The following is a 66,167-nucleotide window of genomic DNA, read 5'->3' on the forward strand; positions in this document are numbered from 1 at the left end:
ACTGGAGATGGTATCATGGTATTGCGGAGGGGCTTTGCACATGTAATTACCGAGAGTCGCTATGAATAACAGTTTCATTTGCTTGAAAGACATCGATGATGAGAGACTGTGATGGAAATGTAAAGTCGATTTAATGGTTTTATACTCTTCTTTCATATTGGCAAGATGCTAGCTGTTGATTAAATGTCTATATAAGGAGTGAGTGTTTTGAACACTTATGGTTAATATACGATATTATCCTGATAAATACGTTGACGGAATTACTCTGTTATTTTATCATTCAGGGAATTTGTCTGTATACTGTATCATTGACAGAATCTCTGTTATTATATGTTTGTAATGTCTGTTATTTTATAGACAACTATTTTAACATCTGTGTTCTGTGAAAAAGGACAAAGTGGTTTGATAAAACAACTATATATATATATGAGGTGATTTTTGACATTTGTGCTTCCAGACGCATAGATTCACTTTGGCAAATCATCGAAGTATTGTTTTGAGGAACGTAACGTTTCCTAAAATTTTGACGTAAAGTGGATATTTAACTCAAACTCTTCAACGCACTGATCTTGATAAACTCTCGCCTTTTGGAGTTTTCGGATAATTAACTGCTGGTGTTGGATGCAGAAATTGACAACTCTATTGGTTGAATTGTAAATATATGGAACTCTTCACAAGATTACAATTTCTTTTGAGAAAATGTGTTCTAAGGTTTCATGTTGACAGCGGAAAATTAATTTGTCAGGGAAATTAGACGTTTGCCTGTCATAGTTGAAGTTGTAGGAAAACTAATCATCAACTTAATATGTAAGGTCTCTTTTGTAAATCCCAGAGCATTTTTGTTGAGAAGTTGTTCTTTCCTATGAGATAAAGAAAAACTGTGTGATGAGTAGGCTTAGCTTGACATAAGAGATCGGTGTTGAATTGTGATTGGTATTTTTTCCAAACGCAAAGAGTACTAGGATTGGTAATCAAGTGTGTCTTTGTATTGATTTGCTTATTTTAACAGTGTATATATATAATGCTAATTGTCCAATAATACACTGAGAAATTTAATCAAGTACAGTTAGCAGACGTACAGTTGAACTTGTTTGCCTGTCTATGTGAAGTGAAGTATATATAATTGAAACAGGAGCACCGATATTTTATTAAGTATTGAATGAAAGACTGTTGTTAGCTGAGAAAGAAAATTAAATCAGAGGAACTGGTTTGAAGAATCTTGTTTAACAACGAGCTACTTGTTTGATACAAGATTAATTGACATTGTTTAGTGCAGTTGAACTTTATACATGTAATTTGTAGAAACCTCAATCTAAGAAAATTAGGACGTAGCAATTTCAGGAATAATATACTTTGCAGTTGAACTTGTTTGATTGTCGTTCGGAAGTGAGAAGATAATTACATTGTGCTATAACCCATCACAATTATTATTTGTATAGCTCTCCTTTATCAATTACATCACACAACTTGAAACTATAATACTCTCTACAGAAAAAGGTAAGATTCTATTATTTTCTGCCATTTCAATTTCAAATTCAATTTGGAAAGTTTTTTTGATCAATTTACTCCTGTCAGTTTCATAATTGATAAATGAGGACCTCTGAGGGATTCAACTATTAGAACAGAGAAAAGTTATACAAAATATTGTAATTGTCTGCTGGAGGGTCTCTGTTTCCTTCAATGTCACCGGACGGTCAAGATTGTCTTCTGCTCTAAGATGGTATATGATGAGTAGTATTGTTTCAATAAATATTCTATAGTCTTTGATGGACTTCTGCTAATCAGGGGTCAATAAACACTGAATTGTAGTTAATTCACATTTCCTCGCATTGGTGGTACATTGCTTTTGTTTATGTGAACATGTACATGTATGAGATGTACAGTTTTGAATAAGAGCTCATCACATGTTGATGACATGTGTTTCGGATATTAAATCCTCATCAGGAGGGCTAGTTAAGCTCACTCACTCACTGAACAGGAGCTTTTAATACTAGTTATGCTGTCCTAAAATCTGACGTAATGGAAATTGCATTAAAGAGAAACGAGAAAATAACAGGAAAAATTTTTGATGGGACCAAATTTTGGATAGCACATCAATAAAAGGACATATGTTTTGAATAACATGAAAAATAATGTTGGATATCACATTAAATGTAGAAAATATGATTTTGAAATCACATAAAGAAGAGATTTTTGCAATCACATTCATGACATAAATGTATGTATTAAAATCTGTGATATTGTTTTGATTTTTCCTTTAACCCTTTGAACACTGAGTGTAAATGAAATAAAATATGATATACCCTAAACTCTAAGTAATATAACTAAGTATATATAACATTATGTGATGTCACATGATAATGACCACTGTTTGGGTATATATTGAGTAAGTATGTGGCAGGTTCACCATCTGCGAGGGTTGAAAGAGTTTAAGTTTATATTTTTATGCACTTTTTCTTTCAAATTCCTTTTTGAATATGAAAATCATTGTTACTTTATGTAGATTTTCTGGATTCTATCCTTTAAACATCAATTATGCATTTACATGAAACATTCCCTTTAAGCCATGTTGACACTTAATTAGCGTTTTAAGTGAAAAATTAATTAGGTGAGACCTAATATTGTATAGACTTGATTGATTACCACTCAAAGCTTTACCAATTATTACTCCACTCATTTCCAAACAATAAATATAAAGAAATCATTTCACTCAATAGCGCTGGTCCTCGACGGCAACTAGTTGTTTTTCTAATTTATGACCCTATTCTTATGATTCTGTCCATAATTATAAAAACCAATTAAACATTTAACAGCAAAAACACTTTATTTTACCACTTCTCAATTGCACAGTTCCTTTCCTAAAAGATTTCAAATGTAAAAATTATGTTTCGCAAAAAGGCTTCTTACGTTCAGTGATTGATAGTGAAGTTGTATTGACATGAGATAGTGCCTTAGCATGTATTCCAACGCAACTTAATTAGGGACATGAATTCGACATTTTGGGTGATGGATTTTATATTTTACTCTTGTTCATATCGCTTGTTATCAATTAGCTAAATTGAAAAAGCTAATAGTATGGATTTTACCGTTTTCTTTTATGAGTAAAAGCTTTGGCAAATTAGAATAATATTTGTCCTTGCTCTTACTAAAAAGTAGAAATCACGCCATAAGTTGTCAGATTAGAAGACCAAATGTTGACAGAAAGTTTCGTGTTTTATGCCGTCAACATGAAAATACGTTACCAGCATGAAAATCTAATTAACAGAAATTAACTCAAACTGTTTAACAAATATTCCACATTGTGACTTGAAAACTCTCGAAAAAATTTCATTAAAATTTCTGATCTTTTTACCCTAGGGTCAAACAAAAGAGAGAAAAAAATTAATGTGATTTGAAAGAGAGTTAATAACAGACAATATCCTGATGTGCTTAGTTGACAAGAGACTGATGGAGATATAAAAGTATAATTTCCTCCACTGTCTGGTAGTTGATCCTCGAATACACAATCAGAAAATATCATGGTAGCAACTTTTAATAAGCCGTCAACTTGCCTGGCTTTTGACTCAATTAATTCCTTCATTTATTCTGTCAAACTCAATCCCAGTTTGAATAATCAACCAGCTTCAAACCAACTTTTATTTTCATCATGTTTGGGGCATTTTAATTTCCTCCTAATTAGAGAGCAATAACATGATCAATATTGACATTGTATTAAATACTGCGTCTGCTTTCATTTGACAACTAAATGACATTTTCATTATATCTGCCAATTTGGCTTTTATTTTTCTAATATTATCCCTGAATAAATATGATTTTTTAGCAGTTTGAGAGGTTAGTGACCATTTTGATTTCGTCTATGTTGTATTAGGCTTGTATCTGTAGACATGCATAATGCATATCTAAAGAAAGACCGCATCCACATAGATACAAGGGATCTTCTGTGACTTGGTATCTTCATGGTATATTCATAGATACCAGGGATTCTCAGAGACATGGTATCTTCATGGTATCCTCATAGATACAAGGAATTTTCAGTGACATGGTATCTTAATAAATAAGAGGGATCCTCAGTGACATGGTATCTTCATAAATACAAGGGATCCTCAGAGACATGGTATTCTCATAGATACAAGGGATCCTGGGAAACATGGCACCTCTAGGTAGAAGGATCCTGGGAAACAGGGTATATTCATACATAGAAGGGATCCTCAGAGATATGGTATCCTCTTAGATCGAAGGATCCTCAGAGAGATGGTATTATCTCCTGAGAGAGATGGTATTATCTCCTGAGAGAGATGGTATTATCTCCCCAGAGACATAGTTTCTGCAAAGATACAGTGTACCCTCATAGGTATGAGGGATCCTCAGAGACATGGGGTCCTCTCAGAAAGATCCTTGGAGGCATGGTATCCTATCAGACAGAAAGATCCTCAGAAAGATAGTGTTTACATAGATACAAGGGATTCATGATAATAGATACAAGGGATCATCAGAGACATGGTTTCCTCATAAATACAAGGGATCCTCAGAGACATGGTTTCTTCAAAGAAACAGTGTATCCTCATAGATTTGGATCCTCAGAGACATGGTTTCTTCAAAGAAAGTGTATCCTCATAGATTTGGATCCTCAGAGACATGGTTTCTTCAAAGAAAGTGTATCCTCATAGATTTGGATCCTCAGAGAAAGATATCCTCTAAGAGAAACAATGACGAAAAGTTGTTTACCTTGGATATCTTGATCATAGATATTATATTTTAAGACAATTGAATTCTATTGTGATTATATTCCTTCATTTTGTGCATTTACATGAAATATTACAATCTGTATGATCAAAAATACAATACAACAATTGTTCATGATACATTAGAAAATGAAATGGTACAAAGAATCATTTATAAATCATGCAATGCCTTCAGCTGACTTCATAACTTTGCAGCTATTTCTACCAAAATGTATTGATGCATGAAGCACTTTTAATGTAACCAACTGGTTTATTTGGTGTCAATGGTTGCATTGTAACAATACGAAAACCATTTTTATGCTTCAACCAGATTTATAATCATTTTAGAATTCAAATGACACATGAAACAACAAATATGCGAAAAAGAGAAAAAAATCTCCCACAAAAATAATGAGAGGCATGTAATTCTATATAGTTACAAATTGTTCTTTCATCAACTTGGTTGAGTTTTTCTACTTTTTCAATTATTTATACAAACAATGAAGTTATTGTTTATTTTTGGTTATAAATGACAGAATGTAAACATATTCCAATTATACCCTGTTACAGTTTTTGTTAGAACACACAATGAACACATATATTCAATTTCAAATTGTTTTAACATGAGGTGGTATAGGGACGTCTTTATCTATCATCTCTTCAAGTGCTACATTCATTTCTGAAATTGTTCAGCTCCAGATCTTCAACATTGAAGTTAAGAATGGAGTTGCCTAAAGTAAAAAAGGGTATTTATTAGATATAACTATATTTTGCGATCATAAATTTAAAGCTTTTGAAAATCTTCTCTAAGTTTGTATTTTAAAGATGGGTTTCCTTATTTTTTAGTGTCAAATTAAGCAAACTATTTGATTAATTGGTGTTTCTAATGAATTAACATGTATTCTTAATCATATCATTATGTTCCCATTGCATATAATTAAGAGTTTTAACCAATCATAAGTGTCCATGTATGTACAGTCTGGATAAACAATAAAAAAAGACTTTTTGACCTTTCTTGACTGGTCACTCATTGAAATTCTGCTGGTAATTCTCTTCTAATTTAGCTAATTATGAATTAATTATGGACATGTGAGACAAGCTGGTATTTTTCCAATTCATTAGAACTCCTCTACTTTCTATTCATATAAGTATTAGTATTTTCATAAATGAAAATAAGGGAAGCCATCTTTAAGGGCACTATTTTAGAAAATATGAAAACTTTGTAAAAAGCTCAAATTTTTCACCATGATACCGTGGACAAAATCACAAATCACATAGGACAAAATTCAACAAACATTTTATATTTTTTTTTTAATAACTTTGCTATGTGAAGTTTATAACTGACTGAATCGCATACTTTACTCATTTCAAATTTATCTTAAGTTATATTAATACCAGCAGTAAACTCTGGAAGATATCAATTTTAACATCAAAATTTGGTCAACTTAGTTTGTATTATAGGACAACCCAACTTTAAACATTCCAAAAAAAAAACTGGAAGTATTTGAGAAGTGAGAAGTTATCTGTAGGAAGAAATCTGAAATTATAAATGATATGATATGTAGCTTGAAGGCTAGTATTGTTCTATAATTAATGTCTGCTATATAAAAAAAAACAGTCGTTTATCTTTTTTTCTCTCTTCATTGTGCTTTGTTCTTGACTCTGTTCTAATTGCAACCATTAAGGATTGTAAATGTTATTTTGAAATGGCAAATTATTTGAGTTATTTGTTTGTGAAAATTGTGGCAAAGCTTTTACTATGATTTGAAAGATTTTAGTTAGATGATATTTTGTCAGTTAGGTTTAATACTTAGATATTTTTGAGTTTTTGAGTTTTTGTTCATGTTCAGTATCTTCACTCTCATGGCTTACTGTTCACAAAGTGATTGTAGATGCATACATGTAGGCTATATTTTGAAATATTCAAAAGAAATGGAGTAAAAATGACTTTATCCTGCACATTCCCTTTATTGTGCAATAGGGTATCAATCTAATTGAAATTAGGTTACAATTCTGCATGCTTTTCATTTCTTTATGAAATAAGGAATTGTGGGATATTAAAACCCAAAGTAGAGCAATATGACAGCCTCTTTGGGTTCTGCTATCCCACAATTCCTTATTTATCAAAAAAAGGTTTTTGCATGTCATATGCTGTGATTGGTTTAAAATAACATTATGGGGACAGGTCTGCAGCAGAAAAGTATTAAGATTACAATGTAGACTAAAACTTTCAGAACACAAAAGAAAAAAAAATTGTAATCTAATTTCAATTAGATTGAATAGGTATTTACATACAGAACTGTACCATCGCGATTCTGTAACTTAGATCTCTGAGGAATTCAACATAGTAACTGGGTATCAAAAGTGCTAATGGCTATCAAAGTTTATATTGGTAATGATTTAATATTGACTGATATTAAGTAATAAGTTATTTATGGTGACTTAAGCGAGAGAATGTATTCAGGGTTTTTGAAAGAAAGGCCATTAAACACTGACCAAGTCTCACTCTTTTAAGATTCCTTTTACGTATCAATTTATTAGAAACCTTAAGTCTAATTGAAAAGAGTAATATAGAAATGTAAGGTTTAAGTGGATTGTTGATAGAGTGAAAACACTCACTATTATTAAGTAATTTCTCCCAAGAGGTGCCGTTTCTCCTATCTTGCTTTTGACAGAAACTATAATGGAAAACTGTGGTCACACCAATCACTTTTCTTTCCCAACATAGGCCGCTATCAATTAACTCTTTGAAGACGGTCAAATAGAACGACAATTTGCCTGGAAGAGAATTTTCTTTAGACAAGATATTGGTCCTTTCATTTGAAGTTATTCACGTCAAAATGCCCACATTCATTTTGAAAAGTAGTTTTGGACATAAAACAGTTATGGCTGGTAGTCAGACAGTATTGATTTGGAAGACAATTTATTATTGGTGGGAATTGAAACACACAAATTTTCCAAACCAACATATTTCGTTCTGACTATTTGGACAAATAGATTTAATTCGCAGAGAAGTATGTTGGACTGTTGGGGGTCGTAAAATGATTATATCTCAAGATTTCTATTAGGTTACAATTACATTTCTGCTTTTAAAGGAATTGTTTCTTGTTTATTTTTGACGTCTGTCTGACTTCTGCTTGTTTCTATTTGTTAAAGAAGAGCTTTCATTTATTATTGTGAATGCAATATGACAACATCATTCGCAGAAACAGCAGACATGTTTTTTGCGCTGTGCAAAGCCGTGGAGAATGATTGAAACAGCATGAAATTACTAGTATTTTTCCCTTTTAATAATGAATATTAGACTTTTTCTACCTCCAATCTCATCTTCTCTCTGAGTTTTTAGTCAAATAGGAATATTGCACCAAGGGGTTTTTCACGAGGTTTCATCCATAATAACTTGTGACAGAGATTGCACCTTATGATTAACTTGTGGTCGCTTAATGAAAAATTGTGATTAAATTCACTCAAGTCAAACAGTTTGATATGTTGGTTGGCTTCAGGGGTATCATCTATGTTGTTGATTTGCCAGCAATCTTCAAGTTATGTGGTCTTCTATGGGATTTTAATCACTGTTTTCAATTTCATTGTGAAGCCATGCCACTTCACTTCTGATTGATTTTAAAAGGTGAATTTCAATTTTACTCATTTTTTTGTTTAATCATCTTTCCAATTTTCACAAGTAAACATTATAGTAATGATAATTTGAAAGCAGAAGTTAGTGTTTGAATATTTGATGCATTCTGTTGTTATCCAGATAAAGGATTTGTAAAAGTTGGATATTACTTTCTTAAAGGCCTTGTAACATTAACAAGGATATATGACCCTTTTGAAACATTTCAAGGGATTATTTCTTGTAATCTTGCCTTTTTTTCACATATCAAAGAATTTTATGATTGATATGCTATACGTGTAGCATAGAAGTAACATCTGTAAGTATCTTATGAAAGTTTTCTGAATGTTGAAATATCCAGGGCATCATCCTTTAATATTCTATTCTTTTGATTAATCAATCATTTAAGTTTTTTAAATTTCTTCACCAATCAGATTGCAATAATCTAAACCAATAAAATTTCTATAATCTAAACCAATAGAATTACTATTATCTTAACCAATCAAATTACTATAATCTAAATTATGAATTTTTAAAAGATGAAAATAAGTCAGTACAATCCAACTTTAAAACATAAATTATTTCCTAATTATTAAAACCTAATTTAAAAAATGTAGTACACTGAATGTATATAAATTATGGCACTTAAATCTCTGCTAATGCTGTCTGACATTTTGATAAGAATTGGTATAAACCATGCCCCATGTAGCTAATTATCTGTACATGTTGCTGGTTAAATATATTTTATAAAATTCATTAATACATGTGGTTAATAATTATGATAAATTATAGATGATAATTACTTTGTAGGTTATGTCTGGGAACATAACATTTTAATCCTTAGGAAAAATGTTCATCAACACGGACTAATAAGCATGATAACATTTTTAAACTTGGTTTTTGGTTAGAAACCTTTGAACACGAGCAGATCTTCTACATAAAATGATAGTCAGTGTTAACTATTATATTATTTGGTAGTTAGTGTTTACTATTATATTATTCAGTGGTTAGTATTTAATATTATTCTAATATTAAGTGAAGTGGTAGTCAATGTTTAATATATTGATATTAAGACAGTTAGTGTTTAATATTAATACTAAATGGTAGTCAGTGTTTAATATTAATACTAAATGGTAGTCAGTGTTTAATATGTTAATATTCAAGGGTAGTCAGTGTTTAATATATTGATATTAAATGGTTAAATATTAATACTAAATGGTTGTCAGTGTTTAATATGTTAATATGCAATGGTAGTCATTGTTTAATATTTGATATTAAATGGTTTAATATTAATACTAAATGATTGTCAGTGTTTAATATGTTAATATTCAATGTTAGTGATTAATATATTGATATTAAGTGGTAACCAGTGTTTAATATTACATTGTAATTTGATATCAATGATTATAATGTATTTAGTGATAGTCAGTGTTTAATATATTGATATTATGTGGTAACCAGTGTTTAATATTACATTGTAATTTGATATCAATGATTATAATGTATTTAGTGGTCGTCAGTGTTAAATAATACATGGTAATTTGATATCAATGATTATAATGTATTTAGTGGTCATCAGTGTTTAATGTTATATTAATGATAAATGGATGTAATCTATTATAATAATAATGGTTTCCTGTAACAACATGTCAGTATAATTAGTAGGATTATTAATTCTAATATTTTATGGCTATTAACCCTCTACTACACACTCTAGTTAGATGTTTCATTACAATGCCCTGATAACCAATTCACACTGAATTCATAGCCAATGTAGTCAACTTTAGATATATTTAATTTTAAGGGATGCGCTCATCTTATTTATAATACCAGTGGATTGAGTCAAACTCTAGATACCCATATCAAATTTTGAAAATTTAAGTTTTGTTAAAGATGAAAATAATTGTTAATTCGATGTAGATGCATTGGTAATCAATAGATGCAAATACTGACGTTTGTTAACTCTTCCAATAGTAGCAGCTGATTTACCAGGCACATAATTACACAATATATACCTGAGCTGCTGGTTTAGCTGCTGTTATCAAGTGACGTCACACAACATAAATGTTTTACACACAGTGTTCAAAGGGTTAACTTAACCACAAAATTAATTAATTTGAAGTTTGACTTAATTGCTCTTGATTATGTTTGAGGATATCTGCAGATGTGCTTAGATAACCAACTATGTCCAAAGTGTCTAAACTGAACTACAGTTCAATGTTAGAAATGAGTAAATTTTATGCCCTTATTCAAATATGCTGTATGCATATCAATGATCAATTATCTTAATAAATCTTTCACATAGTGGCTTGAAATGTGGTTGTAAATATCTGGAACAGATGTAGAAATATGAAATGATATTGTTTTATATAAATCTGGTATTATAATAATTAGAATTTGATGGCAGGCTTTGATAACTCTCTCAACATATGCATGACATGTGCTCATTGAATGGCTTGAAACAGTATCAATTTCCTTAATTATTGTATTTTAAATTTTTATAGTCAAGAATTTTCTAGCTACTGAATTGAGAGCATCAACACTGGGGCGTTTTTGAATAATTACAGATTTTTCACTCAGATCATTTACATAGGAAGGGTAGATTTGTTTTAATTCAGTTCTTTGTGCTTTCAACAGTTCAGAAATGGACTTCGATCAAAAAAATGTCTTCTATATTTTGTGATGGTCATTTTGTATTCTGTGCTTCTACTAGTTGATCTTTGTATTGTCATTGAATAGTAATTTTACTCAATGATATTTTTATGGGTTCTCTTAACTGAATTAGTGCATCTTAATCTCAGTGAGATCATTCTTCCAAATCTATTCCTCTCCAAAATAAATCAGTCATTTTGAAACAAATTTCATTTGAAAAATGTATTCAACAAATAACCATAATGGATATGAAATAATATCACATATTGAGATAGTTCATTTGACCCTTGGACCCAATGTTCGTTCATGATTTTCTGTATGTCCAGGGTGAAAGACATCAGTTTCAGTCGTAGATCATCTTGCCTCCCATTTCTGTCCTGGTTTGACGATATCTCCTCCCTTGGGGAGAAGCATTGATTTAGAGGATGTGCTGGCTAATGAACATGTCTGCTGCTTGAAAGCCTCCAAAACCAAGCTCTCAATTTAACGATAGGCCTTCTTTTCATTTTTTGGCTGTGAAAACCGTCTTTTTTCACTGAAAAATGAAACATCAATTAGACTTAAGTGGCAAAATCCGAAATAAAGGCAAACAAAGCCTATATAAGCTTACCATGCCTTATGTATAATAACCTCTATATGAAATTCAGGCTACCTAAGATGATTAGAAATGTCAGTTTCAGTCAAAATTTCATAATTCAAGGCATGCAGAAAATTCAATTTAATTTGAAGAAAATTTCTCTGCAAATCCAACTCTTTAAGACCTCATGCTTGTTTTCAATTTATTACAAGCCAAGTTTTATTTAATATTTTATGAAAGTTATTAAGTAGAGTTAAGTGCTGCTACACATTTCTCAATCTTATCAATTTAAAAAGATAAATGCACTTAAAACTCATAAGTTACACTAAGGACTTGCAGGCAAAACGTTAAGATTGCGTCGAAGCCAATTACCTAATGGGCAACACAGAAAATGAATTACACCAGCTCCACAAAAGACTTTCTGCCAAAATGAACCAAAAGTTGGATTGAAATTCTCTTAAAGCTCTGAATCAAATTTTCTTCCAAATTGATATGTCAATGAAATTGTTTTGATAAAAATGAAAGAGTGTTTTTCTTCAGACTCAAACAAAATGGCTGACCTTCCACCATGTAACAATTTATCTCTTGTAGTTTACAGAATTTTCGAACTTCTGAACAATCTGTTGAGACATTATTTTGATAAGATTTAAAGGTACTTGCTCATATTTATTTCATTCTGAAAATTCAAACTGATACAGCATCTTTAAAGGGATTGTAGAGAGATCTTCCTAAAATTTTGTGTGTTACCATCAATTTGCATCATTCCAATTTTCAATCAGACGTCTGTGGTTCCTGCAATTCCACTTAAACTGTACATTTTATGACATCACTATTGCGTTTATGACTTCATAAAGAGCTTACTTTTAGTGGAATTGCAGGAACCACAGACATCTGATTGAAAATTGGAATGGTGTAAATTGATGATATCATTGTCCCCGAAACAAATAAATTTTTTTAGAAAATCTTTTTACAATCCCTTTAAGTGCTTTCATAATGCAATTAGACATAATGCTTGAAAGATTAATCTAAAGTGAAATACATGTACATTAATACCATTCAATGACTTCTTACTCAAGACTACTTTAATGAAAAGTAAAAACATCTTTCTTGCATTAAGACCAAAGGGTTATTTATTTACTCTTGTCGGTAGTCAATATAACGTGAGACCATTGTTGTCAGGAAATTAAGAAATAGGGCTACATTCAGTCTGGACTGTAAGGAGAAAGAGAAATAATGATTTAAGTGCTTCCTTTCTCTTTGGAAATTGCAAAATCCTGTAGTCTATAGAAGCTAATTAAAAAAGGAAAAACGATATTAAATAGTCAATGTTATTGTGAAGTGATCGACTCAATTAAAAGCAGTTTTATGTCGCGGTATTCGTCTGTTTTGCTGCCTACTTGCTTTAATTAGCACGTGAAATATTAGAATAGTTTCCTTCATCTATAAAGAGTTTTCGTGTAGTCTAATGAAGAGTTTACATTGGCAGAAGGCATTTACCAAGAGTTAACGAGTATCGTGAACAGGACTTTACTATTAGCCTCTATTATTCCGCTTTCCTCTATTACAAAGAAAAGTAGTTAGTATCCATTGACACTCGTGTCATCATTAGAAGCTTTTAAAACCTAAAATTTCACCTCCATATTTGGATCTATAACGAGCAAAGTGGCTTATTGATTTGGTCTCGGTAAAAAGTCAGAATCTCTAATTGGAATCCATTAGTTTTTAGAGGTGTATCGAAATTGATATGGTTACATGTTGAACATGTAGCAGAAGTCAGTTGTCGACTGAAACACAGATAGTGTATGGATTTTCATGTCGTCTGCTAATAGGAATCAAGTAGTTTATGTTTTTATTTTAACTTCTCACATTGAAGAGTAGCCGTTGTCAAGGTGGTAGACTGACAGAACTTTGAGATCTTTTAAACAATTTTCTTGGAATTCTGGAATAGGTGTTACCAAGATTTTCAAATATATGTGATTTTGATCAATTGTTCTATCATCTAGGTAAGTTGTTTGTATTTTCTTTGAAATCCTAATTTGATCCTGTTTGGATATAGATTTGCACTTGGTGTATATGTTAGCTTTTTAAAATTATCATATCCTATCCTATTTTATTCTTTCTTATCCTATCCTTGTTGTCTTTCAATCCTGTCCCTTGTCCTATCCTGTCCCATTACTTTGGTCTGGTCTTCTATGCTATTTTCATCATCTATCCTGTCCTATTTGATCTGTATTGCCTATCCTAGCCCTGTCATCATTCAATTCTATTCAATTCTATTCAATTCTTCATTGCCATATCCTATCCCTGTCATCTATCCTATCCTATCTTATTCTATCCCTGTCATCTATCCTATCCTACCTCATCCAATCCTATCCAATCCTATCCTTGTCATCGTGCCTTATCCTACTTAACAAAGTGTCATGGATTGACCTCTATCTAGATATAATAGCAGATTTAATGAAGAGAAATCCTGGCTGAAATCTGTAAGCTGAAGTAAAGTGGAATTAGATTTTACTGTAATATCTAAATGGAATTCAATCAATGTTATAAAGCACTGTAATGAAATTTCTCAAATGTTTATAAAGCAACATTACACTACCACCCACTTTGTGCTAAGATATTTTTCCACATTTTGATACCATTAGAACTGTTCTAAAAGGTTTTTTAAGAGGGTATCAGACTTACAAGATGAAGTTCATAATGCTTTTTACAGCTCAAAACTTTTACATGCTAGTAAATTAGATCCCGAAATTTTATAAACTTATGAATATTTGATGGAAATTATAGGATTTATAAGTATTTTTTTCTCTATCTAAGCCTATTTGAAGTGTAAACCATTACTGCTAAAAACCTCTTTCTTTCTTACGAACGGTCCAAATTAAGATTTCAACAACTTTTTAGTCAGAGTCTTGTCCGACTTCATTTATAATGCAAACCCACTAATGTAAGCTTTAGGGTAAATTTTTAAAAGTTTTTCTAGAAATGTGCTATCACAACTTGTAAAGTGCTTTAATGCTTTTAAAACCATTATGTCTTCAGAGAAAACGTTATTAGCATTTGATACAACTGGTTTTATACACAAGCTGATATAGAGTATAGTAATGAGGCATCCATTAACAATCAGGCTAGGGTTAGTACAAACACTGAAGAGAGCACAACCTTAATTTGTTTGCTTGATTAGTTAATTGAGATAGAAAATGTCTGACCCTAGGTGTACAAGTCAATCATTTCTCATTCTCTACAGCTTGATTGGCAAACATTGTGTATCTCTCTGGATTCCATAATTAAAAGCTAATTTGGTTTCATCGGAGTATGGATTAAAAGGAAATCAGTATTCAGTACGTGTTAGGTGATGTTACGTGTGGCGTTGAAAGTCAAATTGTAAAACTGCAAGCCTACGATTTTTCTTGATTAATTCATGGTAATTACGGTGAGATGAGTTTTATTTTTTAATGAATCTTTTACTCGGTTTTCTAATTCTAGCCGTACTTTTTAATGCATTGTTTTTTAGGAGCGGGTTGGGTATTAGAAATAGGCCTACTTATGAAGTAAAGTCATCCAAATAATCAAGTCTAAAATATATACTGTTGTTTGCTTTTGAGTTAGATATTCACAGATTTTTGCTGGAAAACCAAGTCTTCATTAGGCTGTCAATGGAGGACTACATTTCATTGGTCTTAAATGATTGTTTCAAAGTTATTCAGTTTTTAATTTTGATTCAGCAGTCAAAAGTCAAATCAGTAAATTCTCGTAGTCCTGGTAAAAGTACCTACATTGCAGTGCTTTAAATGTCAGCCAAGTTTGAGCAGGGATGTAGGAGTTGAAACTTATTCCATTTGAGTGATGACTCAACGATATTCAGCCAGATTTTGAAAAATGCTTCAGTGTCTCTTTAAATCTGTCAATGTATGTTTGAAGATTATATGTAAAAATAGACATCTGCATTAGATTGAATTATTTTCAAGCTAGATTTAAGCTGAATTAGGTGAGGATGACATTCTGACATTCTGATTTCACCCGGCAGTGAGATATTTATGACATATTATATGTCTTGACATCAAAATTCATTTAAAGCTATCAATCCGACATCAGTCAGATTATAAAGTTTAATTTTTAGAATTTGCGAGATCAATTGCCTTATCTTACATTTCTGAATTTCTAATGCTTCATTTAGATTAATTCGTAATCACAATCTCTAAAGCTTCATCATAATTTATGGGTTGGACCCCCTCGAACAACATATGCTAGACTTAACTAATAACTCAACATTTTTTTTTAATCAAAAAATACGATTGATAATCCGTTGCAGCCGTAGAAATTCACCTGTTTCTAGACCAATTATCTGGTAAGGAAGAAAATCCTTTCTAATCTGAGTTTTTCAGCTTTGGAGGAAAGATCTTATTAAAGCCTTTAAAAGGCAAAAATTTGTTGTAGGCTACAGATTGGAAGAAATCGTAGACGTATAGGGTATCAATTTATTACTATGAAATTTTTAATGAATTGACTTTTTTGGCGCTTAAATCCAATCCAACGATTGATCTGGGCATTATTAAGTTATTGTTGGTTGCAGTATTATTATAACACCATAGGTAATGTATTCTGAAATTTTGCATTTACATATTGAGGCAAAGCTATGATGTATAGTTTTTGAATCATGCTTAAGAGCTGAATTTCAGCCATGCAGGTCTCTTTTTAGAATAAAAAATGGAGTTTGTGTACAATGAAAGGAAAAATGTATTTTTTGACACTCTTTTTCAAACTGTTTGAATATGATATTGCATTATTTAATCTCTTTTCTGTATTCTGTTTAGATTTTCTACATATTTAATTTCAATAATTTTATTCATATCATTGCACCTAAAGAATTCTGTTAACCTCATAGACATAATTTTGACAGGAGATTTTTTTTGTGTGTAGTACATGGTGGCAGACTTCAGTTAATAAAATTTAATGAATCACATTATTTTAACAAACCATCTATGATTTCTGCTTAATTGAACACATACACTCTAGATTATTGTGGTTTATCACATATGGTGGAAGTCTGGCAATGGTGTTCAAACGCTTGAATTAATGCACAAGTTTTGTGTAAAGAGTTGAAACAGTAAATTACGTGTAATTTAGAAATAATTGCCAGTGTGAAATTGACGATGCTTAATTGAAGATACATTCAACTCTTCTTTTCAAGTTTTTTTTTTCTAATTTGAAAACAACATTTGAAGGATTCCAGATTTAGCTGGGAGAGCCATTAGTCTCTTGTGTTGTTTACTAAGTATCAGATACCTGGTTTAAGAGGAAGTTAGTGTCTGTAAAGGTTTTTCTTTCATTAAGTGGATAATGAATTTCAGTGCCGAGGAAGATTCTCAATGTAAGATCTTATTTTAATTCTATTTTCTTAGTAATGGAAAACCAAAAGTAGATTTAATGTTATGTATGTTTGGAAATTCACTAGCACCAGCGCTAAGTGGTAGTTGGTGTTCTACAACATCCTTTTGCTACCTTCTATGTTAAGCAAAATGGATCTGTTTTCTGCATCAGCCTTGCTTAGATTAAGCACTACACTGCTTTAAGCACCATCTGTGTTAAGCAAAATGGATCAGTTATCTGTAGGTTCAACTTTGCTTAGATTAAGCACTACACTGCTTTAAGCACCATCTGTGTTAAGCAAAATGGATCAGTTGTCTGTCGGTTCAGCTTTGCTTAGATTAAGCACTACACTGCTTTGAATAGTCTTTTGGACAAAACAATCTGGAAAATTCCAAAGACAGAACTGAGATTTGTGATCAGAATAAAGTCTGTATGCCATTTTCTACAAATCTGTAATTATTCCTGACAATTAAGACATCAAATATTTTAACTAAAAAAAAATCTCAAACTATTAGCCGATTATCTGAATTTAGCATCATATAAACATTTTCCCTGGTGTACACCACCAGTTTGTTTCAATATTCTAACTTAGTAATCTGTTTGATATAAAACAGTTCTTTCTAAATATTACTATAGCTGTACTTAACTACTTTAAAGGGATTGTAAAGAGGTTTTCTCAAAATTTTTATGTGTATCAGGGACCTCGATAACATCAATTTGCACCATTTCAATTTTCAATCAGACATCTGTGGATCCTGCAATTCCAGTAAAACTAAGTGTTTGATGACATCACCAATCACGAAGGGATAAAGCATATTTTGCGATTAGTTATTGTGGAATTGCAGGAACCACAGAAGTCAGATGGAAAATTGGAATGGTGCAAATTGATGCTATCAGTGTCCCCAATACACATACAAAATTAAGCAAACCTCTTTACAATCCCTTTAAACTCTGATTTTCATACATATTTTAGTTCTATGTTGAATAGAATATTATAGATTCATCACTGCTGGTAAATAAACTGCATTTAATGCTTTTGAACTTTTTGCTCATATTAGGTTACATCGGCAGGACTTGGAATTAACTACTTGTAACTAAGTACTTGTGAAAATAAGCAAGCTTTAAATTGCAAAGTAATGAGATATGGTGCTTTAATAAAAAGCAGATTTGAATGAAAGTTTTTTAACAATATGGTTCAGATTTGGGTAAATTCTAATTTTCAACATTTGATAGAGATTCAAGAAAACTTCCAAATTCATGCAGCAAACTTTAGGCTAGTGAAATAGACAAGTGTAAACTAGAGAAGTACAAGTATTGGTATTTATCTAAGGTTTAGATACTACCTATCTAATTACGACTTATTTTATCAATCTACCGTCATTTTAACTAGTAGAATTTATTAGTTGGTAATTTAGGTTAATGAGTTTAAGAATGTGTGGTCCAGGTGTCAGTTGATACTATAAAATTTAAGATTTTTTTTTAACCAGCAAGTTCAGAGTACCGGTAATGAGCTATAATTATGCCTTTTAGCTATTGACATTTGATTTTGTGATGCTAAAGTTCCCTTATTACTATTGACATTTGATTGTATTATTGACATTTGATTTTGTGATGCTGAATTGATTTTAGAGACTTGACATTTGAGTTGAGTGTTTAGTGACGTTGTAATGTTCTGTTAGCAATTGACATTTTATTTTGTGATGCTGACATATTCTTGTAACTATTGACATTTGATTTTGTGATGCTAAAATGATCTTTTAGCAAGTGACATTTGATTTTGTGATGCTGACATATTCTTGTAACTATTGACATTTGATTTCCTGATGCGAAAATGATCTTTTAGCAAGTAACATTTGATTTTGAGATGCTGAAATGTTCTTATATACTCTGCATTTAAGCAACAGCCCAGTGGTGGAGCAAACGGGGAGCAGAGGCTGCAACCACCTCCACCTCCCCCCCCACTCCCCCCAGAATCAGACAGTGATTCTGATACTGATTGAAACTCTGTCAGAAAAATGCAATGAGATCAGACACATTAAAATTACATTCAGCTATGACTGGCTTAAAGTAAATGGAGTTGAAATTTTAATGTAAGTGCTTATTACTGATGAAATTTGATACTATAACCAATTGTGAAAAAAATCCCATCATTTCTAAAAGATTTCTTCCTCATTATATCTGATGTCATTCAAGCAAATATAATGTCTTCAACTCTGTACGTTTTTTTTTCTACCTTCTTCAAGAAGAGTTAAATCATAGCAGCAATGTCTTATTGAGTAATGGCAATAAAGATTATAACATGCATGAGGCCTTATTATTCCCTAGTCCATTTCCGCTCCAACTTTAATGAAACTTCCAGCTCATGACAAAAAAAGCTAGCAATCGTAACCAACTCGGTTGATTTCTACTGATTTAGCTTCATACACTATTCATTAAATATTGATGTCAGGGTAATGAAAAGTTGGTATGAAAATTAATAACTGACACAACGCAAGAATAAATAAAAGTCTAATTACAAATTGCGTATTGAAATAGACTTGCCACAGATCGAAAATAATCTTGCAAATTACTCCAAACAGATTCTAATTTCCTGAAGCAAATTACTTTTCGCCATGTTTTCATTGGGAGAAAAAAGGTTTATCGCCTTCAAATTATAACTGAATATGATATTAAGCACATGGCAGGAGGGAAGTTTTAAAGTGGTTGTATATATTAATGACTCTTTTTATAATATAAATATATATACTCAAATTTCTTGCATTAAAGTAACAGTATTCCATATTTCAATCAATAAGATTGGATGAAGTTAAATTGAACTGTTCTCAACTGAGAGCTGTTGAATTGCATATAGATCAAACATAATGTTTTTGCTTTTAAATCATTTGCAGCTTCTCTAGTATAAGACAGTTAAAAAACATAAATTAGGTGCTCTTAACCTTTTCAAAATTCAATTTCGACTATTGGTTAGTACTTTGGTACTAGCGTTGTTATATTTTTCATAAGTAATCATGCATATTGTATAAATAACCCAAAAATGAATTGAATTTATTTATTTTGTACAACATGAGTACAGATGAGGCTCAGTAATGGAAGTCCCAATACTCTAGGCTAGCTATGGGCAGTACAATCAAATATCCCATACAAAGTGGCTTTAATACTAGGTAATTAGTGTTTAATGTATATTGTATATATATTAATGATAAAATATCTAAACAGAGAAAACTTAATTAACCTGGGGCATCATTAATTATTTCTTCTAATGTTTATATTACATTAGTAACACTGTATATTACAGTAACACTTTTATACTATAACTTACTCACTTCTTCTAATGTTATTACATTAGTAACACTGTATATTACAGTAACACTTTTAAACTATAACTTACTCACTTCTTCTAATGTTATTACATTAGTAACACTGTATATTACAGTAACACTTTTATACTATATCTTACTCTTTTCTTCTCTTGTTTATATTACATTAATAATACTGTATATTACAGTAACACTTTCATACTATAACTTACTCATTCATATTACATTAGTAACACTGTATATTACAGTAATACTTTTATACTATAACTAACTCATTTCTTCTAATGTTTATATTACATTAGTAACACTGTTTATTACAGTAACACTTTTATACTATAACTTACTCATTTATATTACATTAGTAACACTGTATATTACAGTAACACTTTAATACTATAACTTACTCATTTCTTATAATGGTGTTAATTGATGCTATCATTGTCCCCAGTAAATAGAAAAAAATTAGGAACCTCTTAACAAATCCTTTAGAATCAGAAGAAGACATAATGTCTCTACAATTTGGTGTTTATTTTGCTTAAATACATGCATTACTTTTCCACCACCAACCAAAAACACAGTGACTCTATGAGTGCAAGTCAAAATGCTCTTTTTTTTAAAAGAGCTATATTGCAGTTAACTATTGAATGAATGTTTAACTGTTACAACTCAATTAAAGCAAAAACTTTGAAGAGATAATTGTCAATGGGATCAATCAGAAAACTTCATAGCCAAATATGGTGTTTTGGTTCACTACACTACAATAAAGTGGCGTCTGCACCAGATTGCTCTCATCATCCCTTCCTATTGTCTGATTTGCATGTTGAAAGGAATAAAAATGTCTCTTAATGGTTTTTATTCATCTATTTTAACGGATGAACGCATCTCTAAATGTAAACATTTGCCTTTGTATGAATATTTTATAAGTGGAGCCATATCTTTAATAGAATCTGCAGAATTATTGAAATCGACATGAATTTACAGTTTTGTTCATATTAATGCTTTATTGAAGCTCTACATGAAAATGTTCGTGCTCTTCTGCTAGATTTTATAGTATTAGATATGGTGAAATACTCATAATGTATTTAAAATTGTTCATTATCATGTGGATTCTTTGAATGCCTGAGACCATTTGAACATTTTAGGGTTCCCTTAAAGCAATTGTAAAAGGATTTCTAAATTTTTTATGTGTATCAACAACACTGATAGATCATCAATTTGCACCATTTCAATTTTTTTAGCAGTAATATAGCAAAATATGCATGTATCAAAAAAGGCCTTTGCGTCGTCATCAAACACTTAGTTTTAGTGGCATTGCAGGAACCAAAGATATCTGAATAAAAATTGGAATGGTGAAAATTGATGCAATCAATATCTGATGTCCAACAAATTTTTGGGTTGGGAAATTTTACCGAAAGGAGATTAGGCCTGATATTTTCTAAACGATCTTAGAGCTAGAATGCCCTAGGTCTTAACTTCTAACACTGTTTCTAGGATATCCAGGTTCTTAAATCATTTAAATTTTTGGGGGAAATATGTTCAGAGCAATGCAAAATTTTTTTTCAAGAGATTCATATAGGATGTACAAATTCCATCAGTGCCGTTGAAATTTTGGTTGTTGGCTCGATTTGTTTTAAAGTTTTAGATTTGACGACCGACTAATACACAAATTTTATCTCCTAAAGTCGATTCATTTAATATATTAATTATCACTTTACCTGATTAATTTTCATAATTTTATCTAAAATTTTGATAAAGCTCTCTAAAAGGAAAAGTTTATTATGTTTAAACAATTGTAAAAATTGAGTATGGCTTGAATGAGTGTGAATTATATCTATTTGTATTGTATGGTAGCAGGTTGGTCTTATCAAAGTTCACTCACTATTGTCATCAAATTTAAAAGCAAAAATCACATTATCTCACTAGGAGACCATTTTATCACACTTAACATATGTGCCTAGCAAAGTATTATCTGCTCAATGATTAAACTTTCAAATTTTCTACTATTCCATTGAATTTTTAATGAATTATCAATTATTAATGTATACTGATTTAATTATTAGAAATTATCATGTTTTCTATGTCGGTGAAACACTAGGAATTAAAATAGAAAGATAAGGTTATCAAAATTTAATATATTATTATGCATTATACCATGCCATAGCATGATAATTTTTGGAAACAAATGAAATGGAAATTTTATATTCAAGCAAGCGTGAAGACTTATCCATATTTTTTTTTATCTTTTTCTCAATGGGGTGCTTGGACACCTTGTCAATTGCTATGTAGGTTCGTTTGTGAGTCACCGCAAGTGCACCTTGGTTTGTTGACTCTGTATTCCCTTTCGGCATCTTTATTTGAGTTTGTCCATAGGACACAGATAGCATCAATTTGCACCATTCCAATTTTCAATCAGATGTCTGTTGTTCCTGCAATTCCACTAAAACTAAGTTTTTGATGAAGTCACTAATCACAAAAGGTCCTTATTTATTAGTTTTGTCATCATACACGTAGTTTTAGTGGAATTGCAGGAACCTCAGATGTCAGTTTGAAAATTGGAATGGTGCAAATTGTGTCTTAGACGCACATAAAAAATTAGAAAAACCTCTTTACAATCCTTAGGCTAATTATGAATTAATTATAGACATGTGAGACAAACTGGTATTTTTCCAAGTCATAAGAACACCTCCACTTTCTATTCATATAAGTATTAACATTTTCATTTTCATAAATGAAAATAAGGGAACCCATCTTTAAGAGTAGAACAAAGCTTTCCATCTGTGTTTTTGTTATTTAATTTTTCAAATGTTTGTATTTTCAGGTCCAATGCAGATATCTCAAGAACAAACTGGGATGGCGGCGGCCCAACAGGAATGTGCTGGGTGTCAGAAATTAATCAAAGATAAACATTTATTAAAAGCTTTAGATCAGTATTGGCATGAAGATTGTTTAAAGTGTAGTTGTTGTGACTGTCGGCTAGGGGAAGTTGGTTCAACTCTTTTCACCAAAGCTAATCTGTTATTATGTCGTAGAGATTATTTAAGGTAAGCTTTACACCTTCAAAAGGCCCCTTTGGGTTCCTTAAGATTAAGAGCAAGCAGCATGAATTTTTAAAATTTTATACTACTTTCATCAAGGAACTTCAGATTGACCAGGCCTAACAAAGGAGATAAATTTTTCATCTCTTGCAATATGTTTTGCTTTTGATTAGAAGTGCACTTCAAGAATATAAAATAACCTTGGTTCATTGTTCAAACCAAACTACTTAACACTTTTTCAATGTCAGCTTCTCCAAACAAGTATGAAGATACTTTATGGGACTTTTAGATTAGAGAGCAAACTGATTAGTTTTTGAGCTATGTATTAAAATATAATAAGTGCATTTATATACTTATTTATATGAATATACATTACAATAATAAAATATTTTCACTGTTAAAATAGAGCTCAAAATATCAATTGTAGAGCGATATAGAAATACCACTATTAAAATAGTGCTCAATACATCAATTGTAGAGAGATATAGAAATACCACTGTTAAAATAGTACTCAATACATCAATTGTAGAGAGATATAGAAATACCACTATTAAAATAGTGCTCAATACATCAATTGTAGAGAGATATAAAAATACCACTGTTAAAATAGTACTCAATACATCAATTGTTGAGTGATATAGAAATAGCACTGTTAAAATAGTACTCAATACATCAAATGTAGAGCATATAGAAATACCACTTTTAAAATAGTGCTCAATACATCAATTGTTGAGTGATATAGAAATACCACTGTTAAAATACTGCTCAATACATCAATTGTAGAGCATATAGAAATACCACTTTTAAAATAGTGCTCAATACATCAATTATAGAGCATATAGAAATACCACTGTTAAAATAGTACTCAATACATCAATTGTAGAGAGATATAGAAATACCACTGTTAAAATAGAGCTCAATACATCAATTGTAGAGCATATAGAAATACCACTGTTAAAATACTGCTCAATACATCAATTGTAGAGTGATATAGAAATACCACTGTTAAAATACTGCTCAATACATCAATTGTAGAGAGATATAGAAATATTAAAACAAACAACTTGAATTATGTTGCTACACAGAATTTCACGCTATGTAATCTTCTGACAACTGACCCATCTTCAGCCTGTGTTCCTACTGATTATGCATTATGTTAATAACTATTAATCTTATTTCAGGTTATTTGGTACGACAGGTTTCTGTTCAGCATGTTCTAAAATGATTCCAGCATTTGAAATGGTGATGAGAGCTAAAACTAATGTTTATCATTTAGAATGTTTTGCCTGTCAACAGTGTAATCACAGGTATATATATTATAATCATACATAGTAATTGAGACAAAAATTTGGTGAAAAAATTCTTGGAAATTTTGAAACAATTGTCCTAATGATGGATTCTATGTCCATAAATATCTATATGATTTTCAGATGTGCTATTGTTCAAGATTTGAATATTTTTAATGAAGAATATACTTGCTCCTGTTCAATATGTTTTTACTGTCTTCTATCCCTATATCCTAAAATCTGCCCTGATGATTCGTCAATACAAAGGGATTCATGTACGCATCTTTACAATAAAGAGCTATTACGAAAGGTGACCATTGAAGTCAAGGTTTATGACAAAGTTTATAATAGCTTGACATTGTGAATATAGTCATGTACAAAGCCTCGCCATTATAATTTTGCAATCTTGGTAGTTGAAGCATCAAGCTTTCAGGTTATGGAAAGGTTAGACCTACATATCGTGAACAAATAGTATCACACTTACACCACAATACCTAGAAACAATTGAAGCCATTTTTCTTATCGCTAATCTAAATTCTGTTCTGTCTTTTCAGATTCTGTGTTGGAGATCGGTTCTTTTTATGTGACAACAAAATTTTATGTGAATATGACTATGAAGAAAGAATGGTGTTCGCTAATATGACCAATATTAATTACGGAGCCTACAACGCTTTAAATCAAATTAAAAGACAGACACAAAGTCTCAGTGATGATGTTTCAAGTGGTTATGGAAGTCCGAGTCCTTGTTCACTTTAGAAGATATTTTTGTTTTTTGTTTCGTTCATCATGAAATTTTCATTGGGGACAATTAAAAATCATTTGTGACACTTTTTCTCATTCATTCAGACTATGAAAAAGAATGTGAATGAGGAAATAGGTAATTCAACAAAAAGATTCTAAAGAGTTGTACACCAGATTTGAGGACGTCTGCGACAAGAAAAATACGGTCCCGCAGCAAACTCAAGTGTTACTTCCTGTGGTTAAAAAAAGAATTGATGTGACTCTCAAATTGTGCCATAAATTAGAAGTATGGTGTTTGACAAGGTTGTGTTTGTAAATATATGGTTGGAGTAATTATTGTTAATTTTTGGAAGGAGTAATCTTTGTGAATATTGTATTTAAAACAAACAGACGACAATTCTAGTTTAAAGTTTATTTAAGGAATGGTGCAAACTAGTCCCTATTATCTGGTATTATTATCTAGTCATTTCTTTTCAAGTCTCATGGAGTTACCTCCCTTTTTTGTCATTTATACATTGTGAAGTTCTACTGTGCATTTTTTGCCACATTGCACACTGTCATTGACTATATTCTCCTAGTTTTCAGATCATTAGGATGCAGCAGTTCAATTGATGTCATTTGACAAATGCCTTGACCTTGAGGTCATAACCTCTCAAATTACTCAATGTCATGGTCTATAAGTAGATCAAAAGTATTTATGAACATTCAGGGACATTTTCAAACTAGAGGCAAACAGTTTCTTACAAGCCAATGGCGATATAGTGTGTTTTTGAATCGTCGCAGAATGTGCATATATTATCTTGGAACAATTACAGTTTTGCATTAAGACAAGCATTTCAAAATATTATTTTCAGGGAGGGGGGTTGTCTTTAAGATGTCTGAAAACAAATTCTATAATCCTAATCCTGATCTTAATCCAAACTCAAAGGGACAAATTTAGTCACTCAGATATTTTAGTCCTACATTTGATGTAGATTTTGTTACCGGTAATATATGAATATATAATATAAATTGTTTTTAATTTTTTCAGTTTGTATTTAATAATTAAATTGTTGTATATTTAAGTCTTTGTTGAATTAATGATAATTAAATGTAAATACAAACATCAGTTTTATGGCCTTTCAATTTTCACTGTGAAGCCACGAATAATGGAGGTTGGTGTCCAGTGCGGTATGGTGTGGTGTGGGATTATCGACACAGTGGCTCATCTCGATGAGTGGAGGCCTGTGGACATAAGTGGGTTGGCCCTCCCCCATTTTTTTAAATATTTTCGTTAACATGTACTCTTCAGCATTCAAAGACCCCTTTGTATTTCTGCGGGGTCCCCATAGGGGTGGGTGCTCATGGACCTGGTTCAACCAGTCCCTATGGTAGTTGAGCCACTGGAAGCAAATCCTGTCCACATCATGTTGGAATCTTGTATCTATAATCGTACCGTACACTGCACCAGACACCATACCTCGTATATTCACAGCTTCAGAATGATATTTCATGTACCATAGGATAATTCTAGTGCCAAATGTTATAGGCAATTGTGGTTATATTTCTACTAAAATTACATGAAAGATTTTCGAGAAACACTAATTTCAATACCACATTATGCTTGCTGTAAGGGGAAAGATAATGTTCATATCTTGAAAATGACCAGGTGACTGTACTGGAGAACTGAAACTCCAAAGCCTACTACCTGTAGAGTTACTTGCTATTTTGCGTGCCCTTAAGGGCTTAAGGGGTTTTAAAGAAGTTTTCTTAACTTTTTATGCGCACGGGGAACATTGGTAACATCAATTGGCACCATTCCAATTTTCAGTCAGATGTGTCATGCAATTCCAGTAAGTATTTATGATGTCATTATTTCAAAGATTCCTATATATCATAAGTATCTTTTGTGATTAGTGACGTCATAAAAACGCTAAATTTTAGTGCTATTGCAGGAACCACAGATGTCCAATTGAAAATCTGAATGGTGTAAATTGATGCTATCAGCGTCCCTAATACACATAACAAATTGAACATTGAAATGATGTAAATTGATGCTATAAGTGTCCCTGATACACATAAAAAAATTAAGAAAAGCTCTTATCAATCTCTTATAAGTTTGTTTTCCCACATGTTTGATATAATTTTATTTAATAGTATATCATAAATATGCTTGTTCACAAATTTAGCTAATTAAATTGAAATGGCAGGTGTGTAGGCTTATTCCCTCATATTATATAAAATCTGTTATATAGCAGAAAAAAACTGAGTGAAACTTTACATTGGAAGGCTAAAATGGATTTTGCATATATTAGTATATCATTGTAATGCAACTTTTTCAAAATAACAAAAAATATGAAGCTCGTATTTTCAATAACTTTCAATTCTTCTGGCGTTTTTGAAACAAATCTTCCCGATAAATGAAAATTAACCAGATGTGAAGAAAGTCCAATGAAATTTTAGTTGTGACATCAGAAATTAAAAGAAAAAAAATTGATTTTGATGTGGAGTATTTTTTTTATGGCATATATGAAATCCAGTTGTGTAATATGAAATGGTTCTAGAGAGTTCACATAATGTAGAAAATGTGTTTCACAAGTGGAAGCCCAACTTCAAACTATTTCAAATTATTATTAATTATAAGTGTTATTTATGGATGCAATCAAATAATATATATTTCTATGGCCAGGTGTGACTTTTAAATGAGCCAATATATAATTATAGCTTTCATAAGTTAATTAATTTTTACCAGTCAGGACATTAATAATTCTAAATGTTTATGTACAGCTTCCAAACCAACTGCGTATTGAATTCTTTCATCAAAATTAAAAGGATACTATGGACATAAAATTTTTCAAACTTGGTCAATAAGTGCATATATTCATCAGTTGGACTTGCAAGCTACATGACTAAAGAATAGAATCTCTATATAAGACGATATACTGGTATCCATTAAACTACATAATTATTGAAAAAAGCTTCTAAGCATGTTTTAGTTTTATAGATTTATTAGATTATAGAGGGATTCTGTTATATAGTTATGAAACTAAAATTTCAATTAAGAGGTATTTGTCATACATTGTAGTTAAAGAGATTTGTACAGAGGTTTTCTAAAAAAATTTATGTGTATCGGGGTCACTGATAGCATCAATTTGCACCAATTAAATCTCTCAATCAGACTTCTTTGGTTCCTGCATATCCACAAAAAATTAGGAATTTAAGGTTATAATATTGCGGTTAAGCAATGTTACGAAAGCACAGGCACAGACGGGTTTGATGACGTCTCTAATTGCAAAATATTATCATCAAACAATTTTAGTAGAATTGCAGGAACCACAGATGTCGGACTGAAAATTGGAATAGTGCAAATTGATGCTATCAGTGTTCTTAAAAAAAACATAAAATATTTAGAAACCATCTCTTTAAATTAATTTTAAATCAATGTATAATTTTGAAACTATTGGAGAATTGTTATTCATTCAAATGCTTTGACTTTCTGGGGTGTTCAGCTTGACAGGCAATGCAACTCAGTGTACAATGAGGGAAATTTTGTCTATTTAAGTCCAGTCTGTATGAAAAATATAGATCAGCATTGTGGAAAAGAATCACGAAAGTACTTGTCATATTCAAAGTAATATAGTTCTCTAAATATTTTCTATTTCAACAGCTTAGTTTCAGCTGTGAATATTACTTTTAAGCATTAATAATGCAACATACAGTTCTTCTGCAATTCAAATATCATATGGTTTAGACCACATTATGAACATTGGTATGTGCAATTTTAAAAAATAGCTCCACCTTATCAATAATAAGTCTATGAAAAATTATTTTGGTCTGAAAGTTATGCCAGGTTTTGGTGGTTTTGCAGGAGAACCTGACATTGGATTTTAATTCTGAAAAAGGTTAAGGATAGCTGAAATTGAGCTAGTAGAGAAAATATGTAGAAGACTTTATCCAATTAAGGGTATACCCCTTAAACTCTGTATATATATTTCTAACCATTCAACAGTCTATTTCTGTAACATATGTTGTCAAGTTGTTATACAAACAGTCATAATTTATCAGATGTATATATTTCATTATTATAATAATAAAAAAAATCTTTCTTTTGAAACTTCAAACTTGTTTTGAGTGTTTTATCTTACCCTAAAGCACCGGGCCAAATCTCAGAAGCACTGGCACAGGCATCAGAATTTTTCTTACCTTGAGAAGGATTCGAACCCACGGCACCTTCACAATGTCAAGCTATTACAAACTTTGTCTTCTACCTTGTTTTCTTGTATCACGAAAGCATGTAAATGCAGTGATTTGATTGGATTGTACACCTAGCAACTACAGCCAATCAGAGCACTCCACAGAAAGGTCTGTTAAATATATGCGATAAAGTTTACAGTCTTTCTGTTGGTGGATCTGATTGGCTGTATTTGCTAGTGTACAATCCAATCAAATTGCTGCATTCCATGATACATTAATTATGGCTATTGAAGTCAAGGTATAACAAGACCCTTCAGCAAACTTCATGTTGAAGATCTACGTGTGATATCCTTTAATAAGATGGAGGCAGTTGATAATTTAGTATTTTATGATCCTCGATAGCCCAAATAGCTTTGTGGACAACTTCTGTGATGCATATCTAAATATAGACAGCTTTGATCTTGACTTTGAGTTACATATGATATACTGACCCAGCAAATCTATCCCACAAATTTAGAATCAAGCTTGACAAAGACAATTCACAGGGAATCATATCAGGGCTCTTGATTTATTTTTTCCAGAAGAACTTTTCTAGGCTTTTTTTTCAGACAGAAAAACTGTCATGTCTATCAAATATGGCCAGACCACTAACCCTGGTCAAGATGTTTTAACTATAATGATTCAGAGGTTACTGAGTCAAACCACATAGTTACTATGAATGAGTGATTGAGTACAATATAACATTCAAATGAGTACAACAAATATAGTCAAATCAGCAGACATAAGAATTAATGCAACAGAAATGTCTGCATCAAACATGTACTGGTTGATGAACTGGATAAATACTTTGACATCAAAGTATATGACTAGTAGGCAATCTAAAGAATCTGAAACCAGATGTTGGATATAATGAGGAAATAATAGGTTCATTGATAAGAAATCAAACTAATTTCAGCCTCATCCTTCATCTCAAGGGTATTTACTAAAACAAACGTCCAAATTTTCATTTCCACTTTTACTGCTTATAATTACACCTTATGAAAAATGGATAGTTCAATGAGACTTGAAGCTAATGAAGACTTAATGCATCCAATATATCTTTCAGATGAATTGAATCTGGCTGCTTTGAAATGCCTGATTGCTTGCTGCCTTGTCTTTGCTTGCTCCATTGTCATAACTTGTCGGTTGTGCTCACATATATTCTCTTGCCTTGCTGTGTTCTCATTTTTACTGTTCTCTTGTCATGTTGTGTTCTCTTGACTTGTTGTTCTCTTGCCTTGCTGCTATCTTATATTTTGCTGTTCTCTTGCCTTGCTGCAATCTTATATTTTGCTGTTCTCTTGCCTTGCTGCTATCTTATATCTTGCTGTTCTCTTGTCTTGCTGTGTTCTCATTTCTTGCTGTTCTCTTGTCTTGCTGCTATCTTATATCTTGATGTTCTCTTGCCTTGCTGCTATCTTATATCTTGATGTTCTCTTGTCTTGCTGCTATCTTATATCTTGATGTTCTCTTGTCTTGCTGTTTTCTCATTTCTTGCTGTTCTCTTGCCTTGCTGCTATCTTATATCTTGATGTTCTCTTGTCTTGCTGCCATCTTATATCTTGATGTTCTCTTGTCTTGCTGTGTTCTCATTTCTTGCTGTTCTCTTGCCTTGCTGCTATCTTATATCTTGATGTTCTCTTGTCTTGCTGTGTTCTCAGTTCTTGCTGTTCTCTTGTCTTTGCTGCTATCTTATATCTTGCTGTTCTCTTGTCTTGCTGCTATCTTATATCTTGATGTTCTCTTGTCTTTGCTGCTATCTTATATCTTGCTGTTCTCTTGTCTTGCTGTGTTCTCATTTCTTGCTTTTCTCTTGTCTTTGCTGCTATCTTATATCTTGCTGTTCTCTTGTCTTTGCTGCTATCTTATATCTTGCTGTTCTCTTGTCTTGCTGTGTTCTCATTTCTTGCTATTCTCTTGTCTTTGCTGCTATCTTATATCTTGCTGTTCTCTTGCCTTGCTGCTATCTTATATCTTGATGTTCTCTTGCCTTGCTGTGTTCTCATTACTTGCTGTTCTCTTGCCTTACTGCTTCCTAATCTTGCATTTCTTTTTTCCTACTGTTTTCTCATGTCTTGCTTGACATACATTTTTATTTATAAAAGGTCATCAGGGCATATTCTAACTATCTTACTAATAACAATTTCTTTTCACAAGTGTCTACAGAGATTTGCTAATTGTTCAGCTAATAATCTATTGTTTCAAGCCTTGCCTACATGATATTATCATCTTAACCTTCACTAATAGCTTTTTAATGTTATTATTCACTCATTATCCACCTCTAAATTGAAGAGCTCATAAAAATCTAATTTCCAAAAAAGAAGATCTCAAATGGCATTACAATGAATTCTTTTGGTTACGAAATTAAATTGTCTATTTTATAACTTTGTCTTTTTCTTTTCTCGTGAGATCAAAATTCCAAATGTTCATTTTATTTTCTTTAAAATTCATCATATCATTTTTTATAAAAGGACATTAAACCCAGAATTGAAAGAATTTTTCAAAGAATTGTACATCTTAAAATCTGTACATACATAGCTCAATCTCAGCTATCCATTATCCATATATCACTTTACACTAAGACAATCTGGCATCTGGTTGTCCTGCAATTCATTCTGTGCAAAATTTGAAAATTTCAGGTAAAACACTATATTTCGGGATCTATATCCCAATGGATGGAAGCTTTGTTTCAAACAGATATCCCCGCTACAAAATTTCCGCCTAGCCTGACAATCTGGCTCTACCCAGTATTTGCTGTTAAGTTACAGGCATGTAGGCTCTAGAGAGAGGGTATTGTTTGCGCATTTAGTTTGAATAATATGATATAATTTAAATATATGAAATGAAAATCTATAATCTCTGAGAATCTGAAAATATATAAGAAGAATACTGGTTCCCACAGGAATATTGATATCAATGAAAATTATAATAAGCCTACTGGTGAAACTTAGGAATATTTGCTCCATTGGAAAGAAAACTGTATGTCCAAAGGGTAACATCAAATAGCTATGGTAACCTTATACCTTACAAAAAGTAATTTGGACACTATATCCACATACTGTTAAATGAACTTAATGAATAAATTATAAGTATAGACGTTCTGTATTGCGTACATTATATTTTGTATATATATTGTAAATTATGCACTGTATATTATATAAGTGAACTATACAAATAAAATATTACTCTTTACTCTCATTCAAACTGTAATGACAAACAAACATCCATAAAAAAATATTCAATATTTGAAAATTTGAGTTCATAGTGAATTAAAAAAAAGTTCAATTCAAAAGCCACAATTCCCAGAGAATTTAACTCTGCATTGTCAAAAAAGTGTCCATAAATTGGTAATTTCACATATGAAATAAATACACTTCCCTTATGGCTCAACTAGATGATTGGCCTGTGGACTTAAGTGTGTTGGGGCCCCTCACCCCAGGAATGCTCTCCTTCATATTTTTTGGGGGTGGGGCCTCTGTATAAGTGGGGGTCCGTGGATTTGGTTCAATCAGCCCTCTGGTAATGGAGCCTCTGTACTTCATTGCCACAAATTCTGTGTGAAAACATTTCAGAAAGAAAATGGCTTAGTGTGAACACAAAATTCATTAGTGTAAAAATTCTCACAACACAAGAACAAGAATCAGGAATTTTTCTGTCAAATTAAACATTTTCATGTGCAGTTTCTGGAAGGAAACTTTAAATATTTGTGAAATGACTGAAAAATTCAATTCTGAAACCATAGTGGTAGAGAGCAGGTTCACATATCATTTTTTTTTATATAAGTGTAAAATAAGTTTAAAGGGAGATAACAACCAAAAATCTCAAGTCATTAGTACAACAATTGAACTAAAAACATAACAAACCATTAAGAGGCGCTCAATTGGTTAGTTCTGCATGTCTGGGATTAATGGAATCAACTGGATGTTCAATAAAACAAGCTGGAATAGGGTTCAGAATGCGTTTCACTTGTGCTGGAAAAACATTAGGTGTAGACAGAATTCAAAATGGCAGAGAAAGGAATAGAAGGGAAAAATTCCAATGTGACATATTTGGTTCCGTACCGTTTGATGGAGACCAGAATTGAAACTGGAAATTGGAACTCACCAATCGAGCACAACCTTAAAATTCATAAATGTATTCGAAAATAAAGTTACATTAGTAAAAATCTAGTCCACAAAAAAACATTTTATATCACAATAATAAACAATATAAGCTATCATAATTAAAAAAAAAAAAAATAACAGCGAGATTTTGATTTTTAACATAGACACTGAATAAAAATACTGATATCATTTCATCTGGTTTCTTTAACAAACAATATATACCTCTTGATAAAAACATTAAAAAAAATACAATACATGGGACTAAATAATTCATATTATGCATGGTGTCTTCATTTGACGTCTGCTAGGGGATTAGGTGGCTTGGCTTCAAAACCTCTTTAAGTTATGAAAAATTCTGCTGCCAAAGCCATTGCTTCTGTGAGTTAGCAGCATTCATTTACAGTCATCGTAAAGTTAATTTAATATGTTGTAAGAAAAAAAGCATCTTCATAGGTGTGGAAAATCTCCATAAAACAGGGCCAAGTTTTTCTGACTCTACTCCAGCCAACAACTGTCCAAATATCTATCACAGACTGGCATAGAGACAAATGTTTCGGACTAACTCTTGACTTAATTTGAGCATATTTGTGTAAGATCTTGGGGTAAATTTCCTAGACTTCAACTATAATTCATCGTGTTCTGGTAAATCACCTTCCATTAATAACTGATAAACTTTATAAGGGTCGACATTCCAGTGTTTGTGAAAGGAGACAGGAAGTTGGTTGGACAGAAACTCTTCACTGTAATCTTCTGGTCTAGCCTTAAATAGATAGAGAAACATAGAATTCTAACAACCACAACCAAATTCATGTATATATCTACTATGTGTTATAGGTATATGATATCTATTTATTACCTGATGTATATATCTACTATGTGTTATAGGTATATGATATCTATTTATTACCTGATGTATATATCTACTATGTGTTATAGGTATATGATATCTATTTATTACCTGATGTATATATCTACTATGTGTTATAGGTATATGATATCTATTTATTACCTGATGTATATATCTACTATGTGTTATAGGTATATGATATCTATTTATTACCTGATGTATATATCTACTATGTGTTATAGGTATATGATATCTATTTATTACCTGATGTATATATCTACTATGTGTTATAGGTATATGATATCTATTTATTATCTGATGTATATATCTACTATGTGTTATAGGTATATGATATCTATTTATTACCTGATGTATATATCTACTATGTGTTATAGGTATATGATATCTATTTATTACCTGATGTATATATCTACTATGTGTTATTGGTATATGATATCTATTTATTACCTGATGTATATTATCTACTATGTGTTATAGGTATATGATATCTATTTATTACCTGATGTATATATCTACTATGTGTTATAGGTATATGATATCTATTTAAACACATTCCTATAATCATATCATCAGGTGAATCTATAGATGGACATGAACACTTCTCAGATATAAAATTAGCAACAGGTCGACTAAAAATCATTCTGAAATGTAGAAACAAATATCAACATTACAGTTAGCAGGCATCTTGGATCTGTAATTAAGCAATGTTCCCATTAGGCAGAGTCACATAGATTGATAGTAGATTTGTCATTTACAATTTATTATTTCAAAATGAGGAGCAGGAGCCTCATTCTGAAAAACAGTAACTTGATTAGACAAGACAACCAAATTGACCAATCAGACGACTGGAAATCTAAAATCATACTGAGTTAAGTTTCGAATATGATTGTTACCTAATCATTTTTATAGCTTTTTATCTGTTATCTTACAAACAGAAGGAATGATCTCAAGGTATAATTCATGCACTTAGATGTTAATGAATGGTTAAGCATTACTTATCAAATTAAGCTTTTGAGTTGCACTTGATTTGATCAAAGTGTAGACTTACCCCCCACCCCCTGTGATGTAATCATAACCAAAACCTTTTGATACACCATAACCATATCTTTCACCAAGAGCTATTTTATCTTCTGAATTATAACAAGACAGCAGACGTCGTAATCTTTTCAGACTGAAAAAAATTGTACAATGAGGTAAATTTTGCTACAAGAGCGTCCATAGCCTATTGCCTTAAGATTTCAATCAGCACTTCCCACATGGTCACTCAGTTTATTTTTCAAATCCAAATGATTCGATGCTTTTTCATATCCACAACCTAAAAAACCGCATCACAAAATGCCAACACTAGAGAGGGTAGAAATTTGATTGGTTAAAGCAGACATCATCGAATTAAGTCAAAAGGTTAATTTGACGAATATTCAAGAACGCTGTCATTAGACCCTAACTGAAGTGGCTATATTAAAAATAAAAGCTAATAAAGAATGAAACGAAAGTTTGATCTAATTAGAAATTGACTGCATGTGAGAAATATGCTATAATAACATATCAAACATGTTAATCCTAGTTCTTGAGCATTGAGAACTGTGTCTTACTTTATTACAGTATCATCATCAGCTATTAATAACCATTTTTTATTTTTATATTTATCTTCATTAATAAATCTTCTAATGATAGATATAGTCTTCTCACAATGTCCTGGTAGAACAAAAACAAGTTACAGCTATAGTTTAACTTAGTTATCCTTGGTATACATAGACGTCCTTGGTATGCTATGGCAAAGACATCCTTGGTATGCTTTGCCAAAGACATCCTTGGTATGCTTTGCCAAAGACATCCTTGGTATGGTTTGCCAAAGACATCCTTGGTATGCTATGCCAAAGACATCCTTTGTATGCTTTGGCAAAGACATCCTATGTATGCTGTGACAAAGACATCCTTGGTATACATATACGTACTTGGTATGCTATACCAAAGACATCCTTGGTATGTTATGCCAAAGACATCCTTAGTATGCAATGCCAAAGACATCCTTAATATGCAATGCCAAAGACATCCTTAGTATGCTATGCCAAAGACATCCTTAGTATGCTATGCCAAAAACATCCTTAATATGCAATGCCAAAGACATCCTTAGTATGCTATACCAAAGACATCCTTGGTATGCTATGCCAAAGACATCCTTAGTATGCTATGCCAAAGACATCCTTAATATGCAATGCCAAAGACATCCTTAGTATGCTATGCCAAATACATCCTTGGTACACTATGCCAAAGACATCCTTGGTATACTATGCCAAAGACATCCTTGGTATAGACATCTTTGGTATGCTATGACCATGACATCCTTGAAAACCTTGAAATTAGTTTGCTCGGAAGGTTTAACTTTGTCAAGGAGAATGGTGAAGCCTGATGTTAAATCTCGGGTATCTGAAAAAAAACCTAGAGGTGGCACATGGATGAAATATACCTGACCAATGGCTGTTAGTGTTGAAAGGATTTATGACAAACATACCTCTCTCAGTATTAGCTACACCGAGATTTATGGTAGGTATAGAGCTATCTTCTGTCTCACTAAAATATTCTGTATCTATATTTTCTTTACCCCAGGTTCCTTTTACCACTGGTACTAAAACATATATTTGAAAATTTGGTTATTGTTTGTTTCATCCTTGGAGACTTTCGACAGCGAGCTGTGAACACTATCACTGATTGGCTTTGCTAAAAAATTCCCGTTTCTGAGACTAAAGTATGATTGGTCCAAAAAATGACACACCTGTCCCTTTCAAGGTATCCTGAAAGGGGTAACAGAATGAAAAAAGAAGTTTGAAAACTCCTGGACTAATGAATGATAATAAAAGTATATTGAAATGATCAAAGGGAGATCCTTTTCATTACAAACTTACTTCTGTCTTTATGAAATTTTTCACAAGTTTTAACTCCAATATATAAATCTTCTTCTGGTATAGCTGGTCCCTGAAATAAGAACTGAGATCAGTACTTTGGGTTCAATTCTTGATCCTTATCAGTGAGTTTGACTAAATAATTCAATTTTTAATATGGTTTTTCCTTGGGTGATTACTAAGACTCAAACCAAGTTTCGTAAAATCCGTCAAGAAACCAGCTTTTTATTGTGTTCACACCACACAAGGGCAATAACTGATTTTCTGATTATGAATAGGTTTCATTCTTGGATGACTACAAAAACTCACACCAAGTTTCTTCAAAAGCCATCAAGAAAATAGTTCTCTATAGTGTCCACAATAATTATGTTTGCGCACAAATCAGATCATGTTTACTATTTGAAACACCTGATGGTACTTAAGTTTAGAGGAGTTCACAACTTTTACTCGTTTAGCCATTCTTTGAATGAGATTTTAGATTGACAGAATTGTTATGCTTGTACTGATTTTTAATAATACAATAATTGTAAGGGTTAAAGTTCATACTTACACATTTAGGAAATATAAATGGTGATGTTGTTACACAATCTTTATCATCAGATATTGTACAGAATTCTTTTACATCTGTTAAATTAACCCCTTTATTTTCATTGTTAATAAACATTGCTAACTGAAATAAAACAAGGGCAACAACTCCTTACATTGGCAAAATTAGTTTAGGAATAAAACCAGAACTTCTTGAGATATATCCTTGCATAGTTTAGGAATTTTGATATGAGTGAAGCCTTCAACTGTTAATGATTAAAAGATTAAGCCAGTTGCTCTCCAGATAAAATTTCACCCTGGATGCTGCCTGTGCAAAAAATATAGTGTAAAGCTCAATCTATCTAAAATATTCTTTAAACTATTCTCTCCATCTCAGAATCTAAAGATAGTGGACCACAGCCATATACACCCACCACGGCATGCGAATGGTAAATATTCAAGATTTTGGGGCAAGGGCAATAACCCTGCCGTTGGATGGACAGACGGACAGGGTTGCTGGCAATATATGTCTGCATAGAGAGATGTGGGCGTATAAAAATGATTGTATGTACTGCAAACATTGACACCAATATAAAATAAGTGATACAAAAATATCAAAAGCATTTTTACCTCATGTTTAAAATCTATTGTAAAACCAGTTTTGATTTCATCTTTAGACAGACGTTTTGATAGGCTGAAAAAGATAAAATGTACAGTTTCACACAAAGAAAGAAGCATTGTATTTAAAATTTACCATTCCCAAGAATCTACTGGTACTATACTAAACCTCTTATAGTACTGCCTGACAATATGACAGTCTCCTTGAAGTTTGCCTTTTTTAAATCATAGTGACATCAATTAATTAATTAGGAACTAGTTAGATAGCTTGATCGATTATACTCTGCTAGGCAATCAGATGTCTACAGCCCTTTTTACAACAGGTCTCTACAAAGCGTTCCGTTCTCAGTCTGGAAGAGGCTGCAAAAGCTTTTGCTAATTTACATTACAGTATATTCAAGTAGTCTGAGAATGGTTCTTTAGTTGTAGTGTTAATGACAAGCGTTCTCGGCACAGTTATCTGTGGAAGTCTTCTTGAAGAAGTTAAAATTACATGTTGTTGTCACCTTGATGTAATCAATGACATCTGAATGTAATCAACAATTACTCTGAATATTTATGCAATTCTGCGGGAATGGGTGATAGGTTATGCCTTTCAAAATACATATCTGTCACAATCATTTTAGCCACTCCCCTATCTGTTACATCACCTTATCTAACCAATCAAATCTTACCTTTGTAATAGACCCTGACTAAAAAACATCCCTGCTGCAGGATCAGGATATTTAAATACTGTTGGATCTTCAAAAAATGCAAAATGGTGAATAATGGTAGCACTTTTATCATATAAGGCTTTACCAAGAAAATATTTCTAAAATAGAGAATTACAGAACAATTAGAAGGTTAAAATTTGCTTCAGTTATTGTTTAAGGACAGCCCATCTTGAACGTTTGTAAAATTAACCTTTTGACCTAACTCGATGATGTCTGCTTCTACCCTCTTTGGTGCTGGAATTTTGTGATTTTGTTTATCAGTTTAGGTTAATTTGAAAGTTTGGTCTGATTTGGTCTTTTCTCTTCATTCCATTCTTCATGGATAATCTTAGAAAGATCAATGACATAAGGTTTTGCGAAAAATCAGCTGGTAAACAGAGTCCTCTTGAATATATTTAGTTGTTATCCCTGTGAATAAAAGTTCCGATATGCCAGAACCAACCAAAACAGCACATAAAATCATAATTAATATTGCTGTGGTACCTACTTGCTTGTGAGAATATTTTTCTAAAACTTGTAGTATTCTCTTTAAATCTATTCTAGTTTCTTCTTCAACAAAAATAATCCAGGCCTTATCTTTAAATAATTCATTGAGACTGAAATATTTAAAATAGGTACCGTAATGAAATAAATAAAATAGACTGTAAGAAACTCTAAATTTGAGTTACCATAGTTTGTGATGCCCACTTATTGCATCTGTTTTCTTTTTATTTAGAATATTCTGTTTCTATACATGCAGTAAGTTTAAATGTTTAAAATCTATAATAAATAGAACAAGTGGTTGCCTAGCAAGATACGCCCACTTTTCTGATACATTTTCAGTATATCAAGGGTAGTCACCTATCTGTGTCAAATCATACCAAAAATCTAATGTGTGCAAGATATTGTTAAGTTAAACAAAGACACATTATTTAATAAAATTCAGACATAAATTGTCACCTATATCGCCAACAAATTATAATGTGGGCAAAATATTCTTTCTTTAAGTCAAACATTTTAGTCAAATACAAAACTTTGTACAAAATTACCTCTGAATTATAGACAGAATAGTCCAACTTCCAGTTGACGGCCATTTTTTATGCAACAAATATACTTCTGGTTTATTTTCCTGAAATAAAATCAATTTCTAGTGATTTCTTTTGATAAAATCAACATGCAAAATTCTAAATCTACAATTCTTTTTAGATTTTCTCCACATGAAGATGGGCAATGCCATGCAGTATACAATGTGGAAAGTTTTGGCAGGACAGCACTTTACTTGCCAATTGGGCATTTTGGCAGATCTTTTGAACATTCCCCTAGAGCTCAGTTGAGTTAACTTACCAGCCTGATAACTTCATTTCATTGACTTACCTGTGATAGTTCTGTCAATTGGTTTTGAAAATGATCAGTAAATAATTTTGCTCTTTGTTTATGATAAGTATTAGGTTGGCTTAATACTATAAAAACTAAATCTTTTAACTCTATATCATCTACAATATAAAATCAATGATTGTACAGAAACACCTCTCTCTATCGCTGGGTTGAAACACTGCCTTTTATATTGTGGCAGACTTAGCCTATACATCAATCAGGGGAATGTTGTCTTCTAGTTGATTTGGTGCCTTTAAGTCATATTCCCCTCAAAACAAGACAAATTTGATTCCTTGGTCAGACCTTCTGAGACTCAAACCTTTGTAAGTATTCAATCCCTTCTACATAAACTGGTCGCTGAAGCAAATAACAATTTGTAAAAATAAGAGAATTAAACTTCACATTTAAAAACCTAAATTCTCACCTTGTGAAGATTTGTTTAGATTTCCTCCATCTTCATTCATTACTTCTGACACAAGAACTGAAACAAATCAAATTCGAAAATCTTTACTTTCGTTTTTCAAGTTGAAAGTTGATGCTTACTCTTTCGCAAGATGAGTTAGTGCTGAATCTAATGAAAAATGGATGTTGGAAAAGATCTAAGATATTGAAGAAAAAAATTAGAAGTATAAACAACAATTTAGAATGTTAGACAATGTATAAATAAACAATAAAACTTACAAAATGTCAAAATTAACAAAATCTTTTTCTCGAAAGCAGCCATGTTATATTTTCACTTTGACCTACTTTTCTTAGTTAAAAGGAGAAATTTGATTAGACGCTATTTATAGCAAACCAATAAAATTATTGGATACAAATTTGTCTTGGAAGCCACATTGTTTACAAATGGCGACTGTTCAAGGATTTCCCAAGTGGTTACTGAATTGTAAAGATGATATCACGAAATCAAAGGTAATCTGTCTGTATTGATTGTGTTAGTCAGTAAGATGAATTATTAAATAAGTCGTATGAATAAGTGTCTGGCCTTTATTAATATTTAATAACTCGAGTTTAGACAGTACCCCTCTCTACTTTTGACCTGTGAGCATCTAGAGGTAGAGCTATAGGCTAATCATGCAGGTTAAAACATCTGGTTAGGGTTAAACTAAACCCAATATTTTATTTCCAGTGATTTAATCTATTTGTTCTAAAGATCACCAACAATCCTATATTATTTGATCATGGTTTTGTAAAAGATATGGCCATGATCAACAAGATATGTTTGATTTATAGGCCTAATCTAATCGTAATGTAATGTGAATGAGCTTATAGCTAGTTGTGAAAGATTAAATTGGAAAGGTTTTTTAACCTAACTAAACCTGATATAGTTTTTATTATGCTTTTATGTTTCAAATGAAAAAAAGATCACTTTATGTTGCAAGCAGATCATATATTATATAAGCTTATTGGCCATTTGAAATCTAAATGTGTAAAGCCTACATCTAATGTGCATAATATAAAAATGAAATGAATGGAGTTTTACGTTCTACTTTTCTGCACCTTGTTGGCTAATGAAAACAGGCAAGTTCATGCAGGGTGCAATGAGGGAAATTTTGCCAGGACAGCAGCTTTAGCCTGCTCTTTTTCGATTTCCAACTGTCGAAAGATCTTAAAAGAGCACAGCCTGTAGTACACAGGGCCTCGGATTATTGCTGATATGTATCTAAGAAACAAGCTCAAACCATCTGTGTAGAATAAGTTAGCTTAAGCTTATATCAGATATATAGTAATAACAAATATTTTTATACATTCATATGATACTTTATTTTTTTTTTTTACCAAGGAATGGAGCTCATTTCTAAAGGAATTACATGATGCTATACAACAACAACTAACAGAGAGTCATGTTCAATATTTTACTGATTTATCTGAACCAGAAAAGGAACTGTTTATGCTCAGAGCAACTAAGGCTATAGAAGGAGGTAAAGTAACTTTCAGTAGAAAAGACAAATAGTATGACACTTTCAATACCATATCCATGATAATCCATTATGAAAGTATGTTATACTCTGAAATAAACAGACAAGCTTATGAGCAAGAAGATGTTGGAACAGTTGAGAAAAGTTGAACTCTAAGCTGATTTGGGTTTTCAATATATTAGCTTGATAGATATAACAAGTCTTGATAAGTGAGCACGTTTCTCATTCTTCAAATCATGTACCGGTATCGATATTTAACATAATGCATATTTAATGAAAGAAGATATCAGACGAGGAATTGATTCTTCTCAAATGTTCAGACCTAGAGAAATCGAAAGAGAAGCTTTCATCTTTGAAATATTTCATAGAATCTTGATATAGATGAAACAAGAACTTGCTCAGACCTGGCATGTAGTATCTAGTCTGAAACATCTGCCTCTATTCCTTTTCCTGATAGATATTTCGACAGTTATCAACTGGAGTAGAGTCAGAAAAACTAGGCCGCGTTTTATGGAGATTTTCCACACCTCTTAGGACCCGGCACCTTTGGAAATGCAGAAAAATTCCCATAAACCGGCCTAGTTTTTCTGTCTCTACACCAACCAACAACTGTCAAAATATCTCGCGGTCTAGTAATTTTTTGCTTACACAGTTACTGATGGTATAGAATGGAACAACACTAATTAGTGCTTTCATTGAGATTTACTACAGTCTAATACTAATCACATAAAGGTTTTAATAATTGGAGAAATCATCTTTGATATGATATGCTAAAAATACAACACATGAATAACTTGAGTAGGACAACCACTCTTACAACTGTTAAAGTTGTATATCATGTGAAATGCAAACAGCTTCTATCACATTACGGCCAATCTCTTTTATTTCAGGTAATGTGTATAAAAATGTATCAGGAAAAGTTTCCAATCTGTTAGATCAACATCTGAATAATGATGTAGCTAAACAGTTACTAGAGGATTACCCCATAGACACCAAATCAGATTTAATTATAGAAGGTGCAGAAGAAGGGGCATTAAGTTTATTGAAAAAATGGCCAGAATTCAAATCCAAACTCCATATCTGTCTGAACCAACCTTTACCTCCTACTATGAGACAACTTGCTTGGAGGCTGTATCTTAGCAACACTAAATGTAAGTACAAATGAATTCTAAATATATGACACTAATACCAATCCATGTTTAAATCTACTTTAAAACTGTTCATAGAAAATGTTATGTTTTCACTTACCTATTGATATGACATGTCATGATTTCAACATGTACAGTCTGTAGCGCACGTGATATCATCGATGAAAGGGATTTAAGAAAGTCCAAATTACTATCTTGACTCATAACAGAAATAATCTACAAATTAATTTCTGAAAACTGAACTGAAAATTGACTTGAAAATGACTTTTGGTGGTTAAAGGAACATTCTGCTTTTTTGTGGGTCAAAATTCTTTTGGGCTCAAATCCTTTTAATATACACCTATCATTTGTTTGTAACTCTTGTATATTTCAGTTCGTAAAACCTATTTAGAATTATTAAAGACTGATAGAAAGAGTTGTATATCACCACATGATCTAGATATATCACGAAAATGTGAACAACTATTATTATCAGAACCTACATTTGATGAGTTGAAAGGTTCAGTAGGTAGGATCTTTGTTTCTTTTCCTTAAAGTTTTAAGCCCTTTTGTCTTAACGATTGTATTGGGTTTACTTGTCATTAATTGGGTTTACTTGTCTTCATTACTAAGGTTTACTTGTCATCATTTTTTATGGTTTACTTATCATCATTAGTCAGGTTTACTTGTCATCATTAGTTGGGTTTACTTGTCATCATTAAATTGGTTTACTTGTAATCATAAGTTTGATTTACTTGTCATGATTAGTCGGGATTACTTGTCATTATTAGTAAGTTTTACGTGTCTTCATTAGTCTTCAATAGTCAGGTTTACTTGTGATCATTAGTCAGGTTTACTCATTTTCATTAGTTAGGTTTACTTGGTGTCATAAGTAATGTTTATGTGTCATCGTTAGTCTTCAATAGTCGGGTTTACTTGTCATCATAAGTTGGGTTTACTTGTCATCATAAGTCGGGTTTACTTGTCATCATTAGTGCAGAAAAATCAGCTGTGCAACTCTATGTCAGGAAATATTTTTGTTATTTATTTAAAGGTGGATTCTGTTTTTTTTCTCTTTAAAAAGGAGCATTTTATGCAATGAAGGCTGTTCTATCATATAATCATGCTATACAGAGAAGTAAAACAAGAGTCAGAGATATGGACTATATGTTAATTGTTCCTTTTGTTCAAGTTGCTGCTCCTAACTTTTCAAGGTGGGTCTTTTTTCTGATTTTTGTCCGTTGAAACACATTTTCATTAGCTGACACAATGGACATTGTTCAAACAAAACATTGTGTATGCCGATTTGTCACATGATTTTTGTTTTGGAAAAATGTTTTATTATTTGCAATACCTTGATTGCAGCTAATGAACATTTCATAAGAGGAAATATTTTAATGAGAAATTATAAATCCATCTTGGACATTATTTTCAGAAACGAACCAGCACCAAATCGTGTTGTTGCCATGTTAGTAGAAGAATTTTTAACATTCAATGAATCTAAACCAGGTTATATAACAGATTCAGGCTCTCAGGTAAGTTTTAAGATCAAAACAGAAATTACTTTCAGATTGTGACTGGTGTTGCTAGCAAGACAAACCATGTTTACCCTTGAGGAACACCGATCAATTCTGCTACTGGATTTGTCTTTCCTTGAAAGGGATTGTAAAGAAGTTTTCTAAAATTCTTATGTGTAGAGGGGACACTGATAGCATCCTACATAAAATATGAAATTTGGAAATAAATATTTTGTTATTTTACAGACAGACAATGAAGAAATGACAGCATTCTCTAATAAAGTTTTAGTTATATTAGAAAAGTTATATCCAGAAATTCCAAGAATTATTGGTTCTGCTTATGTTCCTTCTCAAGGTAATTATCATGTATTCAGTAAAAAGAAACTCTTGTTACCAACACATGCTTTGGATACACAATCCTCATCAGGATCAATCTAATTGAAATTACTAATTTCGTTGCTATTGTTTTTTTCTGTCTCAATTATAATCAAGGTTGCATACTAGTTGGTTGGTAGATGACAAGTTAAAGTTCGCTGATGCCGATATCGCAAACTAGGTAGTTGTTGGTAGTCATAGCCAATCAAAATCGCTTTTACTAGCGGGTATCGTCAGTTTCATAATTTCAGAAGACATCATTTATCATTGCACTCTTCTTTCGGTTTCGCTATCCCACAATTCATAGTCGATATTTAGACAGAGATTCTCCATGACTGACAAAATCCTTGTATCATTGTAGAAAAGACTGAAGCCAGTTCAAAAGCAGTGTTAACAGAAGGTTTAACAATGTTAATAAGACCATTCATTAGAGCTGTGTTTGTTGGTAAGTAAGGCATTTCCTCTTAAGATACATTATGGTTACTATAAAATATAGGCCGTTAAGGTTATCTGAAGATGGAAGCATTATTATATATTTAGGTCATCTCACTATATTTCGTTTTATCTGTCACCATAATTGAGGGTTTTTATTTTAGGATATCTGAAGATTGATTAATTATTATATTTTAGGTTATCTGTGACTATAATTTAAGGATATCTGAAGATAGATGTATTATTATATTTTAGATTATCTGAAGATGGATGTATTATTATATTTTAGATTATCTGAAGATAGATGTATTATTATATTTTAGATTATCTGAAGATAATGTATTATTATATTTTTAGGTTATCTGTCACTATATTTTAAGGTTATCTCAAGATAGAAGAGTTATTATATTTGAGGTTATCTGAAGATTGAAGATTGTATTATTATATTTTATGTTATCTGTTACAATAATTTAAGGTTATCTCAAGATGGAAGTGTTATTATATTTGAGGTTATCTGAAGATTGAAGATTGTATTATTATATTTTATGTTATCTGTCACTATAATTTAAGGTTATCTCAAGATAGAAGGGTTATTATATTTGAGGTTATCTGAAGATTGAAGATTATATCATTATATTTTATGTTATCTGTTACAATAATTTAAGGTTATCTCAAGATGTATGTATTATTATATTTTAGGTTATCTGTCATTATATTTTAGGTTATCTGAAGATGGATGTATTACTCTATGTATGGGATCAGTATATAATTGGACTAGATATCCCAGGGTTTGGTACTGAATGGTTGGCAGTGGTAACAGCTACATTGTTAGGTTTATTACAAGAATATCTTAAAAACTGTAATGATGTAAGTTTACTTCCTAAATTTGTGGAAATATTGTGTGGATAGTCTTGCCATGAGACTTGAACAACATTTGAAGTGAGGAGTACATATCACAGACACTAGACAATATTATGGAATAGACCTCATATTTTGGACACTGAAAGCGAGGTTTATAATGCAAATTATGTCAGCCATTGATAAGATGGCAACATCATATGAAGATAGCCTTTATGATGTCACTCACTAACCAGAGAGAAAATGAACTTAAATCTGCCCTTTCTGGGAAGGTAAAATTCATCCGAAAGTATCGTTAAATAGCTTAATCAATTCCAAATTTAATGATGTTAAGGTGCAGATTTTATGCTTTGACACAAGTTACCATTGTTTGTTTGTGTTCTGAACCTCTTTCTGAATTCAATATGGCCGACATGTCAATAAGGTCGATGAGCACACTTCTTTTACATTATTAAAGTATTGTACTTATTCTGTAATATTGTCTTGAGTTTGTGATTGGATTGTCCCGTCATTCTTAAAGAATGAAAAAATACACAAGTTGATTTCTGATGTACCCAATGTTTATAATTCTTATTTTATAGCCAACAGAACTAGAAAACATAATAGCAGAAGAATCTCCAAAATTGACAATACCACAGTTTCAATATGAGGTCTGTATTAACATTTTTGAAACAAATTGTAGACTGGAAATCATTTTGGTTCAAAAACATGTACATGTAGTTCCTTTTCGTCTAATTAAAATATACCAAACTTTCGTTTTCTTTATTATTTTGCTTTTATTTTCAATATAGTCACTTCAGTTAGGGTCTAATGACAGCCCTCAAAATAACCTTTTGACCTAGCCTAATAAACACAGTGTCACAAAATACCAGTGCTGGAGAGGGTAGAAATTTGATTGGTTAAAGCAGACGTCATCAAGTCAGGCCGAAAGGGTAATTTGTCGAACTATCAAGAAGGCTGTCGTTAGACCCTAACTTAAGTGGCTATACTTATCAAAAATAAAAGCTAAAAAAAACCAGAAACATTTAAATTTAATTTAGATAGACTGTTTTTGCCTTTAATCAATGAAATATTAGAACAAACCCTGTTCATGTGGTGTATTTAAAAATTTTGTTTGGATATTTCATTGTATAAAAAGCTAAATGATTAAAAATCTTTTAGCCCCCAGTGAGTAACAGGAATCATTTTTCTGATGGAAATTATATTTTTTATCAATAGGTGAAGAGACATCATTATAGAGACTTACTTGCAATGTTAACCAAAGATCAGAAAGCAGCTATGCCAGTTTTAGATCCTACACAAGGTAAGTATTGAGTTTATAAGTTGAAATGATGTATAAAAGGCAAATGGCTGTCCTTCCTGTCTACATCTTCTAAATTTTTCTTAAATCTATGAAGAAAATAGTAAAAATATCTCCCCTGACACAGAATTATCTCCCTTGACACATCAAATTATCTCCCTTGACATATTGAATTATCTCCACTGACACATCAAATTATCACCCTTGACACATCAAATAATCTCCCTTGACACATCAAATTATCTCCCCTGACACATTGAATTATCTTCCCTGACACATTGAATTATCTCCCTGACACATCACAGCATCTCCCTAGACATATTACAGTATCTCCCTTGGCACATCACAGTATCTCCCTAGACACATCACAGTATATCCCTAGACACATTACAGTATCTCCCTACATCATAGTATCTTCAATGACACATCACAGTATATCCCTTTTAACACATCATAGTATCTCCATTGACACATCACAGTATATCCCTTAACACATCACAGTATATCCCTGGACACGTCACAGTATCTCCCTTGACACATCACAGTATATCCCTGGACATGTCACAGTATCTCTCTAGACACATCACAGTATCTCCCTAGACACATCACAGTATCTCCCTTAACACATCACATTATCTCCATTTAATTTTTAGCAAGCCACCCACCATGGCGTCACTGGCATAATGATGTCATACCACCCTTCACTAAACCACAAGATAGGAGGACTGCAAGAGAAGAAAGAGAGGCTGAAAGAGAGAGGTAATGCATACCACACAAAATGGGACATAACTCTTAAACGCTATTATTCAGAAAACTTTTGTCCATAGCAAATCTGATTTAAATTGCAGATCTAAATGTTTTGTGTTTTTTTTCTGTGGGTTACTTAATTTTCTATCCATGATCTGACACTGTTTCTAACAGAGTGGAGATGAAATTATTTATGTAGCTTTTTTTCATTGGTTACTATATAGATTTATTTTTTTATACATGTTATTCTCTCAAAATTTATACATTCTTGGCAGTCATTTTTTTTTCTCCACAGGTTATTGCAGCAACAAAAAGATGCTAAAAATTACTTAAGAGATCAAGAATATAGAGAGAAAAGGTTGGAAAATTATATATCATTTATATCAAATGAAAAATTATATATATATATTTTTATAAATCGAATCTTTGTAAAAATACAGCGTGGATAGTTCTTTTAGGACTAGATCAGTTATAGGAGTGACTAAACTTTATTTGGTCTTGTATAGATACATTTAAGGTTGCATGTAATATCCAAGAATTAAAGATATTGTAAAGAGGTTTTCTAGAAAGATTTATGTTTATTGGGGAAACTGATAGCATCAATTTATACCATTCTTATTTTCAGTCAAACATCTGTGGTTCCAATTTCACAAAAACTAAGTCATTATATGATAAAGCATATTTTGCTATTAGTGACATCACTTGGTTTTCGTGTATCTTAAAAATCACTTTGATATTAAAATTCTAATCTTTCAGAGAAGAAGAGGAAGAGTACACGAGAGCTGCTGCAGCTGAAAGATTCCGTGTTGAACAGGAGAGATTACAATTAGAAGATCAGTTATACCAGGTGAGATGATTGCTTCATAAGGTGGTCTTCAAATATCTTTGTCTGTCTGTCTATTATGGGACCAGAAAAGTACTAATTGTTTGCCCATATGGTCTTTCAGACATATTTTCAAAATAAAATTCAGTGAAGGTCATCACATAGCTGTTTCTAGTTCTGCATCACTTTTAAAACAGCTAGACAACTCGTTCAGCTTCTGTGAAATGCATCATGGGATATCAATTTAAATACTTGACTCAGCTGGAACGAAACCATATAGCTTCAGTTAAGAACAAAGTACATTAATCACTTGGCCACCGCAGCTTTCAAAGTTAGTTTATTTGCTTGAATTCATGATGAAGCAGATGAGAAACTCTGACAAACTATTTTTACCTCCAGGAAAGAAAACTTCGTGAAGAAAATGAAAGAAGAGCTCAACAGGAAATAGAAAGATTACGAATGGAAGTGGAAATATTAAAATATCAACATAAACCTATGGTAAGTATGCACTTGACGTCTGCTACGCAAAGAAAATGAAAAAAATTGAACTGCGCCTAATTGAACTTTGACCTCTAGATTATCAAGAGATAACCTAATTTGATGAATTTTTAATTTTGTGATTGATTCAAAATGAGATTTCTTTTTTTAAAGATAGGTTCCTTTATTTTCATTTATGAACGTCTCACATGTCCATAATTAATTCAAGATCAAGAAAGGTCAAAAAGTATTTTTTTGTTTATCCAGACTGTACATACATGTTGATATTTAAAAGATTGGAATTTTTCTTCTAGAAATCACCAACACCATCTGTAAACAGTTCCATGTCTTTCATCAGGTAAAATTTCTGGACCTTAGATTACCATTTTTTGCTTATATTTTGGCTTTGATATTATTTTGTGATTTTCAAACACAAATTTTGAGACTGACGAAATTTTGTAATAAAAGTGGCTGCGTACGATAGTATTAGCTTAAAGAGATGGTAAAGAGGTTTTCTAAATGTTTAAAGTGTATAGGGTTAACTGATAGCATCATATCAATTTCCAATCCGACGTCTGTGGCTCCTTTCATGTTAGTGTCATCATAAAACACTTAGTTCTTGTGGAATTGCAGGAACCACAGATGTCTGATTGAAAATTAGAATGGTGCAAATTTTTTTTTGTCCCTGTTACACATGAAAAATGTAGAAAACCTCTTTACAATCCCTTTAAGTCAGTGACCCACAAAAGAAGTTTCGAAGCCTTTCCATGCTTAAGAAAACTAAGAGCTGATCTTTGCACCTTTCCATTTGCCCAAACATGCCACATCCAGAGTAAACCAAAATAAATTTTAACATTTATGGTTCACAATCACCATTGTCTATTTCAAGTCGAGTGTTATTACCTCCACCACCAACAGCAGCCTCTCAAACTCCAGGTCCTGGTTTACCTGTAATATTAGAATCACCTACTCACACCCCATCTCGTGGACAGACACCTCGACAGCAGACACAGAATGTAGTACTGGATTTCTTAAATAAAATTAGAAAAACTGTTGATATAGGTAAGCTATCTTAGCTTATTCATTCTTCAACTACGCCAAGTAGAATCATCTTCAACCAAGTCAGTCTAATTGAAATTAGACCAAACTTTCATCCTGTATTGATAAGCAGCCACTTCAGTTAGGGCCTAAAGACGGCTTGATTATATGTCAGTATGATGACACTGTCAACCAATCAAATGATTTTAGCGTTTGAAAATTATCCACTATATTTTGTTAGTTAAAACTTAGCGATACGTCAATGGACACATTTTTCTAGATTTTGGTGTATAGTTTTCACAAATTCATTCAATTGACATACCAAAAGCCAGAATGCCCCTTTAACAAGTGTCGTTTTAGCCAACAGAATAAGATATATTTAGAAGTGATTTTGGACTATCATGCGTTATAGAAAAAACCAAATCAATCATGTCGGTTTTCTACAGATTTTCATGTTCAACTTCCATCTGAAGCTAACAAATTTTTTCACATATTCACATTTTACTTTGTTTGATTTCAGTGTCCCATGGGGAAGGTGATGACAGGTTTATGATAGAATCAGAAACAGATAAATATATTGAACAGAACATAGCGGACATTAAACGAGCTGAGGTATAATTGCGTATATATATTTTATCCTCGTTTAACAGTTAAAACGACAAGTTGTCTTTTCTTGAAACACTGCCATATATAGAAAAGACATACCTGTATATAGAAATAGTGAGCAAAATCCCTAGTTTGAGGTATTTTTGAAGGAATAATGAAATTTTTGTACATTTCTAGTACTTCTGAAGGCTATTTACCTATATTTAAGACTCAAATCAACCCCCCAAAATGGCGCATCTGTCCCTTTAAGGTCATTCATGCTTTTTCTGGTGATACTGTATCTACGAATTTACATGAACATATACAGCCCCTGCCTATTTTGTTTGTACTGGGAGGGTTTTTTTTTGTCATCTTACTTGTGACTTATTCCAGGTTGAGGTGTTAGGTCAAAGGTTAAAACCAGGAGAATTTGAAGCCATGCCATATCAAAAACAACAAGAAATCAGTGATGATATGATGGTTTTAATACAGAAGTGGAGAGAAGATAGACGTGCTGCTGAACTTAGACAATCTAGACAATCTTTATAGTTTTTTTTATAGATTATAGATAAAATCTTATAAATCTGGAATGGATATAAGATCAGGATCCTTAAAACAATACCAACAGGGTGGATATAAGATCAGGATCCTTATAACAATACCAACAGGGTGGATATAAGATCAGGATCCTTATAACAATACCAACAGGGTGGATATTAGATCAGGATCCTTGTAACAATACCAACAGGGTGGATATAAGATCAGGATCCATATAACAATACCAACAGGGTGGATATAAGATCAGGATCCTTATAACAATACCAACAGGGTGGATATAAGATCAGGATCCTTGTAACAATACCAACAGGGTGGATATAAGATCAGGATCCTTATAACAATACCAACAGAGTGGATATAAGATCATGATCCTTGTAACAATACCAACAGGGTGGATATAAGATCAGGATCCTTATAACAATACCAACAGGGAGGATATAAGATCAAGATCCTTATAACTAACAGAATGGATCAGGATCTTATCCAGATACCCAGTTAATCGATGATAGATCGGGATCCTTTCCAAAAATCCACTTGGTAGATGGTTAGGATCTCTTCCAGATACACAGTTAGTGGATATAAGACCAGGATCTTTCCAAGATACCCAGTTAGTGGATATAAGATAGTGGATATAAGATCAAGATCTTTCCAAGATCAGGATATTTTCCAAGATACCCAGTTTGTGTATGATTGATCAGGATCTTTTCCAAGATACCCAGTTAGTGGATATAAGATCAGGATCTTTTCCAAGATACCCAGTTAGTGGATATAAGATCAAGATCTTTTCCAAGATATCCAGTTAGTTTATGATTGATCAGGATCCTTATAACACTACCAACAGGTATTTGATTAATATTAGATCAGGATCTTTTCCAGAACGATTGGGGTCTCCTTCAGATATCTAATATTAGATCTGGATCTTCTCTGGATTTTCTCTTGATTTCACATGGTTGATATTGGTTTTATGATATTTCACAGATATCTGAATGTTGGATATATCCAGGTACCCAAAAAGCTTTTATAATCATACTAAAAACAAGATGCTTATGAAGGAGTCCCATTTCAATTATCTTCCTGTTCGTTCCCTTCCCTTCCTTTCCCTCCCCTTCCGTTTATTTTCGTTCCGTTCCCTTCCCCTCCTTTCCCACAATAATTCAAATTTCATATTTCATGGATGTGGATGTATATTTTTTTTATGAATAGTGACTGATTGCCTAGAGACATCTGGCCTTCTACTGAATTTTAGGAACAATTTCTTCGTCTTCGCAACTTCCAACACAGTGTCTCAAGTTGTCTTTCCTCTTTTATTTCTTATTTATTAGATTATATTTATATATACATTATGTTAGACTATATTTATATTAAAAAACATAACATTACTTAATGTTTCTTATTTCCGTCTTCATCAGAAAAGGACGTAAAACTCAATTCATTTCATTTTTTACTCTTCGATATCTGACTGATTGTCATGCGGTATTGTCTTTTATCACTCTTGGATAAACCCAGTTAGCCAAATTGGACTTGAATATTTACATGCATACATTTCATTGTTGATTTTGGCAATTATTGAATGTACAGTTTGTTAGTTATTGCCCTTAACTAACTAAAAACGTTAATCCCGGTTTAAATAAAGGTTAAGAGCATGTACCTGTCGTACGGTAAAGAGTCAAGTTATCATGAAATATTAAAGCTACCGTGAATTAACATTACAGATATTATGAAATGTCAAAACAATCACAGACATGAAAGCTGTTACAAAATGATAATGCTAAAGCTAAACATTAAAACTTACACGATTGGTTAAAAACTATAGCCCCTGTCGTGTGTACAAGTCGAAATTGACACGTCAAGGGCAATAACTAAAAATTTCTCATTCAAATCCCTCATGCAAGAAATGTGGTCGGACCTACAGACAGACATATATGTTAACTTTTCCATGGGCGTATAACAAAAATGGAAAAAAGAGAAACTAATTGGAAGTAAAAATAACGAGTGGGTGAAATTATGTTGGTAGACAATTTCTTTACATGTGGATTCGTCTATTTGAATTTTTTTTCAGATTACAGACAGACTTTTAGTCTGTTCAACACTATTATCGAACTATTATTTTTTAAAAAAAATCAAAATTAATTGGATCTTTGTATTTTAGTGTGACTATTTTTAAAAGTAATACGGCGAGATCGTCTGATCGTGAATGATTACGCCTACGACTGACCGTTTTTAGAATTTGTAAATAGAGGTCTCTTTTCCAATTTCAATCGATCAACTACAGCACGGGGCATTGTTAATGGTAGCTAATAGCCTCTATTATCCAGTTCCACACGCACAGCTTCGTCGACGAAAGATTTTTTTATTTGTATCTAAGACAGGAGAAGTCTGGGTGTCAGAGGCTTCTAGCGCTGTGGCAGAATTCGCTTTCGTAGAGGGAATAAAACCGAAATTGACAATTAAGGACTTAAAAGTATGTCTTTGTTGAATTTGTGGCCTTAATTAGTCATGGAACAAGAGAAGTTCCCACCAGTTTAAATCCCCAATTGTACCACAGAAAGTTCAAAATATGAAAAGACTTTTTTGCCCCAAAATATGTCAGTATGCAACAAATCAATTTCATTTTTCAAACCCCAATAGGAGGCTTGTCCAATGCTCTTCCTCATTTGGAATCGCTAGTTTGACAGTTCTTCTTGAATTAAGTCAGTTTGTTTCTATTTGTATCCCGAGCTCTAGACGCCGTCGTGGTAGTTTCATTAAAACCATGATAGCTTTAATACTCGTGATGGTTTCATTACACCATGATAGCTTTAATACTCGTGGTAGTTTCATTACACCATGATAGCTTTAATATTCGTGGTAGTTTCATTACATCATGATAGCTTTAATACTCGTCATGGTTTCATTACACCATGATAGCTTTAATACTCGTGGTAGTTTCATTACACCACGATAGCTTTAATACTCGTGGTAGTTTCATTACACCACGATAGCTTTAATACTCGTTATAGTTTTATTACACCATGATAGTTTTAATACTCGTGATGGTTTTATTACACCACGATAGCTTTAATACTCGTGATAGTTGCATTACACCACGATAGCTTTGATTTTTTTTTATGTAGCTTTTTTTCTTGGTAACTTTCACATTTTACTTTGATATTTTTGTGATAGCTTTAATATTGCATATTGCATATTTCGTGATATCTTTACTACATATAGGTTAAATGCTTCATGATAGCTTTTATGTTTCATGATGACGTTTATTTTATTTCAGGATTCATTTTAAGAAAAGTAACACTTCGACCTCAATTTCTTTTATTTTTAATATTTCTTGGCATTTTTATTATAGCTGTGTTATTCATGATGAATTTTACATTCAGAACAAAACAGCAGCAATGAGCTCTTCTGAGCATGTTTCAAAATTACTTAGTTTAATGAATTATTACTTTGTTTTATGTATTTATTAGATTATAGAGGGATTCAATTGTATAGTCATGACACCAGATAAGTCCACTAATGAACAAAGACTCGTTAAAAATTTCCAATTTTTTGTTCATCGTAAGAGTTAGTTTACCTTTAAATTCTTACTAATATAGGTTTCTATTTTGATACTAATGTATGTGTATATATTCCGTTAAATATCAGAAATCGAAGCTTTCTTATTGATGTTATATTATTAGAATCGTGTGGGGTGATCATGACGAAGGTCGATAGTCGGAAAATGTCAGCCAATAATAAAAAAAAATCAGAAATACATTTATTCTGTTGAAAAGGCAACCTGAAACACTAATCAATAAAAATATCAAAGAAAAAATATGTTGAAAAAAATCTTATGACAAAAATAAAAATGTGTTAAATTATTATTTTGAATATGTCCAAAATAAACGCCGTGTCACGGCGAATAGTCACGACAATGGCGGCAATTGGACGATACCCTACACGCTTTACCACGCTTACGCTCTGAGCCAATATTCTATCGCAGAGGTAATTATAGCAACACTGACATACAATGACTTTAAATTATGTGAGTACATTATGATGAATATCTGTACATGTGTTTATTACGAAACTATCATCAGAAATTTCTTGCCAAGTCATTGAACGAAAGCGTGGCAGATTGTACTTGACACCATTCTTCAAGTATAAACAAATTGGCATTTGGAACGAGATTTTGATGATATTTTTTTATACATCCAATTTAAAAACTAGACATAACCTATACCTATTTCGTTTAATGCCTTTGGTGCTTTATACTTTAAAGAAAACGGATGCATTAAACTGAACGAATACATATCTTAAAGTGATTAGTTCAAAATATTCATGTTCTAATCTAATTACAATGTGACCACTTTCTCTGTGACCAAATTACAGTGACCAATTACCAATCGTCCAATTACCATTTGAAAACACGACTAGATCAGTTTTCCCTCTTTTCTCTAACCCTAATTACTCTGAATAATTTTCCATGTAACTTATTTTTCATGTAACTTATTTTCCATGTAACCTATTATTTGTGTGTCCAAATTACTGTGACCAATATGCCCTGTGACCAAATTACCATGTGATTACCAAAATTACTGTGACTCTAACCAAAAATCTCGACAATTTACCTGTAATATTCTCCAGGGCAGTAGAATCCGAAAAATAACCTTGTCACACTGGATTGCCATCATTTGCGATCTAATTACCGCGACCAAAAATGTGCTTGGTTGCCGGAAAACGCTAAGAGAACGCGAGAAAGAGTTCCATATTGCGTTCTAAATGCGTGCTTCTAATGAAATCTATGGGCTTGGTGTATTTCACTTGTATTGCGTATAGAGATACCACGACGCTTATTTAAAGACATTTTCGATTCTGCGGCCATTTCAACGGCGATTATAGTCGAAAATGGGTAATTTTTGGTGAAAATAGCGGTCACCGTAGATATCTGACGCTCACTACACGCTAATAGGCTGCTTATGGCGAACTTTACTTGCTCTGAGTTAATTTTCCGTCGCCGTAGCAACTCGGTCAGATTACAGTCTATTCATTTATATACCCTTAAATCGACATACATCGTAGTCCTATTCTAATGCAAAATATCTGGTTCCACTTACTTGTAATTGTGAACGCCAAATGTAGGCGATTGCATGCCTTTAAGAAACACTTCAAAACGCCATTTTATCTGGACCGAAATGTCTGTCGCTATTCCAGCCTCTGATAGCTATTTGGACAGATGTCGACTGGTGTGCATACGAAACTATTGTGGTAGAGATTACAATTCTGAGTAAGAACCAAACGTAGTTTGTATGGGCTGGTGTACTCCAGTCGATAACTGTCAAATATCCACCAGAGGCTGAAATAGTGGCAGATGTTTCGGACTAAATCTATGAACAAGAACATATATGTATGGTCAATGGTGTTGGCTTTTCGACAAAATGTTTAACAGGTGTGCTAATGATAAAGGCACATTGTTCATTTTTGAAAATAGACATGCATGTTTACTATAGAAAAATAGAGCCCAAGGGTGAACCCTTTCATACAATATGGAAAAATTACAAACATTTCTCTTAGGTTGAGGGTCACACTTTACATTGCACGCTCATATCATTCATACGTCACCCCTTCAGAAAGAATCTTATGTAAGACTTTCATTAAAGTAACATTGTGCAAGAACTGGAATTTATTTAGCATATTGTTATTGTGTAAAATATTTTAGTACGAGTGCAATATTGCATTTGAAATCATGTACCCTGAAAGGGATTAAAGGATGGTTTTCGCCAATGTTCGTTAGTTTCCGTGAGTTAAACATAGCACCATTCTAGTCCCAAAGTGAATACGAGTGTTTTGCGACGATGACGTTTATGGCTGGAAATTCGAGAAGCACAGACGTAAGACGCAAACAGAAACTTTAAGCTTCCTAATATAATACACACGATTGACTTCTTTCGAATATTGTCTAGTTCCTGGTCAAAATCGATTTACTATGAGCTCTACTTTTTTGTGTTTATTTTTGTAGTACACGCTCATCCTTTGGAACACTTTGGATGCCATTTCAAGGAATACTACCTCTTAGGATGACTACAAAATTGAAAATTTTAAACTTGGTAAAAAGAGTCTTTCTGTGCCAATAGTGAGCGCTACTTTCTCACCGCACTACTCCACGTACATGACGCGCCTTTCGCTCAACTATATCTGACGTCAGCCTATTACATGATCAATCAAAATGGCGGACTACTACAGTGAAAGTTCAAACAATGACGAAGATGAGGGAATGCAGTTGTTATTATTGTTATTATTACGTTGTAGACGATCGTTTATTATAAAGGCAGAGGTACTATTACCACAATTCAACAAATTTATCCTCAAGGATTGGTTCTGTCACTACTTCACTGGGCGCTGCCATCTTTGAATACCAATAACGCATGCGCGTTGTGTTCGTCGTCTGAGAAAGTCCCGTACGGTTACCCGCACACGGAGTGCTATCGGCCACGAGTGGTCAAAAATATCAAACACGATAGATTTTTCCACACGACCACGAGTGGCCAAATGCATACTAAACATTACTCGCACACGAAGCGCTACTAGTCGAGTATAGGCATAATTGGCGCTGCGCCATTTTCTCTTCATGTTCGGGCGCCTTAACGAACAAAAGTTTGCTCACATTTTGTTTAGACTGTATCTATCCTTATATGCTATCCAATCATTAACCTTAAACTTTTTTTTTATCATCGGGAATCAAGGCCAACTTTTGTTGGCTTTCCATAGAGTTAAATACATCTATGGGGCTTTCAGACTTTCTTTTTTATAGTTAGCCTCTATCATCCAGTCCCTCTTTGTCTGTACATCTTCGACCAGGAATAGTTTGGGCGTCAGAGACTATTTTACACGGATGCTACTCAGATATCGAAGTACTTTAACAGAAGGTATATCTTGATAACGATAACTGTAAGCTGGAAGTGGACTTGTCATCTGACGACTTCTTACATATTATTACTATGTTTGTTTGTTATCGTGGGGAAGTTCTTCTTATAGCCAGTGATAAGAATACAAATTGGGTGACCTGCCCTTGAATTGGTTGATCTATGCACTTTAAGCAAAAGATTAATCCAATTAAAATTAGACCAAACTTTCGTTCCGTTTTTTATTAGCTTTTATTTGGAGACGGTAGAAATTTGATTGGTCAAAGCAGGCGTCATAGAATTAGATCAAATTGTTAATTTGACGAACGTTCACGAAGGATGTCGTTAGACCCTAACTGAAGTGACTATATAAGGGAAATAAAAGGGAACGAAAGTTTGGTCTAATTTTAATTAGACTGAACAAAAGGTGTAACCTGGAGGTGATTGAAGGTGAGGTGATTGAAAATGGCGGCCTTAAATGAATTATGAGGAACTGTCTCACTTTCGCATGAACCCCCTTTTCGTTAATCCTTCCACGTGGATACTAACACGTGACCTTAATATTTACACAAATTTAGGATAATTCTAGAGCTTCCTTCAATTTAAAATCAAATCAATAGAGATACACATAACAAGTTTCAACAAAATCTGTGCAAGAAATGTTGAATAAATAGTGCGATGGGGTGAACGACCAAGGTAGAATAACGGAAGAAACTAGCGTGGGAGTATTAAATCATGCAATATCATAAAACAATGTCATCTAAATAAGGATGACATAAGTTGATTTCAATGTTGTCATTATATGAGTATAAATTAAGCTACATGTATATAAAATATATATGTCTCATATTTTTCAATAGCAAATTTAATTTCAAACCTCTGGTGTTATATTTGTTCAGCTCCGATTGGTATTATGTAAACAGACAGGCATATACAGTGGGCCGTGAGGGATATTTTTAATTGCGTTATTATTCAATGTCTTTTTCGTTTTCAATTCATTTGGCTTGTACTTCAATACAAGTGGAATTTGGACTTAAAATGGTAAATTACATATATATGCAAATATATCTGTACATGTGATAATAATATACGACATTTTTGTGTTTGTCCTCATCTTGTTAGCTTGGCCAGTGCTTCTAGAAGTGTGCATAACATCCAAAACTGGACCTGTTTAACATTACTCTGGCTTCATATAGACTTGCCTTGACTTTTTGGTGATTCGAGTGCCTCATTGGGTCATATGTTAAAATCTTCACTCGTTGTTAGTACAGGCCTATAAGAATAATATTATATAACACAGAGAAAGTTTTAGCCAGTTAAAAAGAAGATGAAAAAAAATATAAATATGCTAAACCACGCCCCTAAATTAATTTACATAACTTTATTTTCCTATAAATTGGATATGAAATACGTTAGTGCAGGCCTACATTATGAAAGTTGGCTGCTTCAATCTGATGCTATATTAGGTAAGTTTAATTTTTTAAATTTCATAACTCATGTAGTAAAAATGTACTTTATTTTAAAAAGACAACCGAAGAGGTACTGCATATATTTATAACAAGGCTATAGTTTTGAAAGATAAATTTCTTGTTCGCTATACTGTTAGATTTAAAGGAATACTGCCTCTTAGAATGAACATAAAATTGGTCAACTAGAGTTTATATTCATTAATTGGACTTACCAATTATATAGACGATATATCTATTAAACTAAATAATTATTGAAACACGCTGCTATAGTTTAATGAATTATTACTTAGTTTTATGGGTTTATTGGATTATAGAGGGATTCTGTCATATAGTTTTGACACCTACGGAAAGATCCAGTGATGAACAAAGACTCATTTTAACCAAGTTTCAAAATTTCAATTTTGTGATCCTAGTAAAGGAGAATGTCTGCAAACATATGCCTAAATATTTCTTAGTCATGTAAGTCGATACGAGCCACCAAGAAAACCACCAAGACAATTTTAGTTATTATATGACCAAAAGTTTTATCTGGACGATATTTTTTATTATAAATATATATTGTTTGATTGTGAAGGCTTAGGGACATTAACAAATGCGGAAATCAAATTAAAACCTACATTCGGCAATCTTCGGCAATCTAAAGCTGAATCTGTTGCGGCAATGAATGATGAATTTCATTATAACGAACATAAAGAATATAGTTGATAGCTTTAGAGCCTTTTTGAGATAATTCTGACACAAAATTATGCATTTAGTTCTTTATTGTAACTTTCAGTACACCAAATACTCGTAGTCCTGAACGACCAGCCTCTGATATTTAATTATGTACGGATTTAAGCAAAATAAACGTCTTATTGTAGAGAAATATGTCTCCCATCTCCCATCTATTTTTTTGTATAATAGGAAATTAGAAAGAATACTCATTTAGAAATCAAATAACTTACAAAGGGACATAATTTGTAGCTTCTAAGGGGAATAATTCGTACTTAAAACTTAACCAAAGTAATATTACGATTGTGAGGCCGATATTGCGATTTCGTTAAACCGGTGTGAGGTTTTGCCTTTTTCTTGGAAAGAAAAAAGTAAGTTATGGCCTTATAGTGCTATGACAACGAATTACTGTTGCGGAAAATATCTTTAGCGTTATATGATATGCTCAACCTATCTAAGCACCTAATGTTACTTTATAACATGCTTTGACAACCCGACATCACTTGTAGAGAGTAATTAGAAATTTTTTCTTAGTGCTGTGACCTCTATCTGTGCCTTGAACTACTTTCGATTTATAAAAATGTGTGGGAATGGTAATTCTCTTCGATTCCATTATATTCTTCTATAAAACTTTTTCATTCTACACATGACATATTGAAATTGAACTAATTTAAGGCAATTGGAAGAAATTGTCTCGGGAATTTGTCGCTGCTCTACTTTTGCTAATGATCTCAAATTGCACTGTAATCACCTTTCTTCTTTGTTATTTCAGAAAGATATATAAAACACTTCTTTATATTTGATAGAATAGTTTTCTATCATTATTTATATTTGACAGTGAATTGTTGAGGGATATAAAGAGAATTTGTTTTATAACTGAATTTTCGTTTTAGATCTAAAATTCGAATGTATAATGAGCCTTTGAAAATTACCTTCTTTAGTTTACTAAATATTAAACATCACAATAGTTGTAAACATAACCTCTGCCAGTGTCTTCTGTATAATGATAACTAATTTACTTAAATAAGCACTAATTACTGCGAAGAGGTTAAGAAAACAACGTACTTAAAGGACACGATTCGCCATTTTCGGGGGTTGATTTGCGTTTGGAATATATGTAAACAGTCTTGATAACTACTGGAATTGCATGAAAATCGTATATTCCCATCAAATATACCTCAAACTAGTAATTTCGCTTTCTATTTCTATATAATTTTGTCTCCTGTATATTTTTGGAGTAATCTCGAGAAAAGACGAGTCGCCATTTTAACTTCCAAACACGAATAGTTCTGGACACACATGTATTGGAAGGCTCAAATTCCCACGATGATCTGTGAACACTATTTATGATTGGCTTGGCAAAGACTAAGGTAGGATTGGTCAAATGGGTGGCGAGTCTGTTCCTTTCAACTGAAGCCTCTCAAAAATACACCAAAATTTGAATTCGGTTATACTTAAAATTATGACTATAACTGTATCAGTCGTGTATTAAGGTTGTAATTTTTGAGCCATGGTCTCAACCACCCTCGGGCCTCAAAAAATGAAAAATTATTCTACTATCATTTCCAAAATTGCGCCATATGTACTCTCCGCCTTCCCACATAAAATTGCCTTTTTCAAAATATTAAAGTACACGTCTCGAATTAAATTTTTTGAATCGTCTCTGGATGCAATAAATGTCTTTGCATGCTGTTAGCTTTGTAATAAATTTCAGAATGTAAGTTTATTTAGTTATAACTGACATTAAAAGGGCAGTGTGCAAAATTTTTAAAATCAAAAACATCGTAAATTATACCTGAAAATATTTCTGGAGTGCATGTATACTATTTATATCTATGTATCTACTTGATCGAACTGAATTTGTTTCAAAAGGGTTAATTAAAAATGGAGAGTACTAATTGTTAATTAAGCAGTTTGACCTAGTTTTAATGTATGGATTTACAATGACTCGAAGTTATTGATTGAAATCTTCAGAAAAGATAGGGTACATATTTCTCTACAATTAGGCGTTTATTTTGCTTAAATCCCTTCAGTAGTTTTCTTAAACATTACAAAAAGCATAACGAACTTAAATAGTTTACCTAAACTTTTTAAATAGTGGCGTTAAAAAATACATTACAATACAATATACGTTAAAGGGCACATTTCTCTAGCTTATGTTGTATAGTTTTCACAAATTTGAACAAAAACAATTTTCAACCTACAAAAAACGGAATGCCCTTTAAGGCGAATGTATAAGTTCAAAATCCTTATTTGAAGTATAATTATTATTGACGCCACTATCAATTCAATAGTTTTGTTTCGTAGTATGAAAATATACCATCCTTAGATTGAACAAAACCTTAATAAATCCCGTTCACCTTCGTGATCGCAATAATTAAACGTCACTAAAACCAAAATTTTGAAATTTTGAAAAAGATTTCAGGGCATGATTCTTTCAATTTTTTTAGCAAAATTTTTACTGAAAACGATCATATGACTACACTATAAACGGCATTTACTAACATTGTCTTTGAGTAAGCGAAGAATTATTTGCAGCATTTTGTACTCCATACTTCTCGAGACTGTGCCTAGTATCCAATGTTAGTTTCCCTCTCAATATGAGGGGACATGGTTTTCATGCTGATACGATTTGGGGACTCATACAAAAACAGTTTGAAAATCACCGATATAAATCGATGTTTTTAATAGCTATTCTTATTTCATAGGTTGGTAGTTCTATAGCACACTGACCCAAATCCTGTAACACTTTCTAATCTCTTTGTACTAATTCAGCATTCAAGTAGGGATGTTTGGCAGTGCCTGAAACTCAAACGTGAAATATGATGTCATTCAAAAGTATTAGTTTACAAACTCTGAAGTCTTAGATTATTCGTTGTAAAACCTTGTATTGTCTAACCACGGGACAAAGGGACAGATTCGCCAAATGTGTGACCAATCGTACCTTAGTCTCTGAAACGGGATTTATTTATTAAGCTTGGCCAATAGGTAATAGTGTTCACAGCTCACTGTCGAAAATTGAGCTTTCAAACCCATGTGTGTCCAGAATTATACACGTTTGTAAGTTGAAAAGACGACTCGTCTTTTCTTTCGACTCTGTCATTATAGAAAAGACAAATAGAATTTGAAAGAGAAATCATTTTTTTTGAAGGAATTAAGCGATTTTTGTATATTTAAAGGCTATTTACACTTTATTCATGACCCAAATCATTCTCCGAAAATGGCGAAACTGTTCCTTTAAAAAGATTTTTGTGGTTAGTGTTATTATAATAAATGTGTATTCCAATTGGTCAATTGTAATGGTCAAAGTTAGAATCCTGTCAGATCATGGATGACAAGTGAAATTCTGAGTTTGCATCAAATTTCCAACACAACGTTCACGGTTAATGCAGTGCCAAAGCACTCTATTATTGAGTAATGCTATAAATAGCCAACAGCAGTACTCTAACAAATGTTGCAATCATTCTATATACGCCACAAAGTCAAAGAAAGTGTTTTTTAACGATCGCTGATAAAAATATGCACAGTGGTCGATATCAGCTGCATAAGGTTGGTTTAAATATGGTATTTCCCTTCCAATAATCCAATATCAACCTACGACCTACGTTTATACACCTGGAATCGATATAGAGGAGGCTAGTGCTACTGTCCTGGAGAAATTTCATTGCCAACTACATACCGTTGCCCATCACCCAAACACGGCAGTAAAGTACCATTTCACTTGTTTACACCCAATTCGTCTCAGAATCTCACTAAATTTCGGATTTCCCACATTTTTAACGTAAATGACCCGTTTTACCTTTCCTTCGATCATGATCATTGACGGAGAAAAACCAGGTTATAAAGAATCAAAAAGTATTATCTCGGGGCATCCCCTGTGCATACGCGTTACTGTTCAACTTATCGAGTCCCCGTGGCCCGGAAATTCCTTTTAGATGCAATAGAAGTCTGATATTGAATGAAAGGGGGCCCCACCTACAGAAGGAGGTGCCCATCCGTCTAAAGTCTACGGGCCACAACTCATCTACAGTTGAGCCACTGTATTTTGTATTTTGTATTTTGTATCACCTTGATATAGGTAATATAGAGTAACATTCCTTTGTGTAGCCTAAATACGACAAAATTGCGTTGATATAAACTTGGCAATTAAACATTATTTGAGTGGTATTCAATACAGTACCACTGCTATCATTAAAAGAAAGCGATAAAAATGAATGAATGACCTTCAGATAACGTGTCTATGATGTTATTAAAAAATAAATCTGCCCTTGACATATTTATTTATCGTTCTTATATATTTTACACCTGACCCTGAGGCCGAAACTCGACACACTGAACCATCATGTTCATATGGAAGACGACAGTGGCAATTACTACTCTTGACTTCCCACCTACAAGAGACAAGAAAGCGAGAAAGCTAGGATAAAAAGGCGAGAAGCGAGAGAACCTGTTAGACCATTGACTTTAGCTTTTTTCCTCGCTTTTTCACTTCTCGACTTCTCGCTTTCTTCCTCGCTTTCTCTCGTGGGCGAGTAGTAATGGTCGCAATCGGCTTCCATAATGTGTTCAATCTAAGCGGATATTGACACGATAGCATTGAATAACTATAACTGATGAGAACTGTACGGAAATTGACCGACAATAATCCCATCTATGCTTGATTAGCTCATTAAAGTGAAATTGAATCAAATTACAATAGCCAAGTAAGGTTAAAATGACGCTAAAGGTGTGTCTGTGTGTGTGTGTGTGGGGGGGGGG

General features: G+C 32.4%; 3 protein-coding genes across 3 annotated transcripts; 2 read left to right on the plus strand and 1 right to left on the minus strand.

Annotated features, from left to right (window-relative positions):
- Positions 1 to 23,097: 23,097 nt before the first annotated feature.
- On the plus strand, positions 23,098 to 25,324 carry LOTGIDRAFT_138239 (hypothetical protein; the record flags this gene model as incomplete). Its single annotated transcript, XM_009048513.1, has 3 exons — positions 23,098 to 23,288; positions 24,464 to 24,589; positions 25,123 to 25,324. 3 exons carry the CDS (start codon positions 23,098 to 23,100, stop codon positions 25,322 to 25,324), a joined length of 519 nt encoding a protein of 172 aa, XP_009046761.1.
- Positions 25,325 to 34,246: 8,922 nt separating this feature from the next.
- On the minus strand, positions 34,247 to 40,718 carry LOTGIDRAFT_138251 (hypothetical protein; the record flags this gene model as incomplete). The annotated part of the gene is made up of 12 exons (XM_009048514.1): positions 34,247 to 34,384; positions 34,992 to 35,133; positions 35,541 to 35,663; positions 36,085 to 36,187; positions 37,005 to 37,118; positions 37,396 to 37,465; positions 37,943 to 38,062; positions 38,548 to 38,611; positions 39,210 to 39,346; positions 39,736 to 39,844; positions 40,277 to 40,356; positions 40,602 to 40,718. Coding segments are annotated over 12 exons (1,317 nt in total), but the record flags the coding sequence as incomplete, so codon positions are not given.
- A 729-nt stretch (positions 40,719 to 41,447) lies between these two features.
- On the plus strand, positions 41,448 to 52,348 carry LOTGIDRAFT_171946 (hypothetical protein; the record flags this gene model as incomplete). Its single annotated transcript, XM_009048515.1, has 19 exons — positions 41,448 to 41,513; positions 42,385 to 42,523; positions 43,411 to 43,671; positions 44,042 to 44,176; positions 44,732 to 44,861; positions 45,083 to 45,182; positions 45,411 to 45,519; positions 45,901 to 45,984; positions 46,693 to 46,838; positions 47,411 to 47,479; positions 48,048 to 48,132; positions 48,783 to 48,888; positions 49,172 to 49,234; positions 49,633 to 49,723; positions 50,099 to 50,197; positions 50,491 to 50,534; positions 51,066 to 51,238; positions 51,735 to 51,826; positions 52,193 to 52,348. 19 exons carry the CDS (start codon positions 41,448 to 41,450, stop codon positions 52,346 to 52,348), a joined length of 2,148 nt encoding a protein of 715 aa, XP_009046763.1.
- Between the last annotated feature and the right edge of the window lie 13,819 nt (positions 52,349 to 66,167).

The sequence above is a fragment of the Lottia gigantea genome (assembly GCF_000327385.1).
Source record: "Lottia gigantea unplaced genomic scaffold LOTGIsca_123, whole genome shotgun sequence".
Classification (NCBI taxonomy): domain Eukaryota; kingdom Metazoa; phylum Mollusca; class Gastropoda; family Lottiidae; genus Lottia; species Lottia gigantea.